This window comes from Neophocaena asiaeorientalis, unplaced genomic scaffold (assembly GCF_003031525.2).
Source record: "Neophocaena asiaeorientalis asiaeorientalis breed wild unplaced genomic scaffold, Neophocaena_asiaeorientalis_V1.1 scaffold40, whole genome shotgun sequence".
Classification (NCBI taxonomy): domain Eukaryota; kingdom Metazoa; phylum Chordata; class Mammalia; order Artiodactyla; family Phocoenidae; genus Neophocaena; species Neophocaena asiaeorientalis.
The window spans coordinates 5,500,633-5,566,629 of NW_020185335.1; the positions used below are offsets into that span (position 1 = coordinate 5,500,633).

Here is a 65,997-nt window from a genome sequence, read left to right on the forward strand (position 1 = left end):
ATGCTTTTGGAGACATAAGTGAAAAAAAACGTTCCTAACCCAAGACTGTGAAAATTTTTCTTCTATGTTTTCTTCTAGAAATGTATAATTCTAACTTTTATGCTTAGGTGATTGACGTATTTTATATTAATTCATTGTATGGTGTTAATTTAGGGTTGAGTATTTTTTTTCTGTATGAATATTTACCGTTCCAACTCCATTTGTTGGCAAGACCATCATTTCCCCCACTGAATTATCTTGTCATTTTTGTTGCACCGTAGAGGTGGGGGGTGGGGGGGAGGAGTTCTCTAGTGTGGTCATTGATCTATATGTGTAAACTTTCTCACTATCATATATATTTCTTTCTTTCTTTTTTTTTTTTTTTTTTGGACATGGCTCACGGGCCCAGCCGTCCCACGGCATGTGGGATCTTCCCGGACCGGGGCACAAACCCGTGTCCCCTGCATCGGCAGGCGGACTCTCAACCACTGCGCCACCAGGGAAGCCCTGTATTTCTTTAATATAACCTAAGTATGTGATTAAACCTGCTAGTGTAGGTCTTCCCTCATTTTTTAAATGGTTTTAACTACTCTAAAATATTTGCATTTTCATGTAAATATTAAAATAATCTCATAAGTTTCCTCAAAAATGCACATTACGGTTTTCATTACTATTATATTAAAAAATGAAACTTCTGTGGAGTTCTCCAATCAATGATCATGGTATACATCCCAACGTATTTACATCTTCTTGGTTTCTTGCAGCAAAATTCTATAGTTACCTGGATACAGGTCTTGCACATATTTTGCTAAAATTCCCACTAACTGTCTTGTGGTGTTGATGCTATTGTTTATCCTCTTGATTTTTTAAATTTCATTACTTTTTTATGTTAGACATTTTATTAAATATGCAGTAGTATCTCTTTGTGATTTTAATTTGCAGTTCTCCAATGACTAATTAGTTCAGCCCTTTTTATATGCTTATTTACCATATGTAGAACTTCTTTTGTAAAGCAGTTGTTCAATTTTTTGCCAATTTTGTATTTGGTTATTCATATTCTTGTTGAAATTTGAGAGTTCTTTATGTATTCAAAATACAGTCCTTCATTAGCTATGTGATTTTCCCCTAATTTGTTGCTTGCCTTTTATTCTTTTTTTGCGGTATGTGGGCCTCTCACTGTTGTGGCCTCTCCCGTTGCGGAGCACAGGCTCCGGACGCGCAGGCTCAGCGGCCATGGCTCACAGGCCCAGCCGCTCCGCGGCACGTGGGATCTTCCCGGACCGGGGCACGAACCCGTGTCCCCTGCATCGGCAGGCAGACTCTCAACCACTGTGCCACCAGGGAAGCCCTCCTTTTATTCTTTTAACAACATCTTTCAAATAGCATAATTTAAAGTTTAAGGAAGTCCAATGTTTCAAAAGGTTCTTTTTTCAGCTTTGGTGATTGTGGTTCAGGGTGATTTGTGAGACTATGATCAAGATGCAAATCAGAAGCACAGATATCTGAAGACTCGAGTGTAGGAGGCTATGCCTCTCAGGTTACTTACTTGGCTCTTGGCAGAACTCAGTTTTTTGCCTTGAGACCCTCTTCACCTGCCTCATGACACGGCAGCTGGCTTCCCCTAGAGCAAGAGAGATGAGGGAGATCAAGAGTTTGCCCAAGAAGCAAGATGCAGTCTTTATAACCTAATCAGCAAATGGCATCCCATTACTCTGCAACATTCTATGCCTCAGAACCGTCGTCAAATCGAGTGCACACTCAGATGAAGGCTTTACACACAAGTATGAGCAACAAGAGGCAGGAATAATCGAAGGATATCTTACAGGCTGTTTACTACAGTTCACCCTCTGGCACCTAAAATTCACAACACTTCCACAGGCAAAATACTCTCATCCCCTCCCAAGGACTCCCAAATTCCCATTAAAGTACAAGCTAAAGAATCCAGAATCTTATCATCTAGATCAGGTCCAGATATGGGTGAAACACCTCTGGCGTGTTTCCTTTTGCAAATTACCAGAATCATCCCATTTCATGGAAGGGAACAGAGATCTCAAGTACTTATGTAGCCATACATTAGGCCCTGGGAAGGCCCTGGCTAGGTCTTGTGGAAGGTCACACAAAGATCTGAGGCCAGTTATGAAGCTCCCAGGTCCTAGATTGGGCTAATTATATGCAACATTAATGGCTTCATCTTCAACCTAAGAATGTTCAAGACCTGTCAGGCCCTCAGTGGAAGGAGATGCACAGGTCAATAGCTGGTGGCTCCCACCCCAATCTATGGGGCTGGCCATGCCCAAGCCAGTACTAAGACCAGTCCATGCCTCGTTATGGGACGGGGAGAGAAGCAGGCTTTCTCTTATCTGAGTCTTTGAGGCCTCAACCAGCTTATCTGGTCTGCACTACAGCTTGTTGATGTCCTAAAAGGTCTCAGGTCTCCTTGACCCCTGGAGACCCTATGTGCAGCAATCATAGGAGAGCACAAGTCGAGCAAGGAAATGTGCAGATTGCATCAAGGACTTAGTGAGAGGGCAATTACGGGTCAGAAAGCAGTCACCATGCCTTCATAAATTCTGGATACACACTGGTCTGTAACCAGACCATCAGCTCCTTCCCAGTCCTGGCAAGGCCCAGGGCCAAGGAGGTGTTTGGCTAGAGGATGCAGGCAGGTCAGGCTCTGGTGGCCCTGTTCTCCTCCAGGGCTCTCCTCTTGGGCTGTGACCCCAGGCCATAACCATTCTCCAAGATCTTCTCCGTACATAGCAGGAGATCACTCACTTCAGAATTAAATCCATTCGATCAGGCACGCTCTGGACCTCTCAAAGTCCCCAGGGTACTGTGGAGGAGGCAGGGTTTGGCAGGATGGGCCTTGACTAGCTCATCTAGTCTGCCATGACGCCTGAACTCCCAAAGTGAGTGCCTCCTGCCTCGAGCCCTGTAATCCCCCACAGACCCTCTGAGAACAGGAGAGCAGGAAGAGGGATATAGGGCCACTGGGATTCAGAGGAAAACCAGATTGTAGATAGGAGGAGGTCACAGGCAGTACAGGAACCTCTCCCCATGCACCATGCCCTTTTCCACAGACCTGTCCATTACCCCATGAGCCATGGCCCTGTCCCTGCCTTGGACTGGGAGCCAGGCTTACAGGCTCATCAGAGAAAAAGGGTCAAGCTGCCAATGGCATCCATGAGGCACGACCCTACTCTTCGAAGTACACCCACATCTCAAGACCATCTCCTGTGCGTGTCTAAGACCTTGTGGGATTTACCAGTCAAATGTAACACTCAACCCTCCAAACAGGCCAGATGTTCTCCGTCTCCCTATCCCAGACGACTCAAGGCTTCCATGATCTTTAAGAGAGGTTCACAGGGCTTCCCTGGTGGCGCAGTGGTTAAGAGTCTGCCTGCCGACGCAGGGGACACGGGTTCGTGCCCCGGTCCGGGAAGATCCCACATGCCGCGGAGCGGCTGGGCCCGTGAGCCATGGCCACTGAGCCTGCGCGTCCGGAGCCTGTGCTCCGCAACGGGAGAGGCCACAACAGTGAGAGGCCCGCGTACCGCAAAAAAAATAAAATAAAATAAAAAAAGAAAGGTTCACAAGATGAAAGTTTTCTTACCCCCAAAACACTCTGGATCTAGCACCCTCTCTAGCTTGAGGTTTTATACTCTCAGTGGGGTAAAGATGCAGACTATACTTGAGATTGAGGAAAAAACAGCACCAGGGTGTGACTTGCAGGTGAGGAAGAATTCAAATAGCAAAGTACACAGAATGAAGAGGCAGAGAGGAGAGGACAATTTAGGTATACTTACTTATTCTATTATACTGATGTGTGAACATCGTAAGGTAAGCGTACAACTCCGTGAATTGTTACAAAACAAAACAAGTGCCCACACACAGATAAGAATTCATGTGCTTAGTGAGCTTTGGGGGCTTGGAGGAGGGGTGATGGGATTAGCAAGAACGGTGTGTCTGGAATGACTGGTGAGCCTGGCAGTCTTAAAGTGTTTGGGAACATTGACAGGCTTGGGGAGATTTACGAGCTTAGAGATTAAGACAACTAACCAACTGGGTGAGGTGCAGTGAAATGCGGGAGGCTCTTATTTATATAGTTTCATTGACAGTGGGCAAGCAGAGAGGACATCAGGAGCCGGTCACCAACAAGTGGATTGAACTCCATGTTTTCATGAAAATGGGGCTTCTTCATGTGACAGCAATTCAGGAAAGCAGCAACCCACATTTGTTTTGAAATCTATCTTCAGAGTTCAAAGTACAGCAAAGTCGGTCCCCGTCTGCTCTCCATTACTGCAGTCTACCCCAACTAGAGAAGAGAAGTGAATCAAATATTTGAGAAGAGGAAACGGAGTCTTGGTGAAGCCACGGAGCAGATAGATGGAGACAGGCTGAGAGTGAGCGGGAAGAGAACGGGGAGGAAATACAGAGACCAGATCACACAGAGAACAGCAACGGGATCAGAAAGTAGGAAGAGAGGGATCGGGGAACGTGGTAAAGGAGCTGGGGACAGGGACAGGCATTGGAGAGGAGGAAGGAGAGCAGGGTCAGTGAGTGAACGCAGGGAAGGAGAAGAAAAAGCAGAGAACAAGGAACACGGAGAAGCAGTAGGGAACATGGAGGGAAAACAAGCCATAGTCCTGGAGCTGCAGGGTCAGCTGCTTGTGGTGCCGTTTCATCCCACGTGTTGTGTACCAGGAAACCTGGTTTTGCTCAAAACGCAGCATCATCCAGGAATCCATAGGGCAAATACTGTGACTCAGATAACCTGTTATACAGATAACTTTGAGGGAACACACGGTACAACATTAGCGCCAGAACAATGTGTCCAGATAGCTCCATAAAAGGACACGTTGTGGTTCACAAGGGTCAGTTCCAGAAGCTCAGAGGACGCCGAGGCAGGTAAGGAATCCTCTAGGACTCCTTGTTCTGCAGCACAGTGTCTTGGAGACAACTCAGAGGGCAGAAGACCTTTCGTGAGAGGTTGTGTGTGGCCAGGCCCGTGTCTGAGACCCAGCTACAGGGAATCGTGCAGGGCAAGGAGACTGGCGTGGGTCACGAAGCCCACATGAGGAAATCTTTGCTTGGGACTCCAGCCTCATGGCTGTTCTCAAGCAGAATCAATGACATAGCTAATTAGAAGACAGCAAATGTCCTTACAAAGCTTTTGGTCATCTACGGGGAGAAAAGGAATGAAATGGGACAGAAGAGTTTCTGTGGGATGAAGGGCCAGAGTCCTGTTCTTTCAACAGGACCTGCTGGAGGCCTGAGACCCACCTGGCTCCCTCAGCTACAGGAGACTGGGGTGGGGAGTGAAGGGTTCTGGGGCTACAAGTAGGAGGAAACATTGAAGGATATACCTGCCTGACGATGAACTCATGAAGTGTGTATTATCAGTAACCTTGCTGACATCACCACCAACACTACTATGTCAACATAATGTGGATGACGCACAGACACTAGAGGCTTGTGACAAGTTTCCACAAGGCACAGCATCAAAGAGAATGGAGCCAGACCCCTAGGATGAAATCCAGGGTGTTTTCTTCCTGACGTTTATCCCTCGGCTTTAGGTCAGGTGTCCCGGCCTTACCTCAGGTTCCCGGCTTCACAGCTGGTGCCACAGCTTTATTTCACGTTCCCTCTTTACGTCTGGTCCTTGGGCTGAACGTCACGTGCCCAGCTTTCGTAACATAACTGGCACTAAATACAAGGGTCCCCAGACTTTACCTCAGTTTCCTGGCATTTACGTCACCTGACCCTGCTTTATGACACTTTACCCTGCTCTACGTCAGTTGACAATGCTTTACGGCACTACCAGGCTTTGTTTACATTTATTTCCCAGGCTTTACGTCACCTTACCTGTTTTACATCACTTGACAACGCTTTACGACACTTCCAGGCTTTACATCAGCTGACTTTGCTTTACCTCACCTGACCCTGCTTTATGGCATTTCTCCTGCCTGGCATGACCTCGGGTTTTCAGGGTTTTCGTCAGGTGATCTGGCTTTACCCGTCTTATCCCGGTTTAACTTTCCTAACCCTGCTTTTCGTCAAGAGCCTAGCTTTATGTCAAGAGCCTGGCTTTCTGTAACGTGCCTGGCCTTACATAAGGCCCTGTAACAGGGAAGAACTAATCTGGTTTCGTATTACATCTTTCTTTTAACTTTTGTTTTCTATTTTTACTACAAGATAATCACTAAAGGAATGTTGCCTATAGCTTAAAATATACATAATGGCCTGTCTTCTCTGAGAGCCCCGCCGCACCCCCAGCCCCATGCCTGAATGTTAAACTAAAATACCTTTGTTCAGCTCACAGGAAACATCCTGACCCAGCCCACCTGTGAATGGCTGCAGGCAATAAGAAATTAACACATCCCCTCGGGGAGTCTGGATTAAGCCAGGAGATGTTTGCAACAACTCATGGCCTTTTATTTTACCTCCTCACCTCCCCCTTTACGTGTTCTCTAAAAGAAACTAGCATCCAGACCCTAGTAAGATGCTTCTCTAGGACACTGGTCCGCCATTTTCTAGGGCTCCCGGCATTCCAAAGTGGTCATTCCATGCCTCAACACCTTCGCTCCGGATTTATTGGCCTGTCTTGCAGCAAGGAGGATGAGCGTGGACTCGATAACAAGCCTAGAACTAAGAAAGAGATGATATTATATTGTAATAGTGTATGGCCACAATATGTGTTAGGATCAGAAGAGCGATGGCCCCTGAATAACTCACTCAATTATTATACGATCTTGCAGTTAGAATTGTTTTGTGAAAGAGCAGGGGAAAATGACAAGATCCTACACACTGAAGCATTTATACTATTACATCAGGAGGAAAAGGAGTCAGAGGGCTAACGCCTTACGGTGCATCGGTCTGAAAGGAAACCCAAGGGAAAATCTGTTCTACAAGAGGGAGAGAGAGGGAGTGGCAGCGGGGACATGTTATGTCAAAACTTACCCCGGGGGTTTCCCTGGTGGCGCAGTGGTTGAGAGTCCGCCTGCCGATGCAGGGGACACGGGTTCGTGCCCCGGTCCGGGAAGATCCCACATGCCGCGGAGCGGCTGGGCCCGTGAGCCGTGGACGCTGAGCCTCCGCGTCCGGAGCCTGTGCTCCGCAACGGGAGAGGCCGCAGCAGTGAGAGGCTCGCGTACCGCAAAAAACAAACAAACAAAAAAGAAAAAAAAAACCCGGAACTGTAGCCTATCCGCTTCCCCCATCGTCAGAGCCGATTGTACCAGCAGCTGTGCCGACCGTCTCCATGCCGCCAATATATTCACCCCTTTTACCGCTTCCTGTTTCCCCTACTTATGGCAATCAAGTAGACGTTTCTATGTTAACTGCTGGGGCATGGAGACCTGGTTTGGTATCACTATTTAAAACCCAACAACGCACTCAGTTTGGACCTGGAGCCACTTCCGGAGCTGGGAAATTTCCCTTGTGCTGATATCCCATAGAAGGCTTTAATGCAAATGGCCAACCAGATAGGTTTCTATGGATGCACAATCCATTCTCAACTTCATCTTTGTGTAAGGCCAGCAGGTCCGGGGAAGGGCCCAGGGAGCCAGACGGAACCCCCGCCAAAGTGGCTGATGCAACCGACACCTGACATTGCCACAACACCCGAGAGATTACCAAAAAAGGGCTGCTTCACACAGCAAGCACCTCCCCTGCGTCCGCCCCTATAAATTTTGTTCATGCCCGCACCCGGGCGCGCCTTCTCTGGCCCCTTTCTCTCGGACCAGTAAACCTGGACCAGTAAACCTCGCCCGGGAGCGTTCCCAAATAAAGCTTGTTTAAGCTCTCCTCCGTCTTTGGTGCCGTGCCTTACAATTTGCTTAACTGGAAAGACCATAACTCTGCTTACCGAGAGGACCCCCGCTGCATGTCTGAACTTTTTATATCTGTCTTTGCCACTCAACATGCCACTCGGGCGGACATTCACACTCACGAATAGGATGCTTACTGGGGATGAAAGGAGGATGGTTGTTGACAAGGCTAGAGAGGAAGCACACCAGCGCCATCTAGCGGATCCAGGTGAAACCCCAGAAGCAAATCTGGCATTCCTATTGCTGAGTCTAATTGGGACCTAAAAATGGACGCATGCCACACCTAGAGCATTATATCAATAGAAAGTGTAGCGGGTCTTCAAAAGGGGGTACCTAGGCAAAAGAGCTTAAACAAAATTCGGGAGATAGAACAAAAACCCAGTGAGAATCCATCAGAGTTTATAGAATTTATCAAGCTCATAGATGCTACAGGGATGCAGATCCTGAGGCCCCTGAGAATAAAAGGATGGCAAATATGACCTTCATCGGGCAAAGCTCCCCAGATGTAAGAAGAAAACTACAAAAGTTAGATGGTGCATTTGGAATGGACCCTTCTCAATTGGTAGGTGTTGCTTTTAACGTGTTCAACAACAGGGGATGACGACAGAACAAAGAAGATGCAAAACAGAACCACTTTTCTGGCAGCAGCATTGGATTCCCAGAAGGTGAGTAACCCAAAGAGAGGTAAGCCACCACTGGGGAAAGAACGATGGGCTTACTGTAAGGAGGAAGGGCACTGGAAAAAAGATTGCCCTAGGCTGAAACAGGAATAAAAACGATAAAAGGAAGCAGGGAGGCTCTCTTGCATGGTAGAAAGAGAGGAAAGCTCATGGTAAGTGAAGAGGCCCGGGGACTCCCTTGGACTTGACGCATCAAATTCCAATCTCCCCACAGGAGTCCGCATCAAATTCCAATCTCCCCACAGGAGTCCCTTGACAGTGCGGAACAAGTTGATTGACTTTCTAATAGACATGGGTGCAACATATCCTGTGGTAAACACCAAGGTGGCACAGGAAACATCTCAATCCATCCTGGTCAAGCGAGTCTCTGGAGAAGTACAAAATCGTTCATTCTTACAACCTCTAGAATGTCAACTAGGGGACCTCACCCTGAAACACATTTTCTTATATATGCCAGAGTGTCCAATCCCTCTTTTGGGACAGGACCTCCTTTGTAAATTAAAAGCTCAAGTAACATTTTTGACAGAATAGCTTGACATCAGGGACCCACGAGAGCACGCTTTGAGCCTACAGATGGGGCTCATGGAAACCCCAGAAAATGAGACAGAGCTCTTTTCCCCCCTGAAGTCTATGAAAAGGTAAGGCCAGAAGTGTAGGCTGACAGCACCCCAGGGAAAGCCAAAAATGCATGGCCAATAGGAATCCCATTAAAAAGGAATGCTGGGACACCTAATCTAAAATAATATCCTCTGAGTCAAGAGGCCCAAAAGGGAATTCAGCCAATTCTCGAAAAGTTTTTGAAAACAGGACTGATTAAACCTTGCAAGTCCCCGAACAACACCCCTATTCTGCTGGTCAAAGCCAAACTCAGCAGAGTTGCTTTGTCCAAGACTTGAGGCCTATTAGTGAAATAGCCCAAGATTTGCGCCCTGTGGTACCTAATCCATACACTGTGCTCACAATGAGTGCTGGAGAATATAGCTGGTTCTCGGTTTGGGACTTGAAAGATGCTTTTTTCTGCATTCCTGTTGCAGAGGCATCACAGCAGCTCTTTGCTTTTACATGGCAGGACCCAGAAACACAGGTAGTCCAACAGTATTGTTAGATTGTCCTGCCTCAAGGATTTAAGAATTCCCCTACTGTAAGCTGCTCTTTGCAGGAAACCGCCCTCAGCAGGAAGCCTCTTTCCTTGTCACTTTAGCAAGGCTATATTATAACTAACTTTTAAACCAAGCAGCCCCATGCTCTACTCATATCTGACCCAAGCACACCTTTCAACTCTTTTAATCAAACAATACCTTACCTAACTTTTCGATTCTTTCCATAGATCAAAGCAGTAAAAATGAAGAATAAGTAATTAACAGATGACCAGATCTCTTCCCTAGCTTCCCTTTCAGTGATCTCTGGAACAAACTGTGTGAGCAAACTCTGTGAACAAGATAATGTCTAGAGGAAGATCAGAAGTCGACAAGCCTGCACACAGTGGGCGGTGGCGCTGACTCTGACCCCCATCTCAATGATTAACTGAGATTCCTTCTCTGTTTCCCTTTCAAAACTTTGAGGCCTGAGCAGAATCTTTGGAGGTGGTTTTGGGCTGAGGCCACCATTTTCGCAGATTGCCGGCGTTCTGATTAAAGGCACCTTTTCTTTCTACCGACATTTGTGAGTATTGATTTTGTAAGCGGCAAGCTGCAGGACCTGATTCATTCAGTAACACTACTTTGTTTGGGGAAATGTTGGCTAGGGACCTCAGAAACTTAATATTGGATAAAGGACTCTAACTCCAATATGTGGACAATTTGCTCATAGCAAGTCCTACATATGATAAATGTCTATAAGATACCATCAGAACCCTGAACTATTTGGCCAGTTGTGGATATAAGGTCTCCCAGAAAGAGGCCCAGATATGTAAGCAAGTCACCTATCTGGGCTCTTTCCTCTCCCAAGGACAGCGGGATCTTTTGCCTGATAGGAAACAGGCAATTGCAGGCTTGGGAATACCCAAGACCCACAGGCAACTGAGAGGGTTCCTGGGAATGGCAGGGTTCTGTCAGATTTGGATCTCACAGGAAAACCCCTCTATGAGGCTTTAAAGGGACATGATGTTGAGCCCCTTACTTGGACTAAAGAGTGCCAAACAGCCTTTGAAACAATAAAAACAAACTTAGTCTCAGCCCCGACTTTGGGATTACCAGACTGAAAGAAACCTTTCGAATTGTATGTCCATGAAAGACAAGGCATAAGTCTTGGGGTGTTAATTCAGGCTCTGGGGAATATCCCCCCACCCACTGCCTACTTCTCAAAACAACCAGAAGAGACTGTTAAGGGATGGCCACCTCGCCTTCGGGCTGTAGCCACTACGTGTGACAGACTTCAGGAAGCTGAGAAGTTTACTCTGGGGCAACCCACCACTGTGTATGTCCCTCACCACGTCCTTTCTTTACTGGAACAAAAAGGGGGGCTGTTGGCTGAGTTCTGGGAGAATGGGAAAGTATCAAGCCATTCTCTTAGACAATTCCAACGTAAGACTTCAGGTCACTTCAGCCCTAAATCCAGCCACATTGCTCCCAGTCAATGCTGCACAAACACCAGAGCACAGCTGCCTACACTTCATCGAGCTAGTGTACTCTAGCAGACCAGACTTAACGGACCAACCCTCAGCTGAGCCAGATATGGAACTGTTCGCCAACGGAAGCATGGACCGAGGCAGCCGACACACTGGGTATGTGGTGGTAAACCTTAAAAAGATTGTTGAAGCAAAAGCCCTGCCCCGCAGGGAGCTCAGCTCAGAAGGCGGAAATCATTGCACTGACAAGAGCCCTACTCCCACTGAAGGCAAGGGAGTAAATATACACACAGACTCTTTGCTATGTGTTCTCCGTGATGCATGCTCACGGGGCAATCTGGAAGGAAAAGGGGCTCCTCACTTCGAACAATAAAGACATAAAACATCCTTCTGAAATCCTGTCACTATTGATAGAGACAGAGTAACGGGACAAAGTAGGTAATTAAATAGTTACTCCCACTAGGGTATTGTAGGTAAAGAAAAAGGGGTGGGAGACCCCTGTAAGTTAATGATCACTCAAGAAAGCAGGTTTGCTTAACCGCAAAACCAAGCAGGCTTGCTTAGCAACAAAACCATGGAACAGAAGCATGAGAAATGCCCCAAAACAATAAAACGATGGTGTCATGAGACCCATATCCTGCCCAGTGAGCTCAGTAAGTTAATGACCCCTAGGACATGCTCTCTGCACACATAAAAATCAATAATTTATGGAAAGGTGACATTTCAAAGTGAAAGACCCTCATTGTACCGAGAGCTGAAATCATTTTTCCATAGTGCCATGACACTCCTGGCTTGACCATGTAGGGACAAGAAAACTCCCCTGCCCAACCTGGAGGATGACCTGATGATGGGACTGTGACGTCTACTCAAGAATGAGGAAGAAGGTGGTCTTCTCCCCCTCCCCACTTTTCCTCTGATTATAAAACTGTAGCCCACCGAGTTCTCAGGGTGCAGCACCCTCTCACCCACCCACTTGTAAGCCTCACAAGTGTCCTATTCTAATAAATCACTTCTTATCTATCACTTCGCCTCTCGCTTAATTCTTTCTGTGCTGAGGCATAAAGAACCGGAGCTCCTTGGAGCCCCCCGAAATGCCACCTAGTGGTTTCACTGTTAGAAGCAGTCCATAAGCCCTCCCAATTGGCCGTAATGCACTGCCCAGGCCACCAAAAGGGTGAAACTCATATAATAGAGGGCAACTGGTTAGCTGACCAAAGCTGCAAAGAAGGGAGCAAAGAAGGCAACCATCAAGCCATGATAGGTTCACTTCTCCCACAGATTGACTTGTCAAAACACCAGGCAGTGTATTCAGAAAAGGACAAGGAGAGGGCCGAAGAGTGGGGTTTCACTCTTGACCACACATCACCTGGCTGGAAACGTAGTGCACAAGGAATTGTTTTGATTCCTGAGATACTCCTGGACACTGTGCCGTAGCACATTCATAACCGTACCCGTCACGGGAGAGATGCCACCTTACGATGGATTCAGAAGTATATAACGGGGCCTAACCTACAAAAAACCATCCAGTGAGTCACTCAGAATTGCATGATTTGGGCTAAAAATAATCCAAAGACTGCCTGTCAGGCCTCCCCAGATGGGGACCCAACACAGAGGAACCTGCCCCACTGAGGACTGGCAAATAAAATTGACTCAAATGCCTTGAGCTGTAGGAAATTTCAGATATCTGCTAGAGTTTGTGGACACTTTTTCAGGATGGGCGGAAGCATAACCCACCAGGACAGGAAAATTCTCTGAAGTGGTTCCAGCCCTCCTTAAGGAAATTATCCCCGGGTTTGGACTGCCTAACACCCTTCAAAGTGATAACAGGCTTGCTTTTGCCTCTGGCATAATCCAACAGATGACGTCTAAAGCACTACAAATTAATGGGCAGTTACATTCATCCTGGGACCACAATCAACAGGAAAAAAAATGAGAAAATGAATCATACATTAAAAAGAAGCACTGCTAAAATAGGTCAAGAGAATAATTTAACTGGGGATAAGGCTCTGCCAACTGCCCTGCTGTGGATCAGAGTGGCTCCCAGAAGCAGGCTTAAATTAAGCCCCTTTGAAATATTTTATGGTAGGCCATTACAGGTGTCTACCTGGACCAGGGAATCTGTAAACGCTCTGAAAGATCCAGCTGTTGCTAATTAGTTAAAATTCGGGGCACTATACTGACCTCTCTTCAAGAGTTTGCCTCCAACAGGTCTGCCTATCCAACTGAAGTAGCCTTACATCCTTACCGACCCAGAGACTGAGTCTTCCTTAAAACCTGGAGAGAACAAGGGCCTGAAGCTCAGCTGACTGCAAGGTGGACAGGACCACATGTGGTATTACTTACCGTGCACTCATCTGTCAAGTTAGCTGAAGAAAAGCCATGGATTTATCACACTCAGATTAAAGCAGCACCACTGTCATCAGAAAATGGCCCAACTCCCGAAAGGCCTAGAGAGCAATGGGTTTGTGAACCCTTAGAAGACGTAAGTTTGCTCTTCCAAAAAGATAAATATTGAGACTGCAATTTCATTGTAGCTGGAGAAGGGTGGGTCAACCTACGTGTTTAATCTTGTTCAACTGAACAACACAGCAATCTAGTGTAATTATGACACCGTGGGAAAGTTAAAATTAATAGATATGTATAGAAACTGGAACCAAAACCCCCAATTCCAATTACAAATTAGACAAGAGAAGGACTGAGGGATTTCATCGGGTTCAAATAATTGAGAATTGTCCTATCTACCAAAGATTCTAAGGACTATTCTTAGACTAGAATAGAATATTCTTATCAACCCAAGGCTGATCAATTCCATTCTACAATCACCCACATCACCCCTATTTAGCAGGAAGTAGCCAGAGGGGTCATTGCCCCTTTTCCCGTAAGATTGTGGAATGGACATTGACAGTGGGGAATTGTAATAGGGAATAACAAATCTGACTCCATATTAGATCTGTTTCTTTTACTTTAACCTTTGATTTCTGTTGCTTTTGCTACAAGTTAATCACTAAAATGATGTTGCCTATTGCATGAAGCATACATAATTGCCCGTCTCAGGTAACCCTGCCCCCTCTGCCTGAATGTTAAACTAAAATACCTTTGTTCAGCTCACAGGGAAACATCCTGACCCAAGCCACCTGTGAATGACTGCAGGAAAGAAGAAATTAACATATCCCCTCCTGGAGTCTGGTGAAACCAGAGGATATTTGCAAAACGTATGGGCTTTTTACTTTACCTCCTCACTTGCCCCTCTCTGTTCTATAAAAGAAACTAGAATCCAGGGCTTCCCTCGTGGCGCAGTGGTTAAGAATCCGCCGGCCACTGCAGGGCACACGGGTTCAAGCCCTGGTCTGGGAAGATCCCACATGCCGCGGAGCAACTAAGCCCATGTGCCACAACTACTGACCCTGCGCTCTAGAGCCCGTGAGCCTCAACTACTGAATCCCGCCCGCCTAGAGCCCATGCTCCGCAACAAGAGAAGCCACTGCAATGAGAAGCCCAAGCACCGCAAGGAAGAGTAGCCCCCGCTCGCCACAACTAGAGAAAGCCCGTGCGCAGCAACAAAGACCCAACTCGGCCAAAAATAAATTAATTAACAAAAAAAGAAACTCGCATCCAGACCCCCTGCAAGACGGTTCTCTAGGACCCTAGTCTGCCATCTTCTCAGACTCCCAGCTTTCCAAATAAAGTTGTTATTCCTTGCCCCAACACCTCCTCTCTTGATTTATTGGCCTGTCATGCGGCGAGCAGAACGAGCTTGGACTCGGTAACAATGAGAGTCAACTTCTCCTAAGATTGCTCAACGTAAATAGGAATCCTGTGGGCAGTGGAGGTCGGGGTTCCTACTAGGCTGGTCCTCAGGGACTTTGCCTCATTGAGCTCCATTCGGCTGACCAAAGGGGAAAGAGTGGGAAGCCAGAGATCAAGCGAGAGCAAAGTGAGAGCGACACAGAGGAAGAGAGAGAAAGGGAGATATTGGAGGAGAGAAAACTGAAGAACGACTAAGACAGAGACCTGGAGAAAAAGACATAAAAAGAGCTAAAGGGATAAGGAAGGAGGGCACACAGACACACGGAGACATAAACATCGGAAGAGAGAGATGCAGACGCAAAGAGACATCCAGACACAGAGAGAGAAAGAGGCTCAGAGACAAGGAGTCGCGGGCAGAGACATTCAGAGCAAAGAAGGAGAATCCAGAGCAGGACTGTCTACATCTGCGCTCGCGCTCACACTAAATTTGTCGGCTAGGACCGCCTGGTGCAGCCCAGGAAAAGAAGATCGGATCATCCGGACCGCGCACTCCTCTAAGCTAGCTTAGACACCCTCCAGGGGACGGATCCCAGCGGCGGGCATCTTGCCCTACCCTCGTCCAGCCAGTGGTGGCGCTCAGAGGCCGAAGGGGCATTTTCCCCAACCAACGAGGTCTCAGAAGGCTCCCAAAGCCTCGCCCACAAGCACCCCAGTTAGGCCTGGGCTCCTAATCTGCATGGCTCCGCCCACAGAGCCCTATCTTCGGAAGTGAGGTCAGCTCGGCCTTTTGCCGGTCTGGGCAGGCCCTGATCAGCCTACACATTGCCTTTGCAAACTCACCCCTCTGCGCCATGAGCATGTCCACGGCTCGCGCTTGCCTTTTTCCAGAGGCCGCTAAGACCTTCGCCTGCCTGAATACCCAGACACCCACGAATACTTCCTACATCTGAGAGGCCCGCCTCTCGCCTTAGAAGCTGAGTCCCATAGGCTGACCAGCCTGCGCACAGCACTCCGATTGGAAGCGGCGACTGTCCGTCCGTCAATCATTTTCTCTCTGTCAGACTCCACTCCACCCTCACGCCCCTGCCTTTCCTGGTGGATAAATGAGGGTGAAGTTGCCTCAGCTCTGGCGAGCACGTCTATAGACCAGGCACGGGCATCTATCATGACCTAGGCTGCGAACCTCCTCCAGTGAAGAGAGGAATAGGCTCGAATCTTCGATTGGGTCCAGAGAGACGTCAGTCAAGGGATCGGCGGGTGCAATAGCAATCGGACGCACAGTATTGGTAGAGATACGAAGCCGACGGAAAGCGGCGGAACGGCTTCGCTTGATTGGGCCATAAAGGAGGCAGTGCCACCCTCCGTACTCCGGATTGGCTGAACGTGATCCGCGCTCCCCTCACGCCGGCAACCTTGGGTACGAGAAGTGGCCCGGACTCGGCCCTGTTAGCCGCTGGTGCGGGTGCGGTGGGAACGAGGGCAGAAGGGGCTCTGGGTTCCGGGCCAGATCCGACGTAGATCCGGGAGTGGCGCGCTCCTTCTCTACGGTGAGGGAACACAAGTGGGCGGCGGGAGAGAGGGTTCCGGCGCCCGGCGAGCGAATGAAGGTCCGCAACCGGAAGTGTCTTCAGTTCCGCGTCGCACCCGGAAGTGTGGCAAGAGCGCGGCCACATCCGGAAGTGTGATGCTTCCGCGGCTGCGGGAAGTAATGGTACCTGGCCAATTGAGATACGGAGTTAAAACAGGTGTTTATATATCTTTATTTCCAGAGGCTCGGTAGAGCCTCACTTTTCGGAAAGTGTTGGAGGTTGCAAGTATGTGGTCGTGTTTTTGAATGTCTCATCCTGTTGAAACGCGAGGGGAAACGAGCCCCAGGAGTGTGTACAAGGGGGCCAGGTTCAGTAACAGCTTTTACGAAGTTTCTTTTGCTGCGGGTCACTCTCCATTCCCCTCCCCCACAGGGATGTGCAGATGGAGGCCGGAGGAGGCACTGCTGCCCCAGCCCCCGGGGACGCGGAGGACTTGGAGGAGATGCGGTTCCCCAGTGGGGAGGCTAGAGACGGTGGAGGGATTTGCAGGGACCTACCCGGTACTGGAGATGCGAGCGTGGAAAAAACAGGTATGCATTCCCTTCACTGGGGTCTTGGAAGGAATCCCTAGTGGGTGTTATTGTTGGGGGAGGTCCAAGGGGGACCAGAGGGGAGCCTTTTGGGACTCGGGGAAGTAGTTTAAACCATAGCTTGGGTCAGTGGGAAGTCATTGTGTACTCAGGTTGTAGTTTAAATCATTGAGGAGTGAAAAAGAAATGAATGGGCGTCAATGGATGTTCACTGGGGAGTTGGTATGAATTTAGGTAATGGAAGAATCAGAAAGGGATCCGTTGGGGTTAGAAAGGGGCACTAGGGATTGAGGATGTTAAGGTCAGTGAATGACCAAAAAAATGTTAATACGGTCAAAGGGGGACTATTTAGAAGTCAGTCCCCCTTTGACCCCTTTGGGGTCTTTAAATCATTGAGGTGGGAAAGGGGATCAGTGGGGGCCAGTGGGTGCTCAGAGTATTTACATCATTGAGGAGTTGATGGGAGTTGTTGGAGGGCGTCTTTAAGGAACCAGATCTTTGTGGACGTTAATGATGATCATTGATGGGGAGACAGTGGACATCAGTGAAATTATCTGGGGAGTCAGAGGACCAGTAGGAAGATCTTTGAAGACTCTGATGTACGTGTAAAGGTATAGAGTGGAGGATCAGCGGAAGTCATTGCGGAATGAGTGCTCATTGACCACTTTGGAATTAGTGGATGTTAATGCGGTCATTGGGAAGGATCAGTACACTTAACTGAAAATCAGTAATTTGGGGGGGGAGGGCGTCTTTGAGAGCTTGTTGGCAAGTATTGGGAGTAGGTACTTGGGGACTGTCAATGAGAAAATGAGGGAACATGAGGTCATTGGGATTTTATGAGGAAAGTATTGATACATAGTTTGCCAGTGGATAACACTGGCTGTCACTGGGGATCAGTGGACATCAACTAAAATAAATGGGAGGGTAGTCAGTAGAGGGCAATGAAATTGTGGATTTTATTGGTGAATGTTAATGATGGTCATGGTGAAGGGCAACAGAGGTCATTAAAGTCCTGTGTGTTAGTGGATGTTATGGTGGTTATTGTAGGGAGGGGAGTGGATAACAGTGAGAATAAAGGGAAGTCATATCAATGAGAATAAAAGTCAGGGGAGTCAGTGGAGGTCACTGGAAGTCTTGGATGTTAGTAGAGGTTAACGGTGGTCATTCTTGGGAATGCAGTGGACATGGAGTAGATTAAATTGTGGGTCGGGGCAGTCATTGAAGGTCATTGACGACCCAGGTATTAGTGATGTTAATGTGGGGTCATTGGAATGTTAGTGAACAGCAGTGGGAATGAATGGGGGTGAGGAGAGTCCTAAAGATCCAGATGTTAGTGGCTAATCATGGCAGAATTTGGATTAGTGGTCACCACCAAGACTGGGAGAGTCAATGGGGTCATTAGGACCAGTGGACATCAGTGAGAATATATAAGGGGTTAGGGTGGTGAGGGGCACATTCAAAGACACAGATGGTAATAGATATAATGGTAGCTATTGAGGGGTGAGTAGACACCAGGAAAATAAATGAGAGGTCCGAGATTAATGGGGGAATCATTGAAGAGGAAGATATTGATAATCATTCAGAGGCAGTGGAGTGCTTTGAAGACTTCGGAATGGCAGTCATTGAAAGGGGAATAATTAGTCTGTAGGGATATAAAGGGTTCAGTAATGACAGTGAGATGGGATTATTGGAGTTTTAGGGGGATCGTTGAAACCTAAGTGTTAGTGGATGTCATTGAGGGGCAGAGGAGACACCTGGAGGTCTGTGTCAGCAGCAGGGGGTCATTGCAGGGCTGGTAGGGATTTGGTTGGTCTGTGGGCACATGGGGTTAATGGGAGTCCACAGGCAGATGACTCACCAGGGGCTCCCTTTCAGGATCCGAGACCAAGGACCAGCCACCCGGCCTGCTGCTCCAGTCCGAGGCTCCATCATGCACCTATGGGTTCTGGGGTCCGGCAGCCTCTGAGAACAGTCCCGTGGGCGGCCCTGAGAGTGGCTCAGGGGGCCAGGGCGGGGACCCCAGTGACGAGGACTGGCGCAGCAAGCGGAAGCACGTGTTTGTGCTGAGTGAGGCTGGCAAGCCCATCTACTCGCGGTATGGTAGCGTGGAGGCATTGTCAACTACCATGGGTGTGATGACAGCTCTCGTGTCCTTTGTGCAGAGTGCAGGAGATGCCATTCGCGCCATCTATGCTGGTGAGCAAAGGGGCAGGAGGCAGAACAGGTGACGGTGACTGGGACTGTGGCTGTCTGTCCGGCAGTAGGTCTTTCTGTCTGTCTGGCTGCCTGGGGGACTATCCAGCTAGTTAGGAGTGAGTCAGTGTGTGTGGAGGCTGGCCAGGCGTCTGTCTGTCTGTTGGCCCTGCTGGGTTCTGAGTGATTAACTCGCTGGGATCTAAGTAACTGGCTGGATATTTCCTTCTTGCCTAAGAGGGTGAGTTTGGGGGCTGTTTGGCTGAGTTGGCGCCTTTCTAGCTCTGTTAGTCCTTGCCGCATCTTCCTCACCCCATGCTGTGTGCCTGATTCCCTGACCATCCCGTCGTGTCTCTGCAAATGTCCAAACTCGCCCAGTTTGTCCTTACCTTAGTGCTGTGTCCCTAGAGTGACCGTGTGGGCTTGGACCAGGAGTGTATGCCTTCTGGGGAAGGGTGGAAGAGCCCCACCTGAGCCCGTCTTGTCACCACTGACGCATCTCTACCCCCTGCCCCTTCCCTCCCCCAGAGGACCACAAGCTGGTGTTCCTGCAGCAGGGCCCACTGCTGCTGGTGGCCGTGTCAAGGACGCCTCAGTCAGCGGCACAGCTGCGGGGGGAGCTTATGGCCGTGCACGCACAGATCGTGAGCACCCTGACGCGTGCCAGCGTGGCCCGCATCTTCGCGCGCAAGCAGAACTACGACCTCCGCCGCCTGCTGGCCGGCTCAGAGCGCACTCTAGACCGGCTTCTGGACAGTGTGGAGCGGGACCCGGGTGCCCTGCTGCTGGGCGCCGTGCGCTGCGTCCCTCTCGCTCGCCCGCTGCGGGATGCGCTGGGTGCGCTGCTCCGACGTTGCACGGCGCCTGGCCTGGCCCTCTCGGTGCTGGCGGTTGGCGGCCGCCTGGTGACAGCAGCCCAGGAGCGGACCGTGCTGGCCGAGTGCCGGCTGGACCCAGCCGACCTGCAGTTGCTGCTGGACTGGGTGGGGGCACCGGCCTTTGCGGCGGGCGAGGCCTGGGCGCCTGTGTGCCTGCCCCGCTTCAATCCCGATGGCTTCTTTTACGCCTACGTGGCCCGCCTGGACGCCATGCCGGTCTGCCTGCTGCTGCTCGGCACCGACCCCGAGGCCTTCCACGACATGGCCACCTGCCGGCGCCTGGTCGAGGATGGCATGCACTCCCTTGGGGCCATGCGCACCCTCAGGGAGGCTGCCAGCTTCTCCAACACCCCATCGGCCGGTGCCTCGGCCTACAGTGTGCAGGCTGTGGAGGCCGCCGGCCTCCGGCACTTCCTCTATAAGCCGCTGGACATCCCCGACCATCACCGCCAGCTGCCCCAGTTTACCAGGTGGGCCCCTACCCTGCGAGCAAGTGGCCCGGTGGGAAGGCTTATCTAACTGGAAGGTTCGGCAACTCATAGACGTGAGTCTGGAGAGACAGCCAGCCATGCTCTAGAGAGATGCAATAGAATGGGCCTGCCCGATGCGGGAGGTTCAGCCACCAACCTCGAGAATTCCCCTGTTCTAATGGAGAGGAGGGCCCCAGGACTCAAGGAATCCCCGAGTTTGATGGGGAGCTTAGGCCCTGTGAAGCCTCCAGTCTAATGGGGGAGGCTCAGCTCCTAACTTAACTGAACTCCCTAGACTGAGGGGAGATAGGCCAGCCAAGAAAGCCCAAGACTGACCTTGTCCCCCACCTCCGTCCATCACTGCAGCCCAGAGCTGGAGGCCCCATACAGCAGACAGGAGGAGCGACAGCGCCTGTCCGACCTGTACCACCGCCTGCACGCGCGCCTCCACAACACCTCCCGGCCCCTGCGCCTCATTTACCACGTGGCTGAGAAGGAGACGCTGCTGGCCTGGGTGAGTTGAGTGGGGGTCTCTGAAGGAGTTAACTGCCCCACTTCAAGCCTTCTTTCCCTCCCCTGTATCCCCTCCAGCTGTGACAGCCTCCTTCAAGTGCACCACGACTTGGCCTGGGCTGCGGTTCTGCCTCCAGAAGTGTCCTGGCCCCACTCCGTGTGTCTGTGAAACCCAGCAGTTGCAGTGTCCAGAACCTTTAGTCCCACCATTCTGTTGACCGTTCCCTCGGTCAACAGTAACCATCTGGTAAAATACCAGAGAAACAACCAGTAGAGAGTCTGGTGGTTTTTTGGGTTTTTTTCTGGAAAAACAAATTTATTTTAAAAATTTTAAAATTACTGAAAACATTTAAAATGTTCTAAGTAGCAATAACTGTCTCTATCAGACAATACAAGTGTGAAAATTGCTAGCAGAAATATGAAAAGACGCATACTATTTCAGGTAAAATTGAAATACAAAGTTTTCTGAATTTCATTCAATAACGTGTTTCCAGATATTAGGATCTTCTGCCATCATGTGGAAATTTTTGAAATTACACTTACACAAAAAATTCCTGTATCTGACTGGAGTATTCCAGTCAATACTAGAAGGAATAAATGAATCCAGTTGTAAACAAGGTAAATATTCTTAGAAGAATTTAGTGAAAATTACCATGCACAGTTGCTCCTCGTTTCTGTCTCCTTCCAGAGAGAAGATGGTGTTCACTGTAGCTTAAGGAAACTGCATGACAGACACTCAACTTCTTTTTCTGTTTCCAAGATTCTTAGCAGTTATGCCTAGGACTCTCCCAGTTCATGATCTTAAATTTCTTAAATACTCTTTAATTATCTCTTTCCATTCTTAGGCACTTAAAACACAAAAGTGCCAAATCTGAATTTGTTCTTCACATAAAACAGAAATTAAGTTTTCTTCTTTTTAGACACATGCATTGACACTTGTAGACAAACCACCAGTCTACAGTAGAGTGTCTCCTGGTTAGCCACCAGTAGAGTGTCTTTGACTTTCAAGAGGCCCCGTTATCCACCATCACTGTGCTCGCCGATTTCCCATGAGCCCCGCCCACATGTCTGCAGGTACCGGTTGAGCTTTGACTCCATGAGTTCCCAGCAGTCTTGAACACTACAGGCTTGGTCCCCTGCTGTGCCTTCCACCTGGGGTATCCTTCCCTGGGGTCTCTTCAGGGCTCCTGTCCTCACTTCCTATGGGTCTATTCAAGGTCAGCTTCAGGGAGTTTGGTCACGTGACTCCACTGGAAATGGCACTTTGCCCTAGATTCTGCTATTTAGTGCATATTTATTAAATCATTTATTTGCATGCCTGTTATGTATCAGGCATTGTTCTAGGCTGAGAATTTTATTTAATCAAATAAAATTTCTTTAACTTTCATTTTCAAGCAATTTTAGACTTACAAAGAAGTTGCAAAAAGTTACTTTAAATAGGTCCTTCACGTAGTTTCTCCAGACGTTAACATAACCACAGGAACCCATTAAATCAGGGAATTAACATCAGTACAATCACATCTTATCCACAGACCTCATTCAGACTTCACCACTTGTCCCACTAATGTCCTTTTACTGGTCCAGAATCCAGTCCAGGATCACATATTAGATTTGTTTATTGTGTCTCCCTAGCCTCTTTTATTCTGGAATATTTCCTCAGTCTTTTTTTTGTCTTTTATGACTTGGGCACTTTTAGAAAGTACCAGCCAGTTAGTTTGTAGAATGTCTCTCAACTTGGGTTTTTCTAATATTTTATCAAGACTAAATTGAGGTCATGCATTTTGGGCAAGTGTATCACAGAAGTGATGTTGCGTCCTTTTCTGCTTCATATCAGGAGGACCGCAATGTCACTGTATCCCATTGATGATGTTAACTTCTGTCACTTCATTAAGGTGGTAGCTGCTAGGTTTCTCCACTTTAAAGTTAGGTGTTTTTGCCCTTTGTAATTAGTAAATATCTTGTGGTGATTATGTCAGTGTTCTCTTTTTCACCGTATTTTCATCCCCTAATTTTAATATCCATTAATGATTTTTGCCTTTGACAGTTGTTTCTCCAGTATTTACCAGATGGTTACTTTTCTAACTCCATCATAACTTCATTTATTGGTTGAGATTCTACTGTATGGAAGAACTTTCCCTGCTCCTATTTATTTGTTGAATTTTGAATTTTATAGTATGGAATTTTCTTGAATTCAGTGGGCTGAAGTCTTTTCCTTTCATTTATTTTTGTGCTCAAATTGTCTGAGTTAGCCAGCAGAGCCATGATTTAGCCAGACTGGCCCCTGTGTCTTTTTGACACGTCTGCATGACCGCTTAAGCACTTCTAACTTTCTGGCACAAGAAGACAGTCCAAGCTCATTTTGTATTTTCTCTGTGCCAGTCCTGAAACTGGCCATCTGTCCAATGAGCCCTTGTACCTTTCAGTGGAGGACGGTATTTCAAAAACAAGATCTGGTAGGCCCAGGATTTTAAATCGGGTGGTCAGGAAATGACATCCACTGTCATGTCATTTGGGAGGGGAGGTCCCAGGTCGTGTGGGTATCTCCAGGAACAGTACACCTGGCAGAGGGAAAGGACTGTGCAAATGCCATGAGGTGAGGCTGAGCCTGGTTATGTTTGAGGAACAGCAAGGAGAGGCTAGAGTGGCTGGAACAGAGAGAGCGAGGGGGAGAGCAGAGAGAGGTGATGTGGAAAGGTGCTGGTGACCTGGTCAGGTTAAGCCTCTCAGGTTGGAAGGAAGATTAAATTGCGTTAATCCTCCTATTATGCCCAGGCTACAGATGATAAAAACAGGTGTGTGGAGCTTAGAACAGGACTTTGTATACAACCATTGCTCATTAAACGTTAAGCATTGTTGTCACCATCCCCAGTGCACACGAGTGAACTGAGGTCCAGAGAGTGTACATACGCACACACAGAGCCAGCATCACCCAGCTGAAGCCACTAGATCTCGCTGATCCCTTGGCCCACTCATGATACGATAGCATCAGCTTACCCACTTTAGCCCACTGACCAGGCAGCACCAAGGAGGAGCTGCTGCCAGGTGCACCTTCCAAACGGGACAGGTATGGGGCTAGGGTGGGGTGGACAGCACCGGGCACGGCTGACCCTGTCTCCTCTCAAACCCCCAGGTGACCTCCAAATTTGAGCTGTACACCTGCCTCAGCCCCCTGGTGACCAAGGCAGGTGCCATCCTCGTAGTGACCAAACTCCTGCGTTGGGTGAAGAAAGAGGAGGATCGTCTGTTCATTCGTTACCCACCCAAGTACTCCACGCCCCCAGCAGCCCCAGCTGCCTCCGCGGACCAAGCTTCCCATAATGGCCTGTTTACTGGACCTTGAGAGGCGGAGCTCCCAGACTGTGCCGTGTGGGGAACCACCACCTTTGGCTTTTACTTCCTGTCTCCACCCTGGAAATGGGCTGGGGCGGGGGGGTTGCTGGTGGTGGTGTCTGTGACTGGTCTCTGTCTCCCCGGGCAATGGAGCGAGATCTGGGGGGCTGCCCACACATGAGCGATGGGTGGCAGTGTGACTGCACACAGGTGAGCAGGCTGCTTCCCCAGCCCCCTTCTGCCCCTCCACCGCTGGGGAAATACTTAGGACTCCCTCTTCCCCTCCCTCTGCCACACCTCCACTTGGATGATGTTACAGCCTCTGTCAGGGACCGTCTCCTCCAGTCCTGGGCACCACACCCTCCGTCCTGCATCAGGGGTTTGCCTCCCCAACGAGATCTCAGCCCTGAGGGTCCAGGGCTGGCCAGGGTCTCCTTGGGTGGCCCACGGGGGTTCTGGAATTGGAATGCAGGACCAGCCTGTGCCCAGAAACGGCCTGAAGATATTTTACAGAAAAAAACTGCATATAAAAAGCCTAAAACCGACCCCCATAAGGACATTCCTTTGTGCTTCATGTACTTCATCTTTACCCAGTCAAAAATGACCCCCATCAGTGCTGGCTGCTGCTAATATTGAGAAGATGGCCTCCAGCGTCTACCTGTCTGTGTAACCCGGGGCAAAGCACCTGACTTCACATGGTGGCTGAGATCCAGAATTTTTACATAGAGCCACTTACCTTCCACGGCTCATTCTACTCACTCGTGAAATGGAATACCTAACCTCTCATAGGCTGTTAAGTGAGGATTCGTGAACGAAAAGGGACTCAACGCTTGCGTACCACCACACAGCGTATGGACATTTGTCCCAGACTTGCACAACCTGCACAACACAAGCATCTTAGAGAGGGAGATGGCGAGACCTGCCTGTAATTTCCATGCGTGCATGCAGCGCTCACTCGCCAACGACCAAGACCCTAGTTTTGCCCTTCTTTTCTCTAACCTGGAGTTGCAGGCCTCGTGGTGCACGCGTGCGGGCCAACTGTCGCTCGGGGGCTCTGGGCTGTCCCCTCCCGGGAGCTGAAAGCCCATCGCTCCTCACCCTGGTCAACTGACGCACAGACACGCACTGGACGCGTGCGCTCTGCACAGCCTATACGCCCTCGCGTGATTTTTTTTTTTTTTAAGCCAATCATCGTCCCAAGCGCAGGCGCGCCAGTCGTGCGAGCGTTGGAAAATGGCGGGGAAGTTGGACCCTTCCAAAGCGGCGCCACCGGTAGTCCTTGAGGAGGCAGAAGGTATTGAGGGCAAGTGGGCCTCTGGTGGCCAGGGTAGAAGGAAGGGAGGCTTCGTGCCCTTACAATAATGAAATATTGAGAGCAGTACTTAAAGCAGAAAAATTGTAAGCCTTTTATAAAAACAAAAAAAAGCTCTTCAACAAAGTGCAGATAAATAACATGTATATTCTCAGCAGGTCGATTAATTGCTGTCAACTTTATTGGCTATATTGCTTACGTATTTTAAAGTAAACAATAGACTGAATACTTCAGTATGCATCTCTTCAAACAAAAGAGGGGTGGGTGGTCTCACAGAACCCACTCAGCTGCTGCCATAGCTAAGAAAATCAACAGTAATTCCCCAATATCATGAGTTCACACCCAGCCCATATCACACTTTGCATGGACTCTTAAATCTTAATTGTGAATGGCCACTCTCACAGACGGCTTCTTTGGAGAAAATTCTCCAGGGCATTTTGTTGATATTGACATCACACACCCCAGTGAGAGGAAAGCCAAAATTTTCCTAGAGGGAGTTAAAAATTTAGGTCTAGCCAAAAGAAGAAAATCTCCCAAGACAATGATCCCCTGTTAGCCACTAGCATTTTTTTTTAATTACAGAAAGTTTCAAAATGTACCAAAGCACAGGAAATAGCATGATGAATGCCCTTGTACCCATCGCTCTGTATCAACTGTTTCGACTCTCGGCCCTCCTTTCATTGATCTCTGACCACCTTTCCTACACACTCTAAACCATCATATTCACGAGCACATTGGATTGCATCTTTCCAGATATATCTATGCAGATGACAATAATTATGCACTTGTATATTGTCTGTCTTAGGATGTGAGCTTCATGAGAACAGACCAATTATTGCCGTTTCCCCAGCACCTGAAACAATGCCTGCTTGGCATATAGTAGGTGCTCAGTAATTTTTTTACTGCGTGAATAATGAAATAGCTAACACTGAGAGCTCTCTTAGATTTTGGCCTCACATTGAGTGCAAGCTTTCAACAAGAAATAAGACACATGCCAATAAATCTTCCTTATTAAGCACTTAGTATAGCTGCCACTGTGCTTTAAAAAAAGAAAAAGACTATTATTATCAATTTTTTTTTAAAAAGGAAGTTATGATCAACTTTGCCAGCAATGGAGAAAGTTGAAAAGCATATCAAGTTACCATTTCTAACCCATCAAAATTGGCTTCAGAAAAATATATCTGGTATTTTCATATCTTCAGTCACCATGCTTGGTAATCTTACAATACACAGATGTGTGGGCCAAGCAGGGTCATTGGAATGTTGTTGATGGAAGCAAAACACAGGCGCAATCACGAAATGACTAAATTTAGGTATATCCATGCATTATGGAATGCCTGTATAGTGGACATTTTTTCTTAAGAGGCAGGAAAAAAATTCCCATTTAATTTAATTAATTAAAATTAATTTTAAAAAGAGAAGATGGTGATTCATTAACAGCGAGTGAGCTTCAAAAGAGATCATATTCTTATGAGAGAAAAGCAAAGTTGGGATTAAAAAAAGAAAAAAAAAAAGAAGAGGCAGTTCAACTACAGCGCTATGTGTGCTGCTTAGAAAAATGTCTAAAGGCTAAAGGCCTAACTGGTGACTCTCAACAAGAGACTTGGATTTTGGGGGCTGTGTAGAGGTGGAAGCATTTTTGTAAGTTTTTAGAAAGGAAAATGTAAGTAGTGCTAAATAATATTAAAATATAAGAGAAAACATGCTGAATGGCATCTGAGGATCATACATTAATATTGGTCAATATTAACATCTCTGTTTTGATGGTTATACTGCAGTTACCTGGTAGAGTCCCCTTATAAATAGGAAATACATACTGGAATATTAAGAAATAATGGGTCATGATGCCTGCAATTTATGTGCGGTAATGCTCACAAATGGGAAATCTGATACAAGGGCAAATAACCCTGTGGCCTATTTCTACAACTTTTATGTATTCAATACATCTGAAATTATTTCAAAATAAAGTGTTTCAAAGGGGTTCATGCTCTATAGGCTGTTTTGTTTTGTCACATTGATTTTTTTTTTTTTTTTTTTTTGCGGTACACGGCCCTCTCACTGTTGTGGCCTCTCCCGTTACGGAGCACAGGCTCCGGACGCGCAGGCTCTGCGGCCATGGCTCACGGGCCCAGCTGCTCCGCGGCATGTGGGATCCTCCCGGACCGGGGCACGAACCCGTGTCCCCTGCATCGGCAGGCGGACTCTCAACCACTGCGCCACCAGGGAAGCTCTGTCACATTGATTTTTTTAAACTTTTGTCAAGATGTTAGCTGGACTATTTGAAAGATTAACTGATCACCTATGATCTTACTGTGTGACTAGGATTAGCAATGCAGTGGAGAGGATCACATGGTCGTTCTATTTGTAGTTTTTTAAGGAACCTCCATACTGTTCTCCTTAGTGACTATACCAATTTACATTCCCACCAACGGTGCAGGAGGGTTCCCTTTTCTCCACACCCTCTCTCCAGCATTTGTTGTTTGTAGATTTTTGGATGACGGTCATTCTGACTGGTGTGAGGTGATACGTCATTATAGTTTTGATTTGCATTTCTCTAATAGTGATGTTGAGCATCTCTTCATGTGCTTTTTGGCCATCTGTATGTCTTCTTTGGAGAAATGTCTATTTAGATCTTCTGCCCGTTTTTGATTGTGTGTTTTGTTTTTTTTTTAATTGAGCTGCATGAGCTGTTTGTATATTTTGGAGATTAATCCCTTGTCAGTTGTTTCATTTACAAATATTTTCTCCATTCTGAGGGCATATACCAGAGAAAACCATAATTCTAAAAGATACATGTGCCCCAGTGTTCACTATTTACAATAGCTAGGACATGGAAGCAACCTAAATGTCCATCAATAGAAGAATGGATAAAGAATATGTGTTACATATATAAAATGGAATATTACTCAGCCATAAAAAAGGACAAAATAATGCCATTTGCAGCAACAGGGATGGACCTAGAGATTGTGAGACTGAGTAAGTCAGACACAGAAAGACAAATATTGTATGATGTTGCTTATATGTGGAATCTTAAAAAAGGTACAAATGGGTACAAATTTACAAAACAGAAGTAGAGTCATGGATGTAGAAAACAAACTTATGGTTACCAGGGGATAAGGGTGGGAGGAGGGATAAACTGGGAGATTGGGGTTGACATATACACACTACTATATATAAAATAGATAACTAATAAGAACCTGCTATATAGCACAGGAAACTCTATTCTATACTCTGTAATGGCCTATATGGGAAAAGAATCTTTAAAAAAAAAAAGTGGATATATGCATATGTATAACTGATTCACTTTGCTGTACACCTGAAACTAACACAACGTTGTAAATCAACCATACTGCAATAAAAAAATAAATGCAGTGGAGAGGAAAAACACAGATGGAGCCTTCACAGAAATGGTTCAACAAGCCAGCTGTGAAAGACATATGGAGACAATCAGGGGAAACCACATATGTTGTGGGCATTTTATGATATAAATGATCCTATGATTAGTGATGATTGCTAATCTTGTCGGTGTGATTATAGGATTGGAGTCATCTAAGAAAATGTCTTCTAGTAGTTGAGACTTTCTTTTTTTTTAGTTGAGACTCAATGAAGTATCTAGGGATGAAATGTCATGAAGTCTGGGGCTTGCTTGAAAATACTTTAGCACAAGAAAAACATAGCTGAAGCAAATATGTGTTTTTCGGCTGAAGCAAATATTAATGATTGTCAGATCTGGACAAAGTAAACTGGAGTTCATCATGGTATCCTCTCTACTTCCATGTGCCTTTGGAAATTTTCATAATATTAAAAACAAAACAAGTAACCACAAATATCTCCCTTCATTATTAAAGTAGATTTAATTTTTTTATTTCATTCCAAATATTAAGAATATTTAAAGAACATAAAAGTCTCCAGAGGAGACATACCAACCAATGATACCAGATAAAAGCAATGAGATTTATGCAAAATTAAATTAATACATACCAATTTGTAAAAGATCTCAGACAAGACAAAAAGATGTAAAGAAACTGAACATACCACCAAATATTTCAACAAAATTTAATAAGCTTAGATCAAGAAGCCCTGATTGTTTTTTTCCCCCGAGGCTCGTGGGATCTTAGTTTCCTGATCAGGGATCAAACCCAGGTCCCGGCAGCGAGAGTGCCGAGTCCCAACCACTGGACCTCCAGGGAATTCCCAAGAACCCCTGATTTGCAACGTGAGTTTTAATGGCTGCAAAGAATTTTATCCTCTGAATGTACTGTAGTCAACCAAGGTACCTTTAAGTTGCTTCCGTCTTTTAAGATTATGAACAATGGAACGATCTTGCCCACCATCCTTAATTATTTCCTTAAAATGTCTAGAGGTGGAATTTCTGATCCAGAGGAGTTGAGGAAGTTTTTAATATTTACTACCAGAAAGTTTGAAATGAAATGCTGTTTTTGCCTATCCCATTGGCAAAGGTGACAAAGGTTGACGTTTCCTTTTTTTTTTTTTTTCGGTTGGGATTGAGGGGAGCAGAATCCTTCACAGGTGGTGTTATGTTCTTCCATCAGGAGGCTTATAATATTCAATTGTCTTTCGTGGATGTTAGCAGCCATTAGTAAACCATTTCCTAGACCCATCAGTTCTTTAAGAATTTGCAAATTGTGGCCTATACTGATTTTAAAGAAATTCATATGAAATTGTTCTGTCCTACTGCATTGCTTAAAACTTCATACTGGTTTGGAACAGCAGTAGCAGCAAAAGTGCATCCCCTTCTCTCACACCTGAATTTCATTAAAGGGATGTCTGTGGTGTTCTCTGACCTCTCAGGAAGAAACGGCCATTAGGGGTCCTGATTCATCTAGCACACACCATCAACCCTAGAGACACAAGACGGGGTTCTGGGAGTTCCTTGATGGTCCAGTGGTTAGGACTCCATGCTTTCACTGCCAAGGGCCTGGGTTCAATCCCTGGTCAAGGAACTAAAATTCCACAAACCGTGTGGTGCAGCCAAAAAAACAAAAAAGGACAGGGGTCCTGCAGGGACCCTGCTCTGGCTGGAAAGCTGCCCCTCAGCCTATCTTTGGTTCAGCCCAGGGGTGTCCTCAGAACCCAGTGAGGCTTTCTTCCTCCCTGCCCAGATTAGCTTGGACCTCTCCTCAGTCCCCTCTCACTGTCACTGGGTGCTGCAATTCTGATTTTTGTCTCCACAGGTCAGACCAAGGCTTCAAAGAAGACTGAAGAGTTGCTGGAAATGGTGAAGAAGCTGCAGAAAGGTCATGTGCCTCCTCGTGTCTGAGGCTTAGCCTGAGGTTTTGAGTCAGGAAGATGTGGTTCAAACCCACCCTCTCAACTCACAACCTTGGGAAATTATCCCGTTGCACTTTCTCCCTCTTATACAATTTAATTCTTTAAACCAAAAACACAACTTCAAAATTCAAGAAGTAGGGCTTCCCTGGTGGCGCAGTGGTTGAGAGTCCGCCTGCAGATGCAGGGGACACGGGTTCGTGTCCCGGCCCGGGAAGAAACGCTCACACACACCCCAGCCATCCATTTCCCTGACGCATTGCCAGCAGCAACTATTTTTAAATTCTTAGGTATTTTTCTAGACATTAAAAAACATACATTCTTGGGTGTGTATTCTTTGCCCTCCTTTTTAATATACAAATGGCAATGCAAACAGCTTTGCCCCTTGCTTTGCTTGTTGATGGGAGACTGGGAGCCAGCCAGCATCCAGTACCCACAACGGGGCTGGGGCAGAGTTCTGGCCGTGTTTGAGGTTGGATCCCCCCCAGTCCATCAGCAGCTTAAAATGCTACAATCCATTGGTCTGTTCCAAATAAAGGGGAACCTCCCCTTCCCCTGACTCTGTGGCCACATGCAAAAGTACATTGGAGCTGCTGCCTAGACTAAACTTAGGTAGAGGAATTGCGTGATTGAAAATGCAGTGACTGCCCGTCTCCAGTAAAACAAAGACCCCAGGGGTTTGTATCATAATCAGCACCTCGGAGAGCACTCAGTCTCCCGGAAGTCACAGGAGATGAAGGTAGTGGCCTCTGGAAATCCAGAACTTGAACTTAACTCCAGAGTGTCTCACAGGCTGGTAGTGAGACCCAGCGAGGGTTGGGCAGATTTTTATCTCAACCCTGTGCTCCCAACCTTGAAGCCAGAGAGAGACGAGGAGGGCTTCCCCATACGGAGCACTGAAATTCGGAATGTGAGACGTTAGCGATGACGCCCTAAAGAGACAGTTGATCTCCCTGTCATTGGAGAAGTTGATAGCTGTCAAAATGACATTTTCCCCATACCTCATATGAGGTCAGCACCAGAGTCCAGGTGGGCAGAAGCGACAACCCACCCCGCCAGCCTTTTCATGGAGGGGCAGGGGGGTCTCCCTTGTCTCCCACCACATTCAGATTTCCATGTAGAAGCCTCTACCACATCCCAGGAGGCCCTGGGCGATCTGCCACTCCCACTTCCCCACTTGGCCTCCAGCTACTCTCCACTAGCTCACTAGAGCCACACGAGCTACAGCAGACCGCTTGGCCATATATTTTGGGCATGTGCCTCACTCAGCCCCACTGCGGGGGCTTTGCACTCATCGTCCTTCTGTCTGGCGTGTCCCTCACCCCACAGAACTGCAGGGCTGTCATCCTTCACATCATTTGGGGCCTCTCCACATCTCAAGAGGCACCTTCTACCCTTTCATTCTTCAGCCCCTTGCTTCACTTTATTTCCCTTCCTGGCGTTTCCTGCCACCAGCATTGACATCATGAATCTTTGTTTAGTGTCCATCTCTCCCACCCAGAATGCAAGCCCTGCAAGGGCTTCTTACAGAGCCTGGGACACAGCGCACACGCAATAATTCTGATCCATAGCAGCAGAGACAGAGTGGCAACACCCGCCCCCTCCTTCTGCCTTAGACAGCCAGGCATCTGCCTTCTCTGGCTCAATCTTTCTTTCCTTCTGCAGAGGGAAGCCTGGAGCCACAGGTCGAAGACCTGATTAACCGGATTAATGAGCTTCAGCAAGGTAAGCTCCGGGACGTTAGACGGCCAGCTGCCCAAGAGGGACCTGGGCTTTGAAAGTCTCCACTTCCTCATCTATGAGATCCAGGCCCCTCCGGGCTGCCTGAAGATGAGTGCACAGTGTCATGGTCTGTGAGAGAATAGCAAGGCTAGTGGCTGCACTCACACCGTGTCTCCTTCCCTTTTTTGACCCAGCAAAGAAGAAATCCAGCGAGGAACTGGGAGAAGCCCAAGCCCTCTGGGAGGCCCTGCGTAGGGACCTGGACTCCTGTAAGTGGGACCAGAAGAGGGACCCAGAGATCTCATGACCGGTGCTGACGTTCCTGTGCACACCTCAGGGTCTTTGCAAGGGCTGTTCCGTCCACCTGAGAGGTTCTCGTCCTACATAATCCACATTGCCTCGTGCTATCTCGAGTCACCTTTCAGCTCTCAGCTGAAACTTCACCCCAACAGGTCTACCTTGATGGCCCCCTCTAAAAATAGAACACCACCTTCTCTCACTCCCCTGCTTGATTTATTTCTTCACAGCCTTTATTTCTACTTGACGTGGTGTACTTTTGTATTTCTCATCATCTCTACCCTCAGTATAAACCATAGGCATCCTACACAAGGGAGCCCTTCAGCCCTTCACTACTTCGGCACTTACAGGGAATGTGTGCCCCGAGCGGGAAAACCTGGACCAGGATGGTCCCCAGCGGGAGATGGGTGCACGGTTGGTGAGGAGATACCTCTCCTCCCCTGAGGCTGTATCATATCTTCTTTGTGACCTTGGGCCTTCCCTTTGCATGAAGTTGCAGTCGGGGCACAGGATGAGGCCCCTGGAGACTCAAAGTGTCATTGTGTTTTCCAGTGAATGGAGAGAAAGTGCACCTGGAGGAGGTTTTGAGCAAAAAGCAAGGTATTTACCAGCTGCTTCGTCCTCATTATTCTACCACATCACCCCACAAATGCCTGAAGTTCTCAGACAGCCAGAGGAATCCCCCTGACATCTGAGTCAGGGTGGCCCCCTCTCTGCTCAGATCTCTCCCTTGGCTGCCATCTGACTCGGAGTAAGCACTGAGTCAGTGCCCTCCAATGCCCAGCATGAGGCAAGGCCCCTTGCTTCTACCCAGCCCTGAGTTCTCAAGAGCTCTCACAAAGCCCCTTGGTTCCTCCTCCCACAGAGGCACTGAGGACCCTCCAGCTGCACTGCCAAAGGAAGGAAAGTGAGGCTCAGAGGTAAGAGGTCCTGCCCAGCTCTTCCCCGCCTTTTTCCCCAGCCCGAGGGAGGAGTGGGCAAGAGCTAGGGAAAATAAATCTTGGACACACACTCCTCAATTTCCCTTTCTATAAAATCGAGTGGCTAGACAAGAGGCACCCCTTTTCATCATTAATATTAAGTGGTGGTGTTAAAATGAACTCATTTAATCATTCATTGCTAGTTTCTTTATCAAATAAATTTTATCCGTTGGTATTATTCTAAGTCTTCCCCTATTGGTTAGCCAGTTCTTCTGCCATCCATTCATTTGTTTATCTGTCTACTCACTTATGACCCCAGCCACCCATTTACCCAGCCATCCATCTACCCACCCATCCACCCACTGTCCCACTCATCCGTACATACATCTGTACAACTATCCAACTCTTCATCCAGACAGACAGCCATTATCTCTCCAGCCTTCCATCTAATCATCTTTCACCCATCCAATCATTCATTCATCTTCTCTCCACCTTTCCAATCATCCATTTAACCATTCATTTCTTTCCCCAGCCATCCATCCAGACAGCTATCCATCCTTCTGACAATCTTTCCTTTATTTCTCCATCCCTCCATCACCCCTCCACTCATCATTTCTCTAACCAGACATCATCTCTCCAGCCTACCATTCACCCATCCAGTTCACTGTCCATCCAGCCATCTATCCATCTATCTCTCCATCCTTTGAACCTTTACATTCTTGTGACCAGAAGTCTCAAATGCTGGCACATCATGATTTTAATAATGTGGTAAAACTTGTTGTTAGTTAAAGTGTATATATGCTTAACCACACCACACCTACCACTGTCTGATGAGCAGTTTATGTTCATTTATCAACTAATCCTCGCAATGACAGTACCACCATTTTACATATGAGGAAACTGAGACCCAGAGAGGTTAAATAACTTGTCCAAATCACAGTGGAATAGCAGATCCAGGCCTCAATCTAGGACTTTATAATTTATGAAACTAAACTACTGTACCCTTCACAAAGGTTTCTTGGGAAGGCATGGTTTGATGGGGGACAGAATGGACAGGGTGATAGTGTCAAGAGAGGCCTATAAAGGTTCACATTTGCTCAGAGGAAAGGAGAATGAGGACACCCAGCCCCTCTCCTGCTGGAAGGAGTGGGGGCTCATTCAGAGAATATAACTGAGGGTTCTCTTTCCTTTCCCAGGAAGTACATGTTGGCGGAGCACATGGAACAAATTTCTATCCATAACTCTCAGATCACAGAGAGTCAAGGACAGAGGAAGCCGGGGTAACCCTGGGTCTAGGGCCTGGGGTGGCGCGGTGTGGGGAATGGGAGTGGGGCTTGCATGAGGGAGAGTTTGTTGGAAGTGGTGCTGTTGGAAGCAAGGCTTGGAGGAAAAAGCCCATAAAGGGGCTGCTAGCAAGGGACCACCAGGCAAAGATCTGAAGGCCTATGAATGAGAAACCCCCGGACTGGGCCAGGCTGGGTGTCAGTCCCACCATGTGTTTTCTCATTCCTGGATATCGGCCCCTAGGTTGCACGTGGAAGAACGACTGGAGGATTTGACAAGCCAGCACAAGGACCCCTGGGAATTCCACGTGAGCCATTATCATTGCCTCCACCAAAGCCACTCCTCCCCTGGCTTCAGTGTCTCTGCTGATCAGCCCAGGGTCCACCTACTGCTCAGGCCCAATGCCGAGGGGTAGTCCTTGACTCCTTTCTTCCTCTCACCGCCTCAACTCAGTCCTTCAGCCTCTACCTTAAACCCAACCACATCTCATCATCCCCCACTGCCACACCCAGCATCCATTGCCCAGAGTGTTGCAGTAGCCATTGCTGATCGTGCTTCCCTCCTGCTTGCCTAGAGTACTTATCCTGCAGTGGCAAATGGGAACTCCGAACCAGACAGACATGTTCAGGGCATTCCTTCGTTCAACCAATGTCTCTGGATGTGTCCAACAGCATTCCAAAGGGGCCAAGTCTTTGCTGTCCCCAAGTTGGTTAGGAGCAAGGAGATGCATACCCAGACTCTAAACAAGAAAATAAGTAGATAATGTAACGCCAGTGGGGAAGTCCTGTCTGAGCAGGTGTCATCTGAACACAGACACGAAGGAAGTGAGGAAGCCATGCGGGTATCTGAGTGCCAATGTCCCTGGGAGGCTGAACTGTGCCTGGAGTATTTGAGGAAAAGCAAACAGTGAGGCTGGGGGATGAGACAGTGGGAAGAGATGAGGTTTAAGGTACACGGGGACATGGGAAGTGATTGAGGGGGAGAGCATCTATGCCAGCGCCCGGCCACAGCAGAAGCTGCACACAGAATTCACGGAGAGCTGAATGAATGAATGAACGCCCTAATTCAAGTAAGGACTTCCCGAGAGGCGCGAAGGAGGAGGGGCCAGGAGGACAGCTGGACGGACAAGGCTCCTCTCTCTCTTCACAGATGCTGAAGCAGCGACTGGCCTGGGAGATCCGTGCCCTGCAGAGCAGCAAGGAGCAGCTGCTCACCGAAGGTGGGACTCCTGCGCGGGGTGGGGTCGGAGCCGGGGCGGCAGGCGGGAGCTCCCGGCCCCGCCCATGACGCCCCGCCCACCCGCAGAGAGGCAGGCGCGGGCCAAGCTGGAGACGGTGGAGCGGCGGCTGCGCTCGCCGTCCGAAGTCCAGAGCGCCCCGGCAGAGAAAGACGGGTAAGAGGGGAAAGGACGGGGGTGGGGCCCGAGGTCCGCCCCGCCAACACCTCCCCTTCTGCCCCTCCCAGAAGGGCGGGGCCTCCGCGGGCTGGGGTCTCCTCCCGCCGGGGCTTCTCTGCTGTCTTCAGGGCTCAGAGTGTCAGTCGCTTCCTCCCTGTGCCCCCTCCACACTCCCTCTCTCTTCCTCCTCCCCTCTGACCCTTCTCCGCAGGCTGAAGGCGGAGCTGGAGAAACTCGGGGGGCAGGTCCCCGCCCAGACTCAGACCACCCCAGACGACCGGGCCGGAGAGGTAGAGAGCCCGGGATGGAGGCCAGACGGGCCGAAGACACAGCGGGCGGGATCTGGGATCCGGAGCCCCTCTGAGAGGGGGGTGTGCGGGTGCAGGGCGTCCTCGGGGCGGTGGGGACAGGGAAAGGGCGGCGCGGGCCAGCGTGGGCGGGCGCCAGGGCCCCAAAGCCTGACTCTCAGCTCCCGCAGGCCGGCCCCCAGCTCCCCGGCGAGGGCGACCTGGCGCCGCCGGCGGAGCTGGCCCTGACGCCCCCCTAGGCCAGTAGGACCCACCCGGCCCCACCTTCCTTCAAGTGCCGCCCGGAAATAAAGGCGACGTTTGCGGACCATCCTCCAGCTCCCCGGCTGAGTCTGTGCCACAGGAGTCATTGGGGGTGGGGGTCGTGCCCTTCCTCTCTCCGGGAGAAGGGGGAGTGGTTCCGGAAGTCTGGGCGGGGCCTCGCCGGACTCTGCCCACCAGTCCCTTGGCCGGCTCAGGACGCGGGAGCTCTGTATACGCCCCCGACAGCTCAATGACTGGGTGGGTGTCAAGACCACTCCATCTCCACGGCCTCATCTCGGGTTCCTGAACCGTCTGTTTTACCACTAAGGGCTAGAAGGGACGTGTTAAAAACCCGCTGCAGGTCCTGTCAGTCTCCTGTGGTTCAGAGTAAAATCCCAGCCTCCTAGAGTCCCTGCATTACCCACAGACTCCCTCGGACCTGCCCGCCTACCTGGCCTCACCTCTCACACCCTCACACGTTTGCTTCAAGCCACACAGCTGATTTTCCACCCTTCTCCAAGCACCTTGTCATCTCAGGGCTTTTGCCCTGCTGTGTCGTCATCTGGGGTGCCCTTACCCCAGTCTCCTCGGAGTGCAGGACTGTTAAGGATGTCAGCAGCTCAGGAGGCTGGCCTGGGGGACCCAGTTCCAAAGGGCACCTTGCCACCTGCTAAGCACGTGTGGGTTAAACAAGCATTTGCTGAATGTCTGCTTGTGTACCAGGCACTATGGTAGGCCCCGGATTTTAAGTAGCAGTGTCAGGGAGGATGTCACTGAGGTAGTGGTGCCTGAGCAGGGAGGTGAGGGGGCAGGCAAGGGAGCGAGCCCCGTAGGTGTCTGGGCGAAGGGGCGCTGGGCAGAGGGGATAGCGCCCACAAGGGCTGTGGAGGGGACTGAGTTTGTCCAGTGCGAGGAGTGTCTGGAGGAGGCCAGTGTGGTGGAGCCGAGCGAGGTGACCAGGCACGGGGTAGAGTGCTGGCCCTGGAAGGGGGACGCCTTCGACACTCGGACATGCATTGTCCGAGGAGACACACATGCTGACAGAGCAAGACACTTCATTGGGGAGGGGCGCCCGGGTGCAGAGCAGCAGGGTAAGGGAACCGAGGAGGACCGCTCTGCCACGTGGCTCGCAGTCTCAGGTTTTATGGTGATGGGGTTAGTTTCCAGGTTGTCTCTGGCCAATCATTCTGACTCAGGGTCCTTCCTTGTCTCCTTTTGACCTTTCCCGAATTCTTCTGGTTGCTGGTAGCTTGTTAGTTCTACGTTCCTTACCAGGACCTCCTGTTGTAAGAGAACTCCTGCAGGTGGTACTCTTGGGCCTGGCCAGGGCAGGTGGTTTCAGTCAGTGATTCCCTTAACAATATGAGAGACTTCCTGGGGACCCATGGCCCTTGTCTGTCTAGTCTGTTCTTCTCAGAACAGGACCTGGCATATAGTAAACACTCAGTAAAACGTTAGCTATCACTAATTACAATGATGATTTTTTATTATTCCCAATCCACCTGTGAAGGAAACTCAGATGCATGAATCACTTTGAACGGGGGCCTATAATCCATTAAGTATTTAATAAATCATTCATATCATTTATTCTTATTATTACTTTTATTATTATTCCCAGGCTACAGATGAGGAACACCAGGGTGTGTATTTCTCTTAGAACAGAGAGTTTCATGCAAAATATATTCAATAAATGCTACCTATCATTTATTATTCTCATTACTAGTCTTGTTATTACCAGTCTAGAGATGAGGAAAATTGAGGCAGTGAAAGTATACAGTAAGCCCACGATAAATGTGGGGTCTCACCGTTGTTGCTATTATTATCCCAAGTCCACAGACAAGTCCCAGAAGGCTTTAATCCCTGTACCATGGCTCACACCAGGTCCAGTTGACCCCCCAGGCCTGGGTCCTGATCCTCTGCCCCACTGACACTGCCTGCATGCCTTAGACCACTGTCCAGTGATCTTTAGGGAACTTAAATGTTCTCTATGTCACACAAATGGGGACAGCCCGGATATTCCATTGACATCACTTTCCTCCTAAGATTCAAATCCTGGCTTCCCTGCTCACTGAGCGGGTTTTGACCTCAGGCAAATTGTTTAATGTCTCCAAAACTCAGTTACCAAATTTGCAAAATGGTGCCACCAACTGCACAGAACTTATTATAAACCTGGCCAACTCCTTGCTCCTTCCAAAACCTCCTCTGAGGGAACCTGAATCTCCTCCTCATGTGAATACAGTGTGATACACAAGGAGATGGCTGGTGCACGGGACTGCCCCTCCGAGACTGAACTCTCCGAAAGTGGAGACTGACCCGACCCAGCTTGTGGAATACTCACATCTCAAAAGGCACTGGGAAAGAATGCAAGTTCTGCCACCAAGGGCTCTTGTTTCCTAAATTCAGAGGTTTTACAAATATCTGCAAGCCTTTCGAGATGAATGTTTGGGGCTTGGTAAAAACAATAGATTTGCTTTGAATTGTTTCTAGAGCCACATGTCTGGTCTTGTAAAGACCAGATTTGTAAGACAAGTACATTTTTTAATTCCTCAAAAGATTGGGGCCCACCTGAATAATATGGAGGTTGACCCACTCACCCAACTACATTATCCTCAATTTGCTTCTTTATATCAGGGAGAAGATTATCCACTAAGATGGAAATCAAAAGGTTCCTATGTTCTAGATTTAGAGCTGTGTGTCTTTGGAATGTTTTAGTAAATCCTTCCACAAAGGCTTCAGAATGTTTTTCCCCCCTGTGGGTACATAGTTTTATTTTAGGTTAAAGGAGAAAGCCTAAAAAAAAAAGTTCTTAACCAGGTTCTGAATATCAGTTTCCAACTTGGCCAACTTCAGACCACAGAGCTATTTTTAAAAAGAATCCTTTCAAAAAAAAAAAAAAGAATCCTTTCAAATATCTTGTCAGGCTTCAGCCGAGAAAAACAGTAAATATTCCTGGCAGTATTGAACAACCGCTTGGGTGTGTAGGGATGGAAAATTTTCCGCCTTCTTACCTTCTAACTTCTTTGGTCTAATAATTAAATTGATACGAGAGATTAACAGGAGAAACAAACATTTAGGGAGCCCTGTAAAGATATGAAGGCTCAACAGACAGCCAAGTAAGGACATCCTATATAATACCTGAACTAAGGAAAGTGTTAGGGGGTCTGATGATACCAAGAGGAGGAAGGTCATTCACAGGAAGGCAGAGATGTTCAGAAAACAAAGATTGCCTGGTTAAGCACATAAGTTTCTTAGGTGAAACTGAAACCACACACCTCAGATGTGAATCAAACCAGACCAAAACTCAGGTTGGGTCTTGAACCCATGGACTGGGACTCGAACCCACTGTCTTTTTTTTTTTTTTGCGGTACACGGGCCTCTCACTGTTGTGGCCTCTCCCGCTGCGGAGCACAGGCTCCGGACGCGCAGGCTCAGCGGCCATGGCTCACGGGCCCGGCCGCTCCGCGGCATGCGGGATCCTCCCGGACTGGGGCACTAGCCCGTGCCCCCTGCATCGGCAGGCTGACTGACTCCCAACCATCTGCGCCACCAGGGAAGCCCCCCACTGTCTTTTAACTGAAATCGCACACCTGGTCTCAGGATTTAATGAAGCTCAAGTTCTTTATGTCTCATGGCAAAAAGAATTCAGTGAGAGGCAAAGTGACAGGTAAGAAGTGGATTTGTTTAGAGAGATACACATTCCATAGACAGAAAGCAGTCCGTCTCAAAAGGCGAGAGTGGCCCTGAAATATGGGGTGGTTAGTTTTTGTGGTCTGGATAATTTCATGGCTAACAAGTGGGAGGTTTATTCCAATGATTTTGGGGAAAGAGTGAGGATTTCCAGGAATTGGGTCACCAACCACTTTTTGCCCTTTTATGGTCAGCCTCGGAATGGTCATGGCACCTGTGGGTGTGTCATTTAGCATATGCTAATGTATTACAATGAGGCTCAAGGTCCACTGGACATCAAATCTTCCACCATCTTGGACTTAGTTGGTTCTAGACAGTTTATGTCATATCCTCAACAGCTATGTCCTTCTTTTAAAGGTTGTGCCCTGCTGCCTTCCCTCCTGTTTCAAAATGATATCTCTGATAATAGTTTTCTTCCTGGTATAGGCCTTCTTTCCCATGTAAATTAGGCAGTTGAAGGGAAGGTAAAGGGCTTTTCCTGAATCTGCTGGGTTCAGGAACTCAAAAATAATCAAGAGCTCAAATAATAATCCTCATGTGTAAGTGGCATATTTTGGGGTGGCAAAGACTGCTCCCCTTCAGATGCAAGAGATACTCCCAAGGGGGGTGCAAAAGATACTACCCTTCCAAGACCCAAACCATTCCCAAAAGACAGCTGAGAGAGAAAGATGTAGACAGTTGCCTTGAAAGCTGACAACAATCAGTAGAACTCTAGTTGCCAATGGAGTGCAACCTGCATTTCTTTCTGGCCACATTTTGGGACACCCAACCTGATGGTTCCAAAGCTAAGTTCTCAGGACACAAAATGAGACAGACAAAAAAGCAAAAGCTGTTCTGGGAGAGAAAGATTCAACAACCAATGGGTATTAACAAAATGAAGGATAAAAATCATATGATCGTATCAATAGATGCAGAAAAAGCATTTGACAAAATTCAACATCCATTTATTATTAAAAAAAAAACTCTCAACAGAGTGGGTATAGATGGAATGTACCTCAATATAATAAAGGCCATATATGACAAGCCAACAGCTAAAATTATATTCAATGGTGAAAAAAAGCTAAAAGCTTTTCCCTTAAGATCAGGAACAAGACAAGGATGCCTACTCTAGACACTTTTATTCAACACAGTATTGGAAATCTTAGCTAGAGCAATTAGTCAGAAAAAAGGAATAAAAAGCATTGAAATTGGAAAGGAAGAGGTAAAACTGTCACCGTGAACAACATGATTTTGTATATGGAAAACCCTAAAGACTCCACCAGAAAACTGTTAGAACTAATAAACATATTTAGTAAAGTTGAGGTGTTAAAAAAATCAATATACAAAAACCTGTTGTGGGGACTTCCCTGGTGGTGCAGTGGTTAAGAATCCATCTGCCAATGCAGGGGACACGAGTGTGAGCCCTGGTCCGGGAAGATCCCAGACTGTGGAGCAACTAAGCCCACGCGCCACAACTACTGAGCCTATGCTCTAGAGCCCGCAAGCCACAACTACTGAGCCCATGTGCCACAGCTACTGAAACCCATGTGCCTAGAGCCCGTGCTCCGGAACAAGAGAAGCCACCGCAATGGGAAGCCCACGCACCGCAGCGAAGAGTAGCCCCCGCTCAGCGCAACTAGAGAAAGCCCACGAAAAGCAACGAAGACCCAATGCAGCCAAAAAAAATTAATTAATTAATTAATTTAAAAAAACCCATTGTGTTATTATATACTAACAACAAACTATCAGAGAAATCAAGAAAATCTTATTTACAACTGCATCAAAAAGAATAAAATACATAGGAATAAATTTAACCAAGGTGGTGAAAGATCTGTACACTGAAAACTGTAAGACATTGATGAAAGGAACTGAAGAAGACATAAATAGATTGGAAAAACTTAATATTGTAAAAATTTCCATATTACCTAAAGCAATTTATAGATTCAGTGCAATCCCCATCAAAATCTCAGTGGCATTTTCACAGAAATAGAACAAATAATCCTAAAATTTGTATGGAACCTCAAAATATCTTGGATGGCCAAAGCAATACTGAGAAAGAAGAACAATGCTGGAGGCATCATGCTTCCTGATTTCAAACTATATTACAAAGCTACAGTCATCATGGGACTGGCATAAAAACAGACACATAGATCACTGGAATAAAATAAACAGCCCAGAAGTAGACCCAAGCATATATGGTCAATTAATTTATGACAAAGGAGGCAAGAATATATCAAAACAATGGGGAAGAGACAGTCTCTTTAGTAAATTGTGTTGGGAAAACTGGACAGACACATACAAAAGAGAGAAACTGGACCACTATCTTACACCATACACAAAAATTAACTCAAAATGGATTAAAGGGCTTCCCTGGTGGCACAGTGGTTAAGAATCCACCTGCCAACACAGGGGACAGGGTTTGAGCCCTGGTCCGGGAAGATCCCACATGCTGCATAGCAACTAAGCCCATGCGCCACAACTACTGAGCCTGCGCTCTAGAGCCCGAGCTCCGCAACCAGAGAAGCCACCACAATGAGAAGCCCGTGCACTGCAATGAAGAAAAGCCCCTGCTCACCGCAACTAGAGAAAGCCCACATGCAGTAACAAAGACCCAACGCAGCCAAAAAAAAAAAAAAAGATTAAAGACGTGAACGTAATACCAGAAACCATAAAACTCCTAGAAGAAAACATAGGCAGTAAGCTTCTTGACATTGCTCTTTGTGATATTTTTTTGGATCTGACTTCAAAGGCAGTGGCAACCAAAGCAAACATAAATGAATGCAACTACATCAAGCCAAAGAGATTCTGCACAGTGAAGGAAACCATCAACAACATAAAAAGGCAACCTACTGAATGGGAGAAGATATTTGTAAATCATGTATCTGGTAAGGGGTTAATATCCAAAATAGATAAAGAGCTCATAAAACTCAATAACGAATAAACAATCCGATTAAAAAATGGGCAGAGGATCTGAATAGACATTTTTTCAAACAAGACATTCAGATGGCCAACAGGCACATGAAATAATGCTGAACATCACTAATCATCAGGGAGACATAAATCAAAACCACAATGAGATATGATGTCACACCTGTCGGAATGGTTATCATAAAAGGAAAAGAAATAATAAGTATGGGTGAGAATGTGGAGAAAAGGGAGCCTAGGTGGGAATGTAAATTTGTGTGGCCACTATGGAAACAGTATGGAGGTTCCTAAAGAAATTAAAAATAGAACTGCCATATGATCCAGTAATTCCACTTCTGGATATTTATCTGAAGTAAATGAAACACTGATTTGAAAGGATATATGCCCACCTATGTTCATTGCAGTATTATTTACAATAGCCAAGATGTGGAGACAACCTAAGTGTCCATCAATAGATGTATGGAAAAGAAGATGTGAGATACACACACACACACACACACACACACACACACACACACACACTGGACTACTACTCAGCCATGAAAAAGAATGAACTCTTGCCATTTGTGACAACATGGATAGATCCTGATGATATTTTGCTAAGTGAAATAAATCAAAGAAAGAAAAATACTGTAGAATTTCACTTTTATGTGGAATTTAAAAAACAAACAAATAAGAAATCATATATACAGAGAATAGATTATGATAGCCAAAGAGGAGGGGGGTTGGTAGGGGGGTGGGTAAAACCAGTGAAGGGGATAAAGAGGTACAAATTTCCAGTTTTAAAATTAAATAAGTCATGGGGATGCAACTAAATATCTAGTCATCAGCATGGTGACTATAGTTAGTAATACCGTATTGCAAATTTGAAAGCTACTAAGAAGGTAAATCTTAAAAGTTCTCATCACAAGAAAAAAAATTTGTAACTTCGTATTGTGACAGATGGTAACTAGACTGGTGATCATTTCACAATGTATACAAATGTGGGCTCATTATGTCCTACACCTGAAACTAATATAATGTATGTCAGTTAAATTCAATTAAGGAAAAACAGGGAATTCCTGGTGGTCCAGTGGTTAGGACTCAGCGCTTCCACTGCAGGGCCGGGGTTCAGTCCCTGGTCGGGGAAATAAGATCCTACAAGCTTCGCGGCATGGCCAAAAAAGAAAAAAAACAAAAATAAAAAACCACGGTGGATCCCCAGAACCAAATTAATAACAGTCTGAATTTGCAAAGAAAAGGACAATGTAAAATTGCACATTCCTGTCTCAACCAGGCACCACAGATAGAGACCTGGGGGAAGTGACTGGTAAAAACTCTCACGCTTTGCCAGCTTCCGCTAGCTCTCCCAGGATGCCATCTGCAGGCTCTAGAGAAGAGGAAGAGTAATTTTTCTTCTCCCCTTTATAGTGAGTCCTTGGCTGAGACTTCTCTTTTTCTAGGGCATCTTGTAAATGGATAAGCTTACCGAAGTTGAAAGTTCTCCACTATGGCCTCTCTAATTCAAGATTATCTTTGATAAGTTTAACCTGCTAGTTCAGCCTTAAAACACAATGTTTTTCACCTGAGGCCTCATACTGGCTCGCTCCGGCTCAAGTCAGATCCAGGCGTGAGCCTTTCTACGTCAGACCAATCAGTCTCCATCAGGTTTCCGGACCCAGGCCAGAAAAAGGAAGGCTCAGATGGTCGGAAAGCTCGTGAGGCAAGAGCTGCGGGTCCAGGATCCAGGACCGCGAGGACTTGCCCAGCACCTCCAGAGGCAGCGAGAAAACAGCCAGCTCCAGGGACTCAGCAGGTACCTTCCCTGGTTGCTCAGCGCTCCTGGGGGCTGTCGGGGGAGGGTGTCTCCTTAGGTTCCCTCTCTGACGCCTATTTATTGAAAAGATAAACCGAGGCATGTTACAAACTTTAAGAGCAAAAGTTGATTTGAGTCAGGCAGCATCCAGTGTAGCAGATGGAAAGAAACTCTGAGAAGCTGCACAAAATGAAAGAATTTTATAGGCAGAAGGGAATGAGAACATGGAAGTTTTATTAGTCAAAAAGCCGGTTGGTTATTGCAAAGTTCCTTTCCTTTAGGGGATGGCAGGGGCCCATCTGGCAGATTACCTGAGTAGCGCCAATCAGGGGCTTTCTGGTGTATTTATTTAAGATTCCATTTCTGGGAGAGCTGAAACTCTTTGTCTCTGTTTGGTGAGGCGGGGCTTAGCCTGAGTGACTCCATTTGGGGCCCCCGCCGTCTTGTTTTTAACAAAGGCTGGGGGCATTATCTTTATCTTTGTTAAAAAGATTGGGGTGGAGGTGACATCGTGGGCACTTGAAATGGCAGATGCAACTTTTGTTTACATGTCATCCACCTGCACGTGGGTTCCCAGTGTTTCTGCAGACCTTGTGAGAAATACAGCTGGTTGGTTTTTGCTTTATTTCTGCACCTGAAGTAAGTTCTTGTTAACCATCAATACTGAAAATACTGCTTTCAGTTAAAAAGAAGCTGAGATCAAATGTTGTAACTCCTGTTGGAAGAAGCCTCAAAGATCCTCGTGTGCCTGGGCACATAACATCTCACTGAAAGGCTGGGCTCCACTGGGGGGAGAATCTGTTAAATTTGCCTCCTTATTTCCTTAGAAAATTTAGGACTAGCTTATGAATAGATATGGTGGAGCAGCAGATGTACGTTATAAAGATGAACTTAAAAACTGTAATTATTATCTTTTGGCCTCCGGCCGACGCAGCAGTGTCTGGGAGCTGACTAGAAGTGCGAGCTAACTTCTTATTGCTAAACTCTAGAAGGCTTTTTATACACTTTCCTAACGTGTTAGTGAAATAAATAAAAGGAAAAAAAAAAAAGTGGGAGGAAGAAGAGGGGGAGGGGGAGGGACAGGGAAGGAAGGACGGAAAATCGTGTTCTCGTTACCAAAAGAAGGATTTATTCAGTAAACAGTGAACTTGCTAGATAGACCGTGAAGGGGTCTTGTATTCTTCATGTTCAATAAGCTCTTCAGGGAGACTTGGAAGAAGTTACAAAACCAGAGCAGGGTCAGAGGTGTACCTGCATCCTGGGTTGAGGTAGGAGTTGGAAAGGAGCTCTGTTATCAAACATTCAGATACATGAATTTGAGGAAGAGTAGAGGTCAGGAAGAATAACTTCAGACTTCATGGCACTTGTAACTTTTTACAGAGCACTTTTTAACACTACAGACTTTCAATTTTAATAAAGTGCTTTTATATATCCATGATCTCATTAAATTCTCAAAATAATAATGTAGGGCTTCCTTGGTGGCGCAGTGGTTGAGAGTCTGCCTGCCGATGCAGGGGACACGGGTTCGTGCCCCGGTCCGGGAAGATCCCACATGCCGCGGAGCGGCTGGGCCCGTGAGCCATGGCTGCTGAGCCTGCGCGTCCAGAGCCTGTGCTCCGCGACGGGAGAGGCCACAACAGTGAGAGGTCCACATACCACACACACACACACACACAAAAGTAAATAAAAGAGGTAGATGTGGCACCAATTATGAGGTTCCCCTTGTAGTAGGAGGACTTCTAGGATGAGCCAGTGATCCAAGGCCATGTGGAATCCATCCTCTAGATTGGGGGCGGGACCTGTAACTATAGAGACAGATGCTGGGTGGGGCCTTCCCGTGGTGGTGAGAGTGTGGGATGTGGCACAGCTGACTTCCAGGGAGGGTGTTTATCCCCTGAGCTATTCAGGTGAGCACCTCGAAGGCACTGGGTGCTTCCTGGTGAGAGAGTCAAAGCCTGAGAGGAATTCAACACAAAGGATATTCTTCCTCACTGTCTTAGAATCTCAAGGGGCCACATGACAAGGAATGAGGCTGCTTCCATCCCCTGAGGGCGACAGCCAGCAAGGAGGCTTCTCAGTTTCATTTGCATTTTTAATATTTTGTCCATCAGGTTCAGGAACATTTCCTGCAAAAGCCCTGCTGGTAAATATTTAAGGCTTTGCAGCCACGTACAGCCTGCCGCCATCAAATGTTTTATTTCTTGCTTGCTTTCTTGCTTTCATGCTTTTGCTCTTTCGCCCTCCCTCTTTTTCTTCCTTCCTCCTGTACTTCACAATGTTTAAAAAAAAAAAAAATCACTCAGTTTAAGGACTAAACCAAAACAGGTTCTGGGTGGTTTGCTAGCTCCTTGTCTTAGATAATCAACAGAACAATAAATTAAGGCCTGAATTGCAGTCTTTGCCAATTTCTGTAGTGGAAGCACACTGACATGATGGATTTCAAGCTGCAACATGAAGGGTCTTCACTGTCTGCAGGCCTGCAGGGGCAGGTGGTCATGTGGTTTCCCACACAGAGACACTACGAGTAAATAACCACAGAACAGGGGTAACGGTGAAATGTAGTGTGGTAATTAGGAAGGGTTGAGATCTGAGCCTCTGCTGCCCTTGTTTTTTTACATAATTTGTGAATTTCTATAATTTTTAACAAAGGCTGTAAATAACAAGCAGCTCCTGTAGTCCCTGAAAAGTAGACAACTGGCTCTCATAGGCTGGTTCTGACCATCCCCAGCACAGCACTGCTTGTGCCCTTAGAAGAGAGAGGTCTGTGTTGCACTCCTGTTTCCCCCTTGTCAGCTGGGATGCGACCCCAGCCCCCAGTGTGATTATGGGCCTCCTTTCACCCTGCAGACAGAACTACATCATCAGTGACGGGAGAACAGGAAAGGAGGCCGAGTTCCTGGCCCCGTGGAGCTGCCATGTCAGGTGTGGATGTGTCAGGAGCCTACTGTGAGGCACAGGGGAAATCACTTCTACCTTGTTTAAGCTTCTCCTGTTTTGGGTTTGTTACAACCATCGGCTCTATATTCTAACTAGATGTTAGAATTCCCTTGTTTGAGTGAGGAAACTGATGCTTGGGTAAAACTGCGTTCCCGACACCAGAGGGTTGAGAGTCTCTGACTCAGCATTGAAACCACATGTTTTAACTCCAAGCTCGCTGTGGTTCCCATGACATCGTGTTGCAGATGCAATCAGTCATTAGTCCATGCAGGCCCCCAGCTGGGGATTTAACAGACGCAAGGCTGCTCTTGACTGACTAGCGGTCTTGTCTCTGGAACTTTTACTAGTAAGTGGTAGTTTGGAGAAGGCGCCCGTGAAGGGGTGAAAGCAGGGCCCCAGCCTGGGCAGTCGGGGAGGAGGACAGAGGTGGCAGCGGTGCCCTCTCATGTCTGAAGCTTTATCGAACACAAACGAGGAGCTCGTTCCTGTGCTGCATGCTACAGGGATTAGAGAAATAGAGGGAAAAGGAATCGAGTATCCAAATATTTGCATATCCCACATGTATTAGCTTTAATGTCCTCTTATGAACATGCTTAAAAAGGACCACTTTTGCTGACGATAATCTTACAAGACCACGTGTGCCCCAGGACCTGATTCATTCATAGCTAAGTTCTTGTGAAACAAATACATATTAAAACATAAATATTAGTATTTTCTTATGCAATTAAACAGTTGAAAACATTGTGACGTCTCATTTAGCATGGCTTTTCCTTGAACGAATGCTCTGTACTTGTTGTGGGTGTAGGACTATGCTTATACATCAAAGACAATAGTGATCTTTTCCTTCAAAATAACTATTTTCCGACATTAAAAATGTCTGTGTCCTCTTTATATTTTGTCTTGGTCAGCCTAAATTCATCCTTAATCTCAGGGTAGAGTATTTTCACTGTTGCTTCTCTAAACTCACACTAGCTGAAGACAAGTGGTTTCAGGATTCCCATTTGTAAGGTCGGATCTTAACAAACGGCACCGCGAAACAGAGGAAAGCTTCAAGTGAGCTTTATTAGGGAGCGCTCCCGGGAAGAGGTTCACTGGTCCGAAAGAAAGGGGCCAGAGAAGTCGCACCCGGGCGACGGTTGGGCAAGATTTTATAGGGGAAGAAGGGAAAGGGGTGTGGTGAATCTGGGAGGGCGCAGGGTATTCCTTATTTGGTGGTCTTTTCGGGTATCCTGGGGAACCGTTAGTCCTGCCCTTCGAAAGGCGGGAAGGCTGGGCCGGGTTCAAAGTCCCCAGGTCAGTTCCTGGAACTGGGTGGTCCGGAATGTCTCCAGGGCAGTTTCTGGAACTGGGTGGTCCGGAGAATTTCGGTCTGATGCAACCTGTGAATCTGGTTGTGTTCCCCTGCCTCGGGCCAGTTGGCCTTACACCATTTTTTTTGTGTGTGTGGTATGTGGGCCTCTCAATGTTGTGGCCTCTCCCGTTGCGGAGCACAGGCTCCAGACGTGCAGGCTCAGCGGCCATGGCTCACGGGTCCAGCCGCTCCGCCACGAACCCGTGTCCCCTGCATCGGCAGGCGGACTCTCAACCACTGCGCCACCAGGGAAGCCTCCAGGATTCCCATTATTAAATGGGAATCCATTAGTATGACTGTGTTCTGCTCACTCTGTTGGAAGGGCGGGTGGCTGTATATTCCAGTAGCATACATTCCGGCATCCTACAGCTTTCTGTTTCCCCTTTTAGGAGAACTTATTTACTTCGGAGCTTTATTGTGTTGACACTTCGTTTGTCAGAGTCTTCCCAGGTTACACCTGTGTGGGTCACATTTCTCTTGGCTTCACTGGGTCTTGGGCTTTTGGCTACTTGTTCATGGAGCGAGTCCCAGCCTTTGCTGCCACCTCCAAACCATGGCCACTGCCCCATCATCTCATAGCACAGGCTTTCTCGTCCTCCCCCCCGGGGTGAGTGCTGGCATCTGGAAGGACTCTTGTGTCACCGCTGGATGGAGACACACAAGCTCCAGGCAGCCCCGACCTGATGGACCCCCTGAGGCTCTGGTTCCTCCCACAGCTTCTGGGCAAGGATGAAGTGCCATGGTCCAGAGCGTGCCGTGTGGCTTCACCTGTGAATGTCTGTAACGCTTGGGTGATGCAAGCTGGCAATGAGGAGTTAACGCCTAGTGGGCCAGACTTGGAACTCAACCACTGCGCCACCAGGGAAGCCCTACATATTTTGATATTACAAATATTCTTTTTTCAAATTTATTTTTGGCTCCTTTGCATCTTCATTGCTATATGCAAAATTCTCATTGCGGTGGCTTCTGTTGTTGTGGAGCACGGGCTCTAGGCATATGGGCTTCAATAGTTGTGGCTCGTGGGCTTCAGAGCACAGGCTCAGTAGTTGTGGCTCACGGGCTTAGTTGCTCCGTGGCATGTGGGATCTTCCCGGACCAGGACTTGAACCCATGTCCCCTGCACTGGCAGGCGGATTTTTAACCACTGTGCCACCAGGGAAGCCTGATATTACAAATATTTTTATGAATTTCAATGTCAAATTGTTAGTTCCTAGAGACAGAAATATAATTTATTTTTTGTAAATTGATCTTGTATCGGCTTACTAAACTTAGAGTTTTAAGAGTTTTTTGGTGGATTTCATAGAATTCTCTCTATAGACATGCGTTTGAGACAATGTATATCATACTATTTTTGGTGCAAGGTTCTATAAATGTCAATTAAGTCAAGCTGGTTAATGTTGTTTGAGTCTTTTATATCTTTCTTGGTTTTTCTGTGTACTTTTTCTATGTATTATTGAGAGAGGAGTGTTTATGTTACCGAACCAGGTTCATTTTGTGTAAACCTGAGATGTAGGGGTTTGCAGTAAAGAGGGGGTTCATTCGCGAGGCAGCCAAGTGGGGAGACAGGAGAGCAAATCTCCAATCTGCCACCGTGAAGGCAAGGGACTTGGGGTATTTATAGGATAAAGAATAGAGAAGCTGGGCAGCCTGAGGTGTGGGGTAAGTGAGGAAAGGGGATGAGAAAAAGGTGTGGCAGTCATGGTTCTGCGCAGATGCAGCTAGGCTGCAGGCCTCTGTATGTTCTGAGGGTGGAGTTTTCCGTCCTCTAAGGTCACTGAGAGGACAGTTGCGCATGCCCAGTTGAAGGGTCAGAGGTCCTATCCAGTCTCAACCAGCTCAGCTTCAACTAGATGCAGCTGACTCCAAGTTCCTGAACTCCAAGTTCCTGAAAACATTTTATTGTTGAGGCTACTTGCTGCTTGAAGGAACTGCAAGTCTTAAAATGACCTTGATTAGTGAAGTCAGGTGAAATGGAGTTAACCCATGGTTTAAATATTTGACTGCAGTGGTGGGTTTGCCAATTCCTTTGCGGTTCTATTACTTTTACATTCATGCATTTTCAAGCTCTGTTATTAGGGTATTGTGCTTTTGGTGAATTTTTCATTGTAACTCTTTATTTTTATAAAATGACCGTCTTTGTCATTGGTATAGTCTTTTCTCTAAAATCTACTTAGATAGCTTTTTCCATACTTTTCATTTTTAATTATTTGTATCTCAGTATTTAGTGTGAATTTCTTGTAGGCACCCTAAAGTTGGGTCTCGCTTTTTTGTCCAATATGATAGTCTCTGTCTTCAATAGCATGTTTAGACTATTTACGTTTAATGAGATTATTTTTATGCTTGGATTTAAATTCACCATCTTGTTCTTTTTTCTTTTTTTATAAATTAGTCTCATCTAGTATTTGTTAGTTTTTCCTTCTTTTTGTAACTTCTTCTGGATTGTGTATTTCTTTATTCCGTGTTATCTCCAGTGTCAGTATATTAGTTATTTTAAGGATTGTTTAGGGTACATAATTGAAATCTTTAGGTTATCGCAATCTGTTCAAGTGGTATACTTTTTTTTTTTCATATGGACATACTTTAGCTCTACATTATAGAGAGAAAGAAAGCTGAGATTCAGAGAAGTGACTTTTCTGTGGCCAGAAAACTTGGTTAGGGGTAAAATAGGAATTCTAGTTTACTGACTTTAGATTCAGTGCTTTTTCCACAGTGTAATGCTAGGATGAGTGTCAATGCACTTTCTTTGGAGAATACCAAGTCACCACACTTACAAATTATACGTATAAGCACCAATGGGAAAAATTGGGGATTATTCTTTTCTTTATTGGGAAAATACAAGTTTTAAACATCCAATAGAAAAGCCCTAAAATTTCCCCTGTAGACCGCTTGGATAGGCATCAGACAAAGCATCAGGTAAATAATTAGAGATAAACCTGTGAGCCAGCTTTTAGTTGAGACCCTGGAGCGGAATTTGGCTTCCTTTGGCTTCTCACATTAGTCACTGTGGGAGAGTGATTCGCATCCCGTAAGTCACATTCTGCCCGTGGCTGGTAGTGTTGTCTCAAATCGTATTTACTCATATTATTCTATGTGCCAGGATTAAGGAATATCTGAGACCGTCAGCATGATGGGGACCTCTGTCTAGGCCTGGTTATGTAGAAACTGAACGGAAGATGCATATTTACTTCTCGCATTTGGAACATTAGGAGTGCACAGTTCATCTGTTAATATACTCAGTTTTGGGGAGATCAGATTTTATGTTCCCTGGATCATCACAGGAACAAAGAAAAGAGTCTATTAATAATACAAATACATTAAGATTACTTTTAAACACAAGTGTGACATAAATAGGAACCAATATTTATTAAATTCAAAATAATTTTTTTTTTCTTTCTTTTTTTCCCTTTGTGGTACTCGGGCCTCTCACCGCTGCGGCCCCTCCCACTGCGGAGCACAGGCTCCGGACGCGCAGGGCCAGTGGCCATGGCTCACAGGCCCGGCTGCTCCACGGCATGTGGGATCCTCCCGGACCGGGGCACGAACCTGCGTCCCCCTCATCGGCAGGTGGACTCCCAACCACTGTGCCACCAGGGAAGCCCCAAAATAAATTTTTGAATTCCCACAATTCTCTCAGATAGGGTTTCCTTATTATAATTGCACTTATGTCCAGATTTATTTCGCGTATTATATATTTACACAAGATTCAAATGAAATGCTCTTCTGGGTATTTACACACCATTATTTTTTTTATAAGTTATTTTTTAATAAATTTATTTACTTAGTTTTGGCTGTGTTGGGTCTTCGCTGCTGCATGCGGGCTTTCTCTAGCTGCGACAAGCGGGAGCTACTCTTCATTGCGGTGCACGGGCTTCTCATTGCGGTGGCTTTTCTTTTTTACAGAGCACCGGGTCTAGGCCCACAGGCTCAGTAGTTGCGGCACGCAGGCTCAGTAGTTGTGGTGCACGGAGTTAGTTGCTCCGCGGCATGTGGGATCTTCCTGGACCAGGGATCCAACCCGTGTCCCCTGCATTGGCAGGCGGATTCTTAACCACGGCACCACCAGGGAATTCCCCACACCATTATTTTTTGTTAAGATTCATGAGCTCTAAATAGCAGATACTCTCTGAACCTAGAAGACAGGTCATAAATGTAATCAGCTGTTATCATTAGTTTGATTTCTGATTTTTCTCTGGTTGAAGAAAACAAAGAGTAGAATTCTTAGGTTGAAACAAAGTTTGTCAGACCAGGAACTTATGTAAGTATGTATGTACGTGTGTGTATGTATGTATATATGTATGTATGTATTCATTTATTTTTCCAGAACTTGTTTTTAAAGAATATTAGTGATGCCAAAATGCCTGGATTTCTTTCCTATATTTATAAGAATGTTATACAGAAATATATATTTCTGAAAATAAAACTTTTGGACTAACATTTATATAACCAGAAGAATTTTTAGACTTAGTTGTTAAGGCATTTGACAGTATCTAATCAGCTTCTCCTAGAAGTTTACATCGTATTGGGGGGAAGAAAAAGGAATAACCGTTGTCCGGTGGTTTCCACTGTAAAAGCACAACAACGACTGTGCATGTATACAGGCAAATGATCCTCACAGACGTAGGCCTCTGAACACAATGTACAGACGAGCTCCTGTGCTGGGTGTGTGGGAGTGGAGAGAAGAGAGGTAAACAGTGAAAATGAGAGGACCGAAAAACGAGGCCACTTAGCCGAGTCCCATCACGCTTTGCTGTATAGCTGTGCAACTTCCAGACCAGATGCAGTTCTTTTCAGCCTTTCCCATGTGGTTTAATAAAAAAAAGAAATTTCTCCAGGCTTCTGCAGTGCAAGCACCTATTGGAACAGAGGTTTAGCTGGCATTTTCACTCTTTTCTTTAAAAGAGATTTTTAGTGCTCTTTTCAGTTCCAGGAAATTGCTTTATTTCTGTGTTGTGGCTCTCTACCACATTAGACTCGATGATGGTGTGTTATTGCCCGGCACGTCCACTGCAGGTGACCATGATGAGTCCCATCCTGGGCATGGCTTGACTTCGTTTCCTAAAATGTGCTTTCGACAGGCCGATCATTTGGGTGAATGATAACACAAAAGCTCTGTAAAACTGAGTTAAAAATATTTACTCAAGAAAATCAAGAATGTAGGGTGAAATTTTGTAAAGGATTAGTAGTAAAAGATTGGGATTGATTGAGATGTGCATTCATTTATTGAGAAATATTTCTGAATGCCCTCCGTGTCCCAGGCACTGTATTATGCTTGGTTATAAGTTGGCAAATTAAAAAAAAAAACATGACCCCTGGGAACTCAAAATTTAATCTGGGAGGGAATCAATAAACAAGTGGACAAGTAAAAATTTAAATTTTGTATTATAATACAATTATAGTTGATGAGTGCTATAATAGAGAATCGTTTAGTGGGGCTCCTGTTCAGAAATAAAGGTTATGAAAGTCCCTCAAGGAATTAGTATTTAAACCCAGACTCAATGATAGATATGACCAGTTCACTCTGTGAAAATTTGGTGATACCACTCTAGGGAAAGGAAATAACATGAGCAGAAGTCTGAAGACGGACAAAACTGAGCATATTTGAGAAAGGGCCCAGGGAGCCAGTATGCTGAGGAGGAGACAGAACTGAAGTCAGGGGAGATGTAGTTTGGATCATTTAGGGCCTTTTAAATCATGTAATGTGTTCAGCGTACAGATAAAAAATAGTTCAATATTTTAATTCCATTTCTTTACTAATTGGCATTCTGTTACTCAATATAAATGATTGAACAAGCACAAATTATTGAATAATATATCAACTACTTTATACCTACCTTAATCCTGAAAACAAATGATCTCAGACCATCCAGTGGAAAAGTACAAGCATTGTGATAGGGCTGACAGGCTGAGGGAAATGATAATGACTTTGAAATGACATAGACTAAGGTTAAGTGGTGGAAGCAGATTTAGAACTCAATTCATGTTTAACCTGTGACATGATTCTTTTAAGCATCAATGGATTGAAAAAATAAATCCTGGATGTATTGATGTATCACGATAAAAGGTGACAAAACACACTGTATGACAAGCAGGATTTAGAAATGGATAATGTAATGGAGGTGGAACCGTTTTCCAGTTCGGTTGTCTATACTTCCTAAAGAAGACGGAAATGAGTAGAAACTTAAAATACCATGAGATGCGGTAACCCATATATGTGTCAAGAATGTTAAAATTAAGAGCTGGACCAAAAATGTCCCCAGTTATGTGGAGCATTTCCTTTACTACAGTAGCTGGGGGAAAAGGCATGCAGGATAGGTCAATATTGTGGTAGAGTTGTCACCTAAAGCATTTTTTATAATGATTTGTCTGCTCTACTTTCAATCTCAAAATGTATTTTTCTCTTTATGAGTTGCCTTTTCATGTCTTCCAACCCCCTGGGCTCTTCCCTCCTTTTGAGTTCTTTCGACAGAGTGCTGTCTAACATATCCCCCTTCACGCAGTAATTCACTATTTTAAAAATAATTTCTATTCAGGACATATAATAAGATACTGCCTTTCAAATAGTGAAACCGTATCAGTAGAAAGAAGTATTTACATTAGTAACTACAATGCAGGAAAAAGAGTTGTAGTTGGTGCTACAGAAATTAAAAACATCTGCAGGTGGCTTCCCTGGTGGCGCAGTGGTTGGGAGTCTGCCTGCCGATGCCGGGGACGCGGGTTCGTGCCCTGTTCCGGGGGTGTCCCTCATGTCACGGGGCGGCTGGGCCCGTGCTCTGTGGCTGCTGAGCCTGCGCGCCCGGAGCCTGTGCTCCGCAACGGGAGAGGCCACAACAGTGAGAGGCACGCATAACGCAAAAAAAAAAAAAAAAACTGCAGGGCTTCCCTGGTGGCACAGTGGTTAAGAATCTGCCTGCCAATGCAGGGGACACAGGTTCGAGCCCTGGTCCAGGAAGATCCCACATGCTGCAGAGCTACTAAGCCCGTGTGCCACGACTACTGAGCCCACGTGCCACAACTACTGCAGCACGTGCGCCTAGAGCCCGTGCTCCACAAGAAGAGAAGCCACCGCATTCAGAAGCCCACACACCACAACGAAGAGTAGCCCCTGCTCGCCACAACTAGAGAAAGCCCGCGCGCAGCAACAAAGACCCAGTGCAGCCAAAAATAAACAAATAAAAATAAATAAATAAATTTATTAAAAAAACATCTGCGGGGGGAATTCAGAAGAGAAAGTGACAACATTTAGTTGGGAGGGAGGGTGCAGACAATTACAGAAGCGGCGGAACTTGAAGTGAAACTTGAAGAGTGGGCGTTACTGTGCAGGTCGTGATGGAGGTCCCGGTGAAGGAATACGGTGAGCGGAGGGGAGGCGGGCACGCGCACATCCTCAGGAGAACGGGGTGATGCCGCCGACTGATGGTTTGTTTGGACACAAGCCAGTATTCTCCACCTTGCTCACTTACTTGGTTCATCCTGCTTGGCACCAAGTGCCTTTTGGTTATTATCAGAAATAACCCACGTAGTAAGATAAAAATATGTATCCTGATACGGCTCATTTATGTTTGTTTCACTGTGGGAGCCAGGTTCCCTGTGATTCGCGCTCTCGTGTAGTTCACTCCCACGTTGCACCAGGGTTGGTCTCCGGGTAAACATGATACAGAAGACAGGATGGAAAGCAGCTTCCGAGGTGAGGTCATAGGATACTGCTGCTTCTGGCTTGCTGGTTTGCTCGCTCCCTCTTGGGTCGCTGACTCAAGGGAAAGTCAGCTGCCATGTGATGAGTAGCCCTATGGAGCGGTCCACACAGTGGGGAACTGAGGTCTGCAGCCAGTAATCACCTGAGTGGTCTTTGTAGCAGATCCCGGAACCCCAGTGAAACTTTCCGACGAGCGAGTCCTGGCCGCCGTCTTGAGGGCAACCCCACGGGAGACCCTGAGCCAGAATCACCAGCTAAAGCGCTTCTAGATTCTCATCCTCAGAAACTATTGCTGAATGTTTTTTGTATTAAGCTGCTGGGTTTCGGGGTGATTGTGTTAAGCGTCATCAGTAGATAACTAACACTTTTCCCAACACCTAGAATAATGTCTTTTAAAAAATTTTAGTTCTAAATATATAATTTTTTTATAGAACTCAAATTATGTTTAAAGAACTTTAAAAAATATGAATTTGCAGCTATTCAGTGTACTGTTGACTTATTCCCTTCTCAAGTTAGTCCCTGACATTCAAATATCAACATATTGGCTGCAGGTTAAGATTTAATTTTCAGCAGCTGGCTCCATTCCATATAAAAGGCTATGATTCTGTTTTGTTTATTATGTATGACTTTTATTTTGGTCTCCAGAAGCAAATTAGAAAACAATTTTCATGAAAGTGTTGATTCTTCAATGCAAAATTTGTAGATAAACATAATCAGGAGACTTAAGTTTTAAAATTTTATCTTTAGTTTTTATTACATTTAAAAGCTCCTTGTCATGAGGGTATCTGATTTAAGAACTTAACATTTGTACAGGATCACAGTGAAATGGAGGCTTGAGGTATTATTCTGCATAAGTCTTGATCAATCCTTTAATTTTTAAAAAGGCATTATTTTCTGAGAGTTTAAGGTTCACAGCAAAACTGAGGGGAAGGTACAGAGATTTTCCATATACCTCTACCCCCATGCATGCATAACTTTCACCATTATCAACATCCACCCATTAGCTGGTATATTTGTCTTCATTGATGAGCCTATATTGACACATCATAATTCTCCAAATACATAATTTACATGATGGTTCCTTCTTGGTGTTGTACAGTCTATGGATTTGGACGAGTGTATAAGGACATGTTTCTGTCATTATGGTATCATACAGAGTATTTTCACTACGCTGTTAATCCTCTGTGCTCTGCCTCTTCATCCTTTCCGCAACCCCCAACTGCTACAACCAGTGATGTCTCTCCTGTCTCCATCGTTTTGCCCTCGCCAGAATGCCATATAGCTGGAATCATACAGTATGTAGCATTCTCAGATTGGCTTCTTTCACTTAAGACTCTTGATATGTCGCATTTTGTTTAGTGCTGAACAATGTTCTATTGTCTAGACACAGTTTTATTTATCCACATCTGCTGAAGGACATCTTGGTTATTTCCAAGTCTTGACCATTATGGATAAAGCTGCTATAAACACCCATGTGCAGGTTTTTGTGTGGTCTTAAGTTTTCAGCTCCTTTGGGGGAAGACCAAGAAGTGTGATGGATGGATTGGGTTGTAGGTGTATGTTCAGTTTTGTGAGAAGCTGCCAAAATGTGTTCCTAAGTGGCTGTGCCAGTTTATACTCCCATCAGTGATGAATGAGCGTTCCTGTTGCTTCAGTCCTCGCTAGCATCTGCTGTTGTCAGTGTTCTGGATTTCCACCATTATAATAGATGTATTTTGTTGTTCTTGTAGTTTGCATTTCCCTGGTTACATATAATGTGGAACATCTTTTTATATGCTTATTGGCCATCTGTATGTCTTCTTTGGTGAGTTGCCTGGGACGGCCTTTGGCCCGTTTTTTAAAACACATTGTCATTAAGTTTTAAGACTTCTTTGTGTAGTTTGGATAACAGTCTTTTATCAGCTGTATCTTTGATATATATTTTCTTCTAGTCTGTGGCTTGTCCTCTCATTCTTTTGACATTGTCACGGAGCAGACGTTTTTTACTTTAAGAAAGTCCAGCTTTTTTTATCAGTTATTTCTCCCAGCCCTTTAAGTATTGAGGTAATGGATACAAATGTGTTTCTTTATAAGTTACTCACATTACTTAATGTAGAAGACAGAACCTAAAGTGATCCCCAGTGATTCCCAACCTCTGATGTTCATGCCTTTGTGAAATCCCCACTCCTTGAGTGTAGGAGAGCCTGTGACGATATTCTTACCAGTAGAACACAGCAAACATGATGGGCTGGCATTCCTGTGATTATATTAGGTTACATAAGACTGTGTCATATCCGACTGGAGCTATAGACTCCCCCTGTGAACCTGATGAAAAGAGTGGCCATTTAGAGAAGCCCCGTGGAAGGGACCTGCAGGAGGCTTCCAGGGCCCGTGGGCCCCCATGACCTGCAGTCACCTCCAGCCAACAGCCTGCAGGAAGCCGGGCACTCACTTGTACAGCTATATTCGCTATTTCAAAATAAAATTACGTCAAAACAAATAATTACAATGACAAATCAGAACAAATCTTTGTTTTCCTTCCCTGCAACTGAATGACAATCATTTCTCTAACTTATTGGTACCTGTTAAATTATTTTTACATGTAGGAGGACGAAAGGGAAGTGGGAAGGCAGGACCATTTGCTGTTGGTGGTCACTCACGCATTTTCTTGCAAACAGAAGTGGTCCTGCACGGTGATCAGTCCCCCTGTGGTAAATGCCTGGGTCCATTTCAACGTGGGGCAGCCCGCTGGCTTCTGTTCTGCAGGGAGGATTGGCTGCCATCCGTGTACCAGTTTTCCTCCTGTGTTAGCTCCAGTCTCAATATATGGGCATACGAAGAACGGCTGCATTTAACAAAGTCACTACGTGTGATCATCTAATTCAGTATGATTTACACTGTGACGTGAACCTCAAACTTTTTTCAGTCTGTACCAGGTCATTCACTGACTTGTCCTGGCAAAAGTAGACAAGAAACAACTTCAGATGCTACAGTCCACATTCTCTGCTTTTGTGAAACATCCAACTTAAATATATCCTGAATGGGAAGACTGCTCTTATCTCTACGACGTCTCTCTAATAACATTCTGCATGTTTTCTTGTTATTTTCTGTCTACATATTTCCCTGTCACATGACACAGCATATCCTTCAGGGCAGGAATATGTTTCCTTTTGCATTCTCAGGCTACAGCCTAAGCTTCTCCACCAATTATTCAGTTGCTACTGCCAGGTGCTAAATGTTTCATGCATTGTTTCATTTGGTACCCCTAATAACTTTGTATTTTAGGTAATAATATTATCTCCAGTCTACAGATGAGGAAACAAGCTTAACATGTTGTTTAAAGCAGTTGGCATTGGAAACGCAGTTGGAAAAGAGTTTTTAAAAAGGATAAACAGAAAGCAAATGAAAGATAAGTTATTTTTTAAAAAAGAAAAGAGAAATAACATGACACAGGAGAATTTTGAGGGGAAAATATTCAGTGAACAAAACATGTTTAGAGCCCTGACCTAGGCTCTGACAAGATTGCAGATATATTAAGTGTGATCTGATAGTGAAGGAAGGACATTGCTTCCCCAGATATCCGATAGGGACAGAAGTGTGGACTGAGGGGAACAATGAGAGCTACTGGACCTCACAGAAGGGATGGTCATTGATGGTGACAGGGGCCACATGCTGAGATTTGATAGGTTAGTATACTAGTAGTAGTAGTATATATTTTTCCTAGGCAAAGAGTGAGAAAAAAATTCTTCTAGACCGGGAACACTGGGTGACCAAGAGTGGGAAAACGAGAAAATATATTGTGGCAGATTTAAAACAAAATTTTTTGGGGGGTGAAGTAGAAAAGAATCCTTTTATTTGCCAGGCAAAGGGGGCCACAGCGGGCTCATGCCCTCAAAATGGTGTATCCCCCCAAATTTTAAAGAAGTAAATAAAATAAATGCGAAAATGACGGCAGAGGAGAGAAGGAAATCTCTGTGCCTTTCTCTCCTCTTGAAAGTCAGCCTCATGACCCTAATCTCCCCAGTCTGAAATCCAGCACCATTTTCACACCAGGCATGTTAATTTGCTTCAGTTGATGAGATGACCAAATAGGTGAGTTGACTGAATACCCAGTTCCTAACTGAATGCGACCAAATCTCCGAGTTCTCTTCCTTCTGAGTCATTTTATTTTAGTGACACACGTGCATGGTTCACTTGACTGCTAAATATCCAAGTAGGGTTTCTATGTGCGTTTACCCACATGCCCACCACAGACCACTCAGCACAGCAAGATCTTAGTGATGAGAGCCCTGGAGGTGAGGCTGGGGAAGGGGGATTAGGTGGAAGTGGCTGCATTGGTGGCTCCTTCTTGGTGGCAACAGGAAGGGCTTGTTGAGAGCACAGCTGGGAAGCAGGGCACAGGAGATCAGGTTGTCTGTGTTTTGTCATCTCGTCACGAGCAGCCCCTGAAAGGTCTCTTGAGCGGTGGAGCAGTCATGAGTGGAACCACTGTTTGAAAACTTTAACTGAGCAGGAGGTTGAAGGAGGAAAGATGGTACTGGAATCTAATCTAATAGTTCAGGAGGAGGCAACGGGGGCCTAAGCCTGGCAGCAGGAATAGGAAGAAAGAGATGACAATACTGGGATCTAAAGAACAGGGGTAGAAGTTCAATTCTAATTCCTTCTCTGAGACTCTCCGGAGTGTGAACATTGAGTCACTGTGCTCCTTTGATTGTTGGCCTCCAAAAGGAACGTCCTGTTGCTCTATCTGGGTGGAAGGCGTGTTGGGTTGGTTATTGGTGTCGTGCCATTGGTCTGGTGGAACTCAGCACCTGATTCCTACTCATGTTAGGGAGAGTGTAGCGTACACAGAGGGAGGTGCTCAAGTTCTGCTGTATACGTCCTGCCTGATAGGTTCTGCCTGTGTGTATCATGTTCTTAAATACTGGTCTGGCAATTATTTTTACAATGGGACCTATTAAGTTTATTTCTTAGGAACAGAATTGGTATGTATTGCCCCTTTTCAGTGAACAAAATAGAAGATTCACTTTTGAACCGTCTTTTGAAGAAGAGGAAAATTTCCACACAATGGAACTATAAATTTGAGTGAAATACACTCTGGAATTTACAAGAGATGGCAGACCATGTTCTTAGTCTTTCTGAAGGTGTAAAATTGTAGTTAATTGCTTTGTTCTCAATTTTAAAGAGCAAAGAGTTCATAAATAATACACTTGAGTGGCAGTTTGCGAAGGCTCTAAAACCTCTCAATGTAGTTTTCATTGTCAAAGATGTAATTCTTCTGAATGCTCATTATTTCCATGAATCTTAAAATATTTAAAAATACCCTACAGAGACAGGTAAGAATAAACTCTGAATTGCTTTTGAATAGAGCTGTATATTTTGATGAGAAGCCTACTATTTTGGTCTCCTATGACACTTGCATCCTTTATCTAGATATAGTTCTTAAAAATGTAGGGTTTTACTATGAAATTACTACATCCTAACTGTCAGAAGTAAATTTTCAAAAATTTTGATTTACACACTATATGTGTGTTTATGTGTATGTTTGTATATATATATGTGTGTATGTATATACGTACATACGGAGAGAGCGTCTATTTACTTCAAATCTGACAGCTATTTGTTCATTGCAAATATCCATCATTAAGTCTCTGCAAGATCTATTGGGTGGGCCAAAAAGTGCCTTGGGTTTTTTAAGTAAAAATAAAAGACACATTTTTCATTTTCACCAAGAACTTTATGGAACTTTTGTTCCACTACCTTCTGCCATTTTTCAGGCAACTTCATAATTCCATCTTCCCAGAACTTTTTATCTTTCTGAGCAAAGAACTGTTCCAGGTACCTACTACTGTCTTCCAGGGAATGGAAATATTTTCCATTAAGAGAATTTTGTAAAGACTGAAATAGATGGAAATGCGAAGGTGCAATGTCCGGTGAATACGACAGATGAAGCAGAACTTCCCAGCCAAAGTGCAACGGTTTTTACCTGGTCACCAAAGAAACATGTGGTCTTGCGTTATCCTGATGGAAGATCGTGCATTTTCTGTTGACTAATTCTGGACGCTTATCGTTGAGTTCCGATTTCAGTTGGTCTAGTTGGGAGCAGTACTTGTTGGAATGAATCATTTGGTTTTCTGGAAGGAGCTCATAATAAAGGACTCTCTTCCAATCCCACCATATACACAACATCATCTTCTTTGGATGAACACCAGCCTTTGGTGTGGTTGGCGGTGGTTCATTTCGCTTGCCCCACGATCTCTTCCATTCCACATTGTTGTATAGTATCCACTTTTCATCGCCCGTCACAATTTGTTTTAAAAACGGAACGTTTTCATTACATTTCAGTAGAGAATCGCATGTGGAAGTAACGGTCAAGAAGGTTTTTTTCGCTTAACTTATGTGGCACTCAAACATCAAAGCGATGAACATAACCAAGCTGGTGCAACTGATTTTCAACGCTCGATTTGGATATTTTGAGTATATCAGCTATCTCCCACGTGGTATGATGTTGATTGTTTTCAATTATTGTTTTGATCGCTATCAACTTCAGGTGGTCTGTCTACCTGACTGTGGAGCATCGTCCAGTGAGAAATCTCAAGCACGAAACTTTGCAAACCACTTTTGACACATTTGATCAGTTACAGTACCTTCTCCATACACTGTACAAATCTTTTTGTGTGTTTCAGTTGCTTTTTTACCTTTCTTCCAATAATAAAGCATAATATGCCGAAAATGTTGCTTTTTTTCCTTCCATCTTCAATATTAAAATGTCTACACAAAAATTAAACCAATTTTGATGTCTTTCTTTTTTTTTTTGCGGTAGGCGGGCCTCTCACCGTTGTGGCCTCTCCCGCTGCGGAGCACAGGCTCCGGACGCACAGGCTCAGCGGCCATGGCTCATGGGCCCAGCCGCTCCGCGGCATGTGGGATCTTCCTGGACCAGAGCATGAACCCGTGTCCCCTGCATCGGCAGGCGGACTCCCAACCACTGCATCACCAGGGAAGCCCTGATGTCTTTTTTAAATGCATGCTGATATGATGGCCGTCACATACACTCTAACAAAATTGTTTCAAATGAAGTTAAAGACAGCTAAGTGCTACTAGAGCCATCTTACGGCAAAAACCAAATGAACTTTTTGGCCCACCCAATACTTTAGTATCCTAAATTCTTTTGGATCACAAATTTCATCAAACATTTAAAAATACTTAAATGTGTATTTAGTGTGCTACTGTCGTTCAAGTAAAGAGACAATAAATATACATAATTTCTCACCCCTTCCTGTAGCCGAAATTCAGCTCCGTACCCCGATACTGAATTGAATCTTGGAAACAGAGTTTTTGGTTAAGTAGAAAAGAATAGCTTTATTGCTTTGCCAGGCAAAGGGGGCCACAGTGGGCTAATGCCCTCAAAACTGTGTGTCCTAACCTGGAGGTGGTAGTGAGGAGTTTTTGTAGTAATGGTTCAAAGAGGAGGGTTGATCAGCTCGTGCACATTCTTCTGATTGGTCAGTGGTGAGGTAAGTGGAAGTCAGCATCATCAACCTTCTGGTTCCAATTGGTCTGTGGTCTACATGCTTGTGGGTAGCATACAGTTTAATCCTCCCAGCTGGTGGGCCTTTCAGTATCTGAAAAACAGCTCAAAGATATTATTTATATCCCTTCAGGGGGAACCAGGACCCTGCCTCAAGGCTGCACTATTGTTTTTTGACTGTTCCTCCCTTGTCTCTTCATCCTCTCACTTCCCTGATTACCAACTGTTTGAACCTGACCTTTGAAATTCAGGGAAGGTCATGGAGGCTGAAGCCCATTCCCTGAAAATAAGAAATGGGGGACACACAAAGACTTTTATGCCTAGGAGCCCCACAGGGTCGGGCTCAGTTTCATTCCTACCAAAGCCAGCACAAATAACCCAATGAAAACCACAATTGTCTGAGGTAAATATAATTCTTTGGGACACCCCAGCACCAAATGATTGAGATTTTCAAGGCACTAACTCAACCTGGCCATGCTGGATCACCATTTTCTTTTAAAGGCAGGTTTTGTTTACAAAGAACTTTCACATATAACAGGGTGATCAGAACCCTCGTTTTAGTGGTCACAGGTTCAGCAGGTAATAGTATGTATTGCCTATGTATTTATTTGCTGCAGATTTAAGCAGCAAATAAATACATAAGCAAACCAACCAAATCAAGGTATGAAGAGAACAGCTGTTTTTCTAACTCAGCCCCCTGCCCTGGGAGTCCATAGAGGGGGCGGTAACTAAGGTTTTTTTCACTTAAGTTACCAAGAAGCCCATTTTCCTCTGGGTTCTTCAAATCCCACCATTTCCCACCCAAGCAATTAGAAATCATACATGAAAGCACAATTCAGAGAAGAAACAATAAATCGCTTAGCTTGTTTCTGAAGTTGAATGTAATTTAATCTTATGGTTTGTCTTTGAGAAGTTATACAATGGAAACATTTATTTTAGGTGACATTCTAATGTCCGTGCCATGACAACCAGGAGTTTGCCCTGGGAAGTGGCCAGTGCTTGAGTTCTTTTTTTTTTTTTTTTTTTTTTCCCCCCCCCGGGGGGG

The 65,997-nt window shown here is 46.1% G+C and overlaps 2 protein-coding genes across 5 annotated transcripts; both read left to right on the plus strand.

Annotated features, from left to right (window-relative positions):
- The first annotated feature begins 16,087 nt into the window (after positions 1-16,087).
- MON1B (MON1 vesicular trafficking associated B) lies at positions 16,088-25,842 on the plus strand. Of its 3 annotated transcripts, none has more exons than XM_024735604.1 (6): positions 16,088-16,218; positions 16,763-16,920; positions 18,796-19,116; positions 19,642-20,461; positions 20,828-20,975; positions 24,105-25,842. In XM_024735604.1, the coding sequence occupies exons 2-6, from the start codon at positions 16,773-16,775 to the stop codon at positions 24,312-24,314; spliced, it is 1,647 nt and encodes a 548-aa protein (XP_024591372.1). In that variant the 5' UTR covers positions 16,088-16,218; positions 16,763-16,772; the 3' UTR covers positions 24,315-25,842. The 3 variants fall into 3 exon arrangements, with proteins under 3 accessions (XP_024591372.1, XP_024591370.1, XP_024591369.1); XM_024735602.1 differs by lacking the exon at positions 16,088-16,218 and adding an exon at positions 16,222-16,348; XM_024735601.1 differs by lacking the exon at positions 16,088-16,218 and adding an exon at positions 16,367-16,546.
- On the plus strand, positions 25,485-37,144 carry SYCE1L (synaptonemal complex central element protein 1 like). Of its 2 annotated transcripts, XM_024735606.1 has the most exons (12): positions 25,485-25,598; positions 30,812-30,874; positions 32,571-32,630; positions 32,822-32,896; positions 33,477-33,524; positions 33,790-33,844; positions 35,041-35,124; positions 35,372-35,435; positions 36,278-36,347; positions 36,434-36,521; positions 36,736-36,814; positions 37,003-37,144. In XM_024735606.1, exons 1-12 carry the CDS (start codon positions 25,538-25,540, stop codon positions 37,069-37,071), a joined length of 816 nt encoding a protein of 271 aa, XP_024591374.1. In that variant the 5' UTR covers positions 25,485-25,537; the 3' UTR covers positions 37,072-37,144. The 2 variants fall into 2 exon arrangements, with proteins under 2 accessions (XP_024591374.1, XP_024591373.1); XM_024735605.1 differs by having other exon boundaries at positions 36,736-37,132.
- The last annotated feature ends 28,853 nt before the right edge of the window (positions 37,145-65,997 follow it).

Excerpts from the sequence above, each read along its gene's own strand:
- MON1B (XM_024735604.1), top strand. The coding sequence starts at position 16,773 with ATGGAGGCCGGAGGAGGCACTGCTGCCCCAGCCCCCGGGGACGCGGAG. Across the intron at positions 16,921-18,795 it reads TGCGAGCGTGGAAAAAACAG|GATCCGAGACCAAGGACCAG; the intron begins GTATGCATTCCC and ends GCTCCCTTTCAG. Across the intron at positions 20,462-20,827 it reads CAGCTGCCCCAGTTTACCAG|CCCAGAGCTGGAGGCCCCAT; the intron begins GTGGGCCCCTAC and ends CCATCACTGCAG.
- SYCE1L (XM_024735605.1), top strand. The coding sequence starts at position 25,538 with ATGGCGGGGAAGTTGGACCCTTCCAAAGCGGCGCCACCGGTAGTCCTT. Across the intron at positions 25,599-30,811 it reads AGTCCTTGAGGAGGCAGAAG|GTCAGACCAAGGCTTCAAAG; the intron begins GTATTGAGGGCA and ends TTGTCTCCACAG. Across the intron at positions 33,845-35,040 it reads AAGGAAAGTGAGGCTCAGAG|GAAGTACATGTTGGCGGAGC; the intron begins GTAAGAGGTCCT and ends TTCCTTTCCCAG.